This window comes from Talpa europaea (genome assembly GCF_964194135.1).
Source record: "Talpa europaea genome assembly, chromosome: 14".
In the NCBI taxonomy this organism is placed as follows: domain Eukaryota; kingdom Metazoa; phylum Chordata; class Mammalia; order Eulipotyphla; family Talpidae; genus Talpa; species Talpa europaea.
Window position 1 is genome coordinate 92,638,968 of NC_140082.1, and position 68,434 is coordinate 92,707,401.

General features: G+C 63.7%; 2 protein-coding genes across 2 annotated transcripts; one reads left to right on the top strand and one right to left on the bottom strand.

Annotated features, from left to right (window-relative positions):
- Positions 1-12,416: 12,416 nt before the first annotated feature.
- On the top strand, positions 12,417-23,461 carry IDH2 (isocitrate dehydrogenase (NADP(+)) 2; the record flags this gene model as incomplete). Its single annotated transcript, XM_084252990.1, has 11 exons — positions 12,417-12,531; positions 17,864-17,955; positions 18,543-18,708; positions 19,693-19,853; positions 19,940-20,083; positions 20,598-20,734; positions 20,874-21,025; positions 22,228-22,340; positions 22,481-22,578; positions 22,653-22,745; positions 23,140-23,461. 11 exons carry the CDS (start codon positions 12,417-12,419, stop codon positions 23,225-23,227), a joined length of 1,359 nt encoding a protein of 452 aa, XP_084109116.1. The 3' UTR covers positions 23,228-23,461.
- A 2,718-nt stretch (positions 23,462-26,179) lies between these two features.
- Positions 26,180-50,023, bottom strand: ZNF710 (zinc finger protein 710; the record flags this gene model as incomplete). Its single annotated transcript, XM_084254119.1, has 7 exons — positions 26,180-26,349; positions 29,298-29,472; positions 29,725-29,916; positions 31,677-33,162; positions 46,670-46,729; positions 47,295-47,415; positions 50,017-50,023. The coding sequence occupies 7 exons, from the start codon at positions 50,021-50,023 to the stop codon at positions 26,180-26,182; spliced, it is 2,211 nt and encodes a 736-aa protein (XP_084110245.1).
- Between the last annotated feature and the right edge of the window lie 18,411 nt (positions 50,024-68,434).

Below are 68,434 nucleotides of genomic sequence, written 5' to 3' on the forward strand. Positions count from 1 at the left end.
CTGCCCCGCGGCTCAGGGAAAGGGGCAGTGAGCAGGAGCAGGCCAGGTTCCAGACCCACTCAGGTGAGCTGGTGGTTCGGCCCGCGGGCGATGGCCTCAGCAGGTGTTGGGCCCCCACGTCTCGGCCTCGGGGCCTCTGCCTGTGTCTATGGCAGGACACTCGGAGCCGCCCCTGGCCCCCGCGATCCCGTGCTGAGATGACGGTACTTTGAATCGACTGGTCCTGCTAATAAACTTATTTTTGTATTTATAGAAAAGTTGAAAACTAAATTAAAAAACAAAAAAATAGGGCCTCCCCTGGTGGCGCAGTGGTTGAGCCTGGGCTGTGAAGCTGCCCGCAGCCTCTGCAGCGCGGGTTCAATCCCCGGGCGCCCGTGAGGGTCCCCCATGGCGCGCAGACCTCTCCTGCCGCCCGCTGCTCCCCTCGGCAGTGTCCTTCGGTCCTTCTGCCTGCTCTGCTCCCCGCTCTGGCCCTGGTGAATCCTCTCACCCTCCCGCGCTTCTGACTGTACCCAGTGCATGTATAAACAAAACAAACAAACAAATAAATAAATAAATAAAATAACAACAACAACAACAACAAAAAGAATGAATAACCAACAAGAAACAGCAGAGAAGAAAAAAAAAGAAAAGCTGCGGGCAGCTCCTTGGATATTTAAACGACGCCTGTGGCCGGCACCCGCGTGTGTTGGCCAAGGCTGGCTTAGAAGACGTCCGGCAGGCCGCAGCGACTGCACCCCTCTCAGTGCTGGGGCAGCCTTTGTGCTGCTCCCCCTCTGCTTTGGCGGCAAGATCTGCTTCCCTGTCACCTCCACCGAGCGCCCCTAATCTTCCTGTTCGTCTTCCTCACACCCAAGACCTCTCCGGGGGCCTCCCCGGTGGCGCAAGGGCTTAGGACACAACCTATGAAGCAATGTGTGGCCTCTGCAGCACAAGTTCGATCCCTGGCCAAGGAGCTACCCACATGGCGCGGCAGACCTCGCCTGTCTCCCTGCTGTTCCCCCTCAGCAGCGGATTTCAGTCCATCGGCCTGTTCTGCTCCCCACTCTGTCTCTGGGGAGTCCTCTCACCCCCCACACCTCTGGCCTGCACCCCAGCTCTTGTGTGCATACATAAATAAATAAATCTTAAAAAAAAAAGACCTCTCCAGGGGTGCACACCCACACCCACACACACACACACACACACACACACACACACGCTTGCACACGGCTCAGGATTCCACACAGGCATCAACTCTCCAGGCACAGACCCTGGCCCAAGGGTGTCAGGCTGAGTCCTCCCCTCCTTGCTGCGCTCTCTGCAATCACGACTGTTGACCCCTTGGGCCCTGCTTGTGGGAGGCCCGATCCGTGACTGGGGCAGACGGACCCGCCAGGAGGGGCTGTTGGCCGGCTGCCCGGAGGCTGCCCAGAGGGGCCCTGCCCCTGCCAAATCACCCTGGGGGCCCGGGTCTGCCTTGGCCTGGCAGCTGGTGGAGAGGAGACGCCAGTTTCGGGGCCTCGGACCACTCGCTCACTCAGGAGACCCGTGCCGGCAGCAGATGGCCGGTCTCCGCGCGGCTCGCGGGGAGCAGCTGCGTTTAGGAAACATCTCCGTCGGCCACTTTGGCTGAGGATGAGGTGCCAGGGGCTGGGGGGACGGAGGCGGCTGAGCACACGAAGAACCGACCAGCTTCGCAGGGTCATTCACAGGAAAGGGACCCAGGGAGAGAAGATGGGAGGGTCGGGGATAGAAGGGGGCCCCACAAAATGGGGGGACCTCAAGCCTGGAGGTGTCAGGAAGAAGTTCCCAGCGTGGGGACTCTGAGGCCAGACGTAACATTCACCGCCGAGCCCGTCTCTGCGTCAGTGAGCAGCGACCTCGCCCCATCCCTGCACGCGCCTCCAGGACCCCGGTGTCCCCGCTAAACACCCACGGGCCCCGCAGCCGGGCACCCCCGCCGCTGTCCCCCTCCTGGGCCCACGCTCCAGCCGCCTCCTACGGGAGAGATGCCCCGTGCCGGTCCTCCGGGACGGCTCGCGTCACGCGGCACAGCCCCGGGGCCCGTGGGGCCGTCAGGGGTCTGTGTTCTTCCTTTCCGAGGCTGCGGGCGGACACTCTGGGGGACCCTGGGGCGCCCCGCCTTTCGTCTGTGGGGAAAGATGCTGCTGTGGACACGGGGTGCCGTGGCTGAGGCCGCCCTGCCGCGCCAGGCCCACGCCCAGATGTAGACTTAGGGTCAGACGGACGCCCCAGTTGTGACTGTCCCGGGAGCCTCCGCACTGCTCCCCAAGGAGGTGGGACGCGTCCACACCTCGCCAGCCGCGCAGGGGCGCTCGGGCTCAGCTCCCGGCGGCACCGGCTGCTCCCGCGTTGCTCTGGGACGGGCGCCAGCCCGGGGCCTCCGCCTGCGCCTCCTCGGGCCTCCGCGGGTCCTGGAGGCCCAGCCGCGGGCTCCGCCGCCTCGCGGGGGGTCATTTCTCTTGTGCCGTGGGGGTTCCCGGCCTGTGGCTCCCCGTGCCCCAGCGTCCCTTCGCCCTCGTGGCCGCCTCCCAGTCTCCACACGCCTCCGTCCTCCTGCTGCTTCTTCACGGCCGTGATGCCGAGGGTGACGCTGCATCTGCTGTCCGGAAGCTCCGTCCCGTGTCCCGTGCTTTGCTCTAAGAGTTTTACTGTCTTGGCTCTTACGTTTGGGTCTTGGCATCTTTGGGGGTGGTGTCTGTGCGAGGCTGCGGGGCGGGGCCCCCTCTGTCCCCTGGGCATCCGTCCCCCAGGGCCTGGCTCGCCTGTCGGGATCATTTGGCCAAAGACGGGAAGGCGAACGTCCGGGTCCCTCCCCCTGGCCGACCCGTCTCTGCTCTAGCAACAAACTTGTAATTTCTTTTTTTCAAGGTTGATTGATTTATGCACCAAGGGGTGGGGTATGAGATGCGGGGGGTGAGAGGACTCCCCAGAGACAGAGCGGGGAGCAGAACAGGCAGCTCGACTAGAATCCACTGCTGAGGGCGCAGCGGGGAGACAGGCGAGGTCTGCTGCGCCCTGTGGGCTGCGCCCTGGCCAGCCGGGATGGAACTCGAGCTGCAGAGGCTGCGGATGGCTCCATGGTGCCTGCTCAACCCCTTGCGCCACCGGGGAGGCCCAACAAACGTGTAATTGCCAGCTTTGGAGGATGTTTTAAAATCAGGACCTCTACATTTCTTCTTCTTCTTTTTATTTTTTTTGAGATTGTTTAGGCTATTCAGGGTCCCTTGAGATTCCGCTCGAATTTTAGGCCAGATTTTCCTATTTCAGCAAAAAAACATCCTTGGGACTTTGCCATCCTCGGGCGTTTAAGACGGAATTTGTGACCTGCCCTTTGAAATGACAGCTTTGCCGCCACATTCACACCCCAACGCTCCCTTCCCCCCCACCCCCCCACCAGCAGAGAAACCCCCAGGAGAGGCCAGCAGCGGTGGGGGAGGGGGCCGGGGAGCGGGCAGTGCAGGCCCCCGCCAGGGGGGCTGCCACACCGGCCTTCTCGTCCCCCGACAGGGGCGGTGCAGGCCCGTGGGCGGGAGCGGGAGGGGATTCAACTCGGACCTCAAAGGCCAGGCCGCTGGCTGGCAGGCGGGTGGCGGCCCGGACACAGCGGCCCTGCCTGGGCGTCACTCGGGGCAGACCACCCCCGGGCCGGGTGGAGGGGGGCCGTGCAGCCCCGCACGTGTGGGTCGCGGCAAGGGGTGCTGTGGGGCTGCCCCCCACCCCCAGGACCCTGGCTGTGGGGGTGAGAGATGCCCCCGGCCGGGCCCTGCGGCCGCCCTCCCTGGGGAGACACCGCCACCTTCTGGCTGTCTGTGAACGGCCGCCGCCGGCTTCCGAGGAGAACAAGGCTGACAGGCTCCTCTTCTCCTGGGGACCCCTCAGCGTCCTGGTCAGAGTCGGGGTGGGCTCCCCCTCCCCAAGCTCCGCCCACCGGGCAGACCTCCCCGGGAGCCCGCGTGGCCTCATTCCCAGGGGGCGCACCCCGGGGCCCTGAGGCTGCTGTGAGGCGTCAGGGCACCCTCGGGCACAGTCCTCCCCGCAGCTTCTGTTTGACATCAGTGGGGTCCCCCAGCCCTTCCCCAGCTGCTGTTCCCCTCAGCGCCCTTGCTGTAACCCCGGAACCGCTCTCTCCAGTTTCTCGGCTGTTCTTCTCCCTCCGCCTCCAGGGCCTAGTTCGCTCTCCCGCCTGGCCCTCGGGGTAGCGGGAGCCCTCTCCCCGGTCGCCTCAGGCTCAGAGCAGAAGCCCCCGCCTGTCCACCCGCAAGCGGGGGGCACCAGGTGGCCCCGCTCGCCCCCCAGCCCTGTCGCCCAGGCCCACGGGGAGCCCCTGGTGCCCCGCTGACTGGCTTCGCGCCTGGGACTCCAGGGCGCGTGGAGGTGCCCCGGCCTTGCCCAGGGACACCTACAGGCCCTTCGGACTCGGAGGGTGGGCGGGGGGCTGCGAGGGGCTCAGCTTCCCGAGTTCACCGTGAAGACCGAGTCCTCTCCCCAGGGCAGGCTCCAGCACCGCCTCCCTCCCTCCCTCCCTCCCGGGGCGCTGGCTCTCAGGGGAGATGGGGGGCCGGGGCCTCCCAGCCCAGGAGCGAGTGTGGCCGGCGCAGGCCCGTGCAGGCTGCCCTCCTCTCGCCCCACCGCGGCCGGCAGACATTCCGGAAGGCCCACAGCTCACGGCCGAGCCCTGGGGCGGCTGACGGCTCCCTGAGGGTCTCACCCCACAGGGCTGACCCGGGACTCCTGAGGCCACCCAGGCCCGTGATGCAGCAGCACCACCACGAGTCAGCCCCTTTGTGCCCAGGTGGAGTGGGGTGATTAGGGGGAGCAGCCCCTGTAGGAACGGGGGGAAGCCGGGGCTGTCCTTCGTCCGCTGTCCTTCTGACGGCCCGTCCTGGAAGGACCAGGTCCCGCGACCAGCCCTCTTCTTGGATTTTCCCGTAAACCCTTCTCCACACATCGCCAACGAAGCCTGTCCCCCTGGAGCCTCGCTTGAAGCCTCCACCGGCTTCTCAGGAGCCCCAGGACACCCTGGTCCTGCTCGCGCCTTCGGGATCCAGCGTGAACCCACCAGCTCAGCTCCCGCCCCGGCTCCCAGCCGGGCCGTCTCCCGGGGGCATTCCCAGGCCGTGTCAGCCTCGGGGCCGCTGCACCGGTTCCTCCAGCGGCTGGCCGGGGCCTGGCAGGCTCCAGCCAGAGGCTGCCCGGGGCGGTGGCGGGGGGGGGGGGGGCACCCCTGCCCCCCTGACCTGGTGGGGCCTCTTTAAGCGCTGTCCCCCCACTCGGCTTTCTGTTCTCCTGCACACACATCCCTCTCCACTCCACAGCTGGGACGCAGGGCCCAGGCTTACTCAGGTCCCTTCCAAGGCTCGGCACCTAACTTTACATCATTTTCTTCAAATGGCCCGCCCACCCGCCCCCCAGCTCCCCCCAACTCCCGGCCCCCGAGGCTCAGGCCTCTGCCCCTCGAGCAAAGGGCCAGGTGGCACCGGGCACGTCTGGCGGCTGCTCTGGCCGGACGGGGGGCTGAGCTTTCTCTCCTCCAGACTGTTCACAGGCTCCCGGCCTCCCCACCTCCAGATCAGTGTGCCAAGAGGAAGCTTCTCCAGGAAACTCTACCCGTGGGTCACGCTCCCTGGGCCCAATTCAGCAGTGGGGTGGGGTGGAGGGAGGGGCGGGGGTGTCCAAATTCCAGGAGCTGCTGTTTGTGCTTCCCCCTCCTGCTCACCCGCTGACTTGACTCCCCCAAATAGACACAAACACGCCAGTCTTGTTAGGGGCAAAGGATGTCCTGAGCTCATTCCATACAGGTTTTGTGGACTCCACCCCCACTCCAGACCCTTTTTCCCCCCACAAAGCCTGCATGGAATGAGCTCGGGACATCCTCTGCCCCTAACAATCTCGCCGCGCTAACCCAACCAGCAAGGAGGCCGCAGGCCCACCAGACCGTCCTTAGAATCTCAATCTCTTCCCTTCCAAACCTTCTGGAAAACTGATGGGGTCCCCCACCTAGCCCAGCTCTAATTAGCCCGGGCCAACATTTAGCAAACTCTCCACTTCCTGGCTCTTGGCAGACCTGGCTAACCGGCCACAGAACTCTGACCAGTGATCACTGTGGACAGAGGAAACCTATTTGCCTCCCAGTGAGACTCAGATTTAAGTGACTGCAGTGGCAGATTGAATCGCAGGAAAAGTGACACTTGCCCACTGCCCCGAGCTGTCACCTGCGGAGCTGGGATAAGAATAGGGCCACTTCACGGGACTGCTGTGTGGCAACACGGGGTCATTTCCAGAGCGAGCGCCCGCGTGTCCTTGGCATATGACCGCCTGTTACTATTTGCAGGGGTTGAGAGGCAACGGAATGAAGTGAGGACCAGCTGACACACGGGTTAGGGAGCCCGTGAGGACAGCAGGGGGGTGACTGGGGGGTCGATCTGCCACAGACTTCAGTCAAAAATAAAATCAGGGCCTCCCTGCTGGCCTAGGGTTAAGTCTCAGTGCTATCACTGCTGTGGCCTGAGTGCGATCCCCGGCCAGGGAGCTACCCACAGGGCGCAGCAGACCTGTCCTGGCTCCCCGCTGCTCCCCTCAGCAGTGGGTTTCAGTCCGTCTGCCTGTTCTGTTAACTGCTCTGTCTCTGGTGAGTCCTCTCACCCCCCCACACCTCTGGCCTGTACAAATAAAAATAATCCTTTTTATTTATTTATTTTTTAAATTTTTTTTCCCCCAAAGATTTATTTATTTATTTATACAAGCACTGGGCACAGTCAGAAGCGCGGGAGGGTGAGAGGATTCACCAGAGCCAGAGCGGGGAGCAGAGCAGGCAGAAGGACCGAAGGACACTGCTGAGGGGAGCAGCGGGCGGCAGGAGAGGTCTGCGCGCCATGTGGGACCCTCCTCCGGTGGCCGGGGAGCAGCCGGGGATCGAACCGGCGCTGCAGAGGCTGCAGGCAGCTTCGCAGCTCAGCGCTCAACCGCTGCGCCACCGGGGGAGGTCCAAAATCATCCTTTTTTTAAGAAAAAAGCAAAATCAGATGCCACGGGGCAGAGGCGCAGGCGGTGCTCCTGGGGCTGGATGACCTGCGCACCCCAGGGGGCGGGGGGGGGCTGCCTGAGTTGGGAAGGGGACTCCCTGGGGGCTGCGTGGGGGGGGGAGAACAGCACTCCAGGGACAAGGGGCGCTGGTCCTGTAGAAGGACGCGGAAGCAACAGCAGCAGAAACAAACAAGTGGACACGTGGGCCTGAAGCCAAAGCTCTGCGGAGGCGACAGCAAAGGGAGGGCAGCTCCGGGGCGCGAGAACACGTCTCCAGGCCACACGTCTGCAGGAGCCGACCTCCAAGATATGTAGGGCACTCGCGCAGCTCAACGGACCTGGGACCCCAGCAGACATTCTTCTGAAGAAGACAGAGAAAAACGGCCAAACGGGTCCATGAGAAGCGGCGACACCCCAGCCGGGGAGGTGGGGGTGGGGCCCCAGCAGCCAGCACAGCAGGCGTGGGGGGCGGGAGGGGAGCAGGGGGGGGGTGGTTCCTGGGGAGGGGCGGGGGGATCCAGCAGCTCCCCTCTAGGAGTCCACCTGGGGGACGCGGACCCCCCAGCTCCCGGAGGGGAGGCAGTGGCCATGTGAACCGGCGGCGGGTTCCCACGAGGAGAACCGGGGTTCAGGGCAGGGCGGGCGGGTGCCGCGCCCGGCAGGCAGGGCGGTGGCGCTGGGGTCTGCGAGGCGGACGCGGGGACAACTGTTCCACCAGCGTGAGGGCGGCTGAGACGCATCTGGAAAGGGCCGGCCACCGAGGACGCGGCTGCGCCCCCGTGCTGCCTCCTTTCACCAGCCGCACACGGTCCCGCGGCGAACGCGGACTCGTTCAGTGGAAACAAGCCCATTTCCCAAAACGGAAGCTCCGAAGCGTTGCCCGTTCGAGAGCTCGGACCTCCCGGGGCTGCCCCGGCCTCGCTGTGCGTCCGGCCGAGGCCCGGGGAGAAACCGGCCTCCCCCACCTGAGCACAGAAGGGAGCGGGAGGCTGGCCGGGGTGACGTCCCCCCTGGCCCCGGCGTCTTCCCCGCCCCCCCCCCGTGTCCCCTGGCCCCCCCCAGCCGCCGGGTCTCCACCCCCCCAGCCCAGCCAGGGTGTCCCCGCTGGCAGCCTCCACGTCCCTGACCCTGGGTGAGGGGAGACAAGCATCTGACCTGGACCCACCGCACCAAGGTTCACGTTTTTATGACACAAAAGACGAGAAAGGCGTGCGCCCGGGTCAACCCTCACCCGGATTATTCGTTTCTCCCGCTGTCGGCGGGTCTAACCCGCAGGCGGGCCCGGGCGCCGCCCCAGGCCCTCGGCCAGGCCGGCTGCTCCCCTGGCAGGCTCCTCCGTGCTACGTGCCCCGCGGGAAACAGCTTCGACCTCATGGCTCGTCGGGCCGGCCTCCCGCGGGGAGGGGGCCCTGGGTCCGGGGACCACACGGAGGTCCAGGCGCAGCCCCGCGAGCCCCCACCGCCCAGGCACAGACAAGCCTCCACGGACAGGAAGCCCACAGGGCGGTGACACAAAGAGCCAGACAGGTTTGAAATGTTAAAAAATGTATCCTTGATTGTTCTTTGTGCGGAGGGCAGTGATGCTAACCATGTAGTAAAGCGAACCCTACAAAGTTGCATAACATGGAAATAAAGATTCTCCGACACCCTCACCCCCCCCCCCAGCCTTCCCTTTGTACGTGCAGGCAGGTATGTGTTTACACAGGCGCGTGCTCGTAGGCGGTCCTGTGTACACGTGCCCTGGTACGCGCGCGCACGCAGTCCTCCACATGCTGGGTACATGCACGTTTCCATGCGTGTGCTTGCATGTGTGGTGTTCGTGCGCGTCCTTGCACGCACATGTGTTCGTGTGCGCTCGCATGCAGTGTCCGCATCAAGACAGGTCATTGCTCCGCAGCGTTGTTTTCACGGAAACGCACCGCAGGGCACTTTCCTGTGTCACCGAGGACAGGCCCGCCTCGTCACCCGCCGGCAGAGGTGTCCGGGCCTCGCCGTCCCGGACGCACGGGCTGGGAGCACCTCACTGTCTGCGCCGCCTGGGGAGGCGACCCTGGCTCCAAGGCCACGTGCTGTGGCAGGTCTGTGCTCAGAGGCACCCCCTGCCCTCGAATGTGTCCACCGCGTTACACAGCCGGCTCCCCAATGCATCCGGCACTTGGGGTGCTCTCAAAATGGAACCTGCCCCCGTCTAGCCCGGGCCCCGCCTGGCCACAGGCCACGTCACGGCAGAGTGGACGACCCCACGTCCCCGGGCTCTCCTGTGTGCCAGACACCGTCCTGAGCATTCACCTGCGGGGATCCCCGCCGCCCTACAACGCCCCGGAGCAGGCGCCCCGTGCCCTCTGCTGACGCGGGAAGGCGGCTCGGGGAGCCGGCCTGACTCACCACACGACGAGATCCCGGGCTCCGCACCCAACGGCTCCGCCAGCGGGAGACACCTCGAGGCTCCAGCTGCCGGTGGCAACGAGGCGGGGTGGCCTCCGGTTCTTGCGAAGGGACCGCCGGGAACCACCTCGGTCACTCCCGCACCCCGACTTGGATGGTGGGTGTTACCGGGAATTTTTAGGATGAACTTAAGCAACCTGCAAGGAAATGTCATGCAATTAAGCAGAACCTCAGGATACTCCAAATTTACGTGCGGGCCTCACCCGTGACTGTCCCTGAATGTGCGTCACGAAGTTCAGCTCCGACCAGCGGTGGTGCCGTTACCCAAGGGGGGCCGGGCGGGGCTCGCCTCGGCGGCGGCCGTGACTCCATGCGCAGACTTGGCGGGGGGCTCGGCCTTGGGTCTGGCCGTGGGGCGTGGAGTGTCCACTGGGTGGAGGAAGGGAAGCGCGAAGGCTCTGGGGCCGCGGGCCATGGCCACCCTGCGTGCTCTTGGGAAGGGCAAGCAGAGGACAAAGGCGGCGAGGGCGGCAGCGAAGGCCTGGAAGGTGGCGCACAGCCCAGGCTCCTGGGCGGCAGAGGGCGGCCGCGCGGGCGTGTGCGCGGGGAGGTGACCGCTGGGCCGTGCTTCAGGAAGACGAGGCTGGAAGCCTCTGCCAGGACAGCCGGGGGTGGGGGGCACAGACTGTGCCCGGACAGCAGCTTAGAGGTGACCGTAAATAGTTCTGCTGCCAACGCCTCCCCGCAGTGCTGTCCTCTGTTCTGATTTCTAAAAATGGCATCAGGTTCCTTCAGTTCTGGGGTCTGGCTCACTCTGCCTGGTCCCCCCCCGCCCCCGCTCCTCCCATCTCTCGACACCATTCCTGGGGTTCCGCCCCTCACCCAGGCCTGCTCTGGTAGGGCCTGGGCCTCCCGTCCCCAGGCCTGATCCCCCGTCCCCAGGCCTGATCCCCCGTCCCCAGGCCTGATCCTCCACGCCATAACATCCCCTGGCAGTCAGTTGCCTGAGGGTGCCCCCGCCTGCAGACACAGAACCCACCCCGGGGCGCTGCGCTTTTTTTGTGCCGCCGCAGGAATTTGTGTATGGCCGAGACTCGACCACTCGCTGGGGTTTGGTTACGAATGAGGAATCCCAAGCTGGGGAACCTAAGCACCTTTCCCTTAACTGCCTCCCTTCCCTGCACTGGCCCTCGGCGCCAGGAATTGCAAGGGCAATAAGTAGGGGCCCCTCTGTCTCCTGACGGGCAGTGGGCTGAGGCAGGCCTCCGGCTGCGCCCTGGGTGCTGCTGCCTCCCGACTGTGTGCTGCTCAGCGGGTGTCCTGACCTCTCTGAGCCCGCGGAGCTGACACCAGCTGCCTCAGCCCATGGGCCGGCGTGGGGAGCAGGAGCTGGGGCCCTGGGAGGTGGGCGGGGAGGGCCAGTGTGACCCGAAGTCTTTGCCTTGACCGCTCTGGGCTGCCGCCCTTCTCACGAAGGCGCACGTCCCCACCCCGACCCGCAGCAAAGGCCGGCCTGGCGCACACGGTGACTGCAGGCCCAGCACGGGGACGGGCGGCTGGGGGGCAGGCAGAGGGTCCTTGAGGCCATCCCCAGGGCGGTCACTCTCGGAAAGCTGAGTCTGACCCTTTGGGGGGACGGCTCCCCAGGTCTGCCCTCCCAGCCGCTGGTGCGGACGCCGAGGCCAGAGGCCGGTGCCGCAGGTGGGCAAGCGGGCGGGGGGCCCGGCGCCAGGTCTTGCCCGCTTCTGGAGCAAGGGAATTTGGGGTGAGCGGGAGAAGGATGAGGGTGGCTCTGGAACAGCCCCAAGTCTGGCCTCCGGACCGGGAGGCCTTCCCGGGCCCCAGAGCCGCGGGCTGGGACCGGTCCAGGGGCCCAGGGCGACGGGCCTCGGCCTGGCCGGTGGGGGGCGATGAAGAGGGTCACGCGAGGGCACTGCGGCCCCTCCACGCACAGGGCCGGCGGGCGAGGGCGCGGGCAGCGCCGCTGTGCGGGGGCTGGTGCGCCGGGAAGGGGGGCTCTGGTCCCACTCTTCTCAGCGAGCCCCAGGCCTGAGCCGGGTCTCCCTGCGGACTGGGGGCCCAGAGGCTGCGTCCAGGCGGGCTGTTGGCCGGGCGGCCCGGGGCCCTCCTGCCAGCAGCGCCCCGGGGTGGGCTCCGTGAGGGCCCCCAGCAGCGCCCCGGGGTGGGCTCCGCCCGAGCGCCTCGGGCCCAGGGAGGCCCGGGGGACCGAGCACCCAGGCGCGGACGGCGGGCGGGGAGCCCGGTCGGCGGGGGAGCCCGGGGCCGGGGCGGGGAGCCCGGGGCCGGGGCGGGGAGCCCGGGGGTCGGCGGGGGAGCCCGGGGGTCGGCGGGGGAGCCCGGGGCCGGGGCGGGGAGCCCGGGGGTCGGTGGGGGAGCCCGGGGGTCGGTGGGGGAGCCCGGGGGCCGGCGGGGGAGCCCGGGGGTCGGCGGGGGAGCCCGGGGGTCGGCGGGGGAGCCCGGGGCCGGGGCGGGCGCGGCCAGCGCGCGGGGGTCCGGCCCCGCGAACACGACGAGTGGGCCCAGACGGGCCTCCGGGCTGACGCCGCTTACCGCGCGCCCTGGAGGGGCTGGGCCGGGCCAGCGGCTGCCTCAGGCCCCCGGCGGGCACCGGGGGCGATGCCCCCCGCCGCCCGCCGCCCGCGCGTCCCCCGCCCGCCCCCCGACGGCCGCGACGCCCGGCGAGCGCGGGGGCGGGGCGGGGAGGAGTCCGGCCGCGCCCGGCCCCGCCCCCGCCCGCGCGGGCCAATGGGGAGGCGGGGCCCGCCCCCGCCGCCCCGCCGCGGGCCAATGGGGAGGCGGGGCCCGCCCCCGCCCCGCCGCCCGGCCCGGGGCCCTGCGCCCGCGCCCGCGCCCGGCCAGACGGCGCCCGCCTCGGCTCGGTTCGGCTCGGCTCGGCTTGGCCCGGCCCGGCTCGGTTCGGCTCGGCTCGGCTCGGCTCGGCTCGGCCCGGCCCGGCTCGGCTCGGCTCGGCCCGGCCCGGCATGGCGGGCTGCTGGCGGGTGGCGCGCGCGCTGCGCAGGGCGGCGGGCTCGGGGCCGGCCTGGGCCTCCGCCGCGCCGCTGGGCCCCAGCTCGCCCGCGCAGCCGCGGCGCCACTGTGAGTCCCGGGGCGCGCGCGGGGCGCGGGGGGCGCGCGCGGGGGGCGCGGGGTGCGCGGGGGGCGGGGTGCGCGCGCGGGGGGCGCGGGGGGCGCGGGCGCGGGGGGCGCGGGGGGGGCGCGCGGGGTGCGCGGGGGGGGCGCGCGGGCGCGGGCCGGAGGGGCCGAGGCCGCGGGGCCGAGCGGGGGAGCCGCGCCCCGGGGTGCCCCGCCCGCCCGCGCCGGGGGGAGGCGGCCCCGGCACAGACAAAGGCGCCCCGGACAGCGGCGCGCGGGGTCCCGGTGCTGCGCCCGCCCGCGCCCCGCCCGCAGGCCCCGCGCCCGCGAAGGTCACTTTCCCAGACCCCGCGCCGGGAGCCCCGGGGTGGGCCGGGAGCCCGGGGTGGGCCGGGAGCCCCGGGGTGGGCCGGGAGCCCGGGGTGGGCCGGGAGCCCGGGGTGGGCCGGCGCGAGGGCGGGGTTGGGGGGGCCGGGGCGGCGGCCGGCCACGGCCACGGGGTAATCGTTAACCCGCGCGAGCAGCTGACCGCTGACCGCCGCGCCTGCCAGGGAGAAGGGGGCGTTTCTGCTTCGGTGCTTTCGGGGTGTCTCTCTGGGGTCAGCTGTACAGCTCAGGGTTCCCCGTGAGTCCCCCAGGACATCTGGTGCAAAATGTGGTGACTCAGATGCGCCACCCAGTCTCCTTTCCCCGCGCCTTGACAGTAAAAAAAGAAAGACCCCCCCCAAAAAAGACCGAAACCCCAGATGAACAGGAAAAAAACCCCGGGGCTGAGTCTGCACAGCAAGGGAAGGGCGCCTCGGTGGCAGCGCCCAGCCCCCAGCCCCCAGGGGCCGGCTGTCGTGGGCGGCCGGGGGTTTGAGCTGAGCCTGAGCCCCTGCACCTGTTGCCCCCGGCCTGCCAGCTGGCGCGGCTGCTGGGCGCAGGATGCCCGGCTCCCCGCACGGCCCGCGAGACTCTTCTCTTGGAAACCACCCTGTATCTGCCGCCCGGTCGCCGGCTTCCCGCAGCCTCAGTCTCCCCGCCGCGCACAGGCCTCAAGCCTCGCCCTGCTCGAGGGCCTGGGAGGGCGGCCCCGCCGGCGCCCACCCCAGCCCGACACCGCTGGGCTTTCTCATCATGGCCCCAGCCCTTCACACCTTGGTGGGGCGCCTGCACGCCCAGATTCCGGGGTGCATTCTCGAAGCACTGTTGAGGTTTGCAGAGAGCGTTCTTACGTGTTCTTTAAGGCTGTTGCCCTCACACCGGATGCTGCCCCACCAGAGCTGCTCTGGGCGCTTCTGTGTAAGCCCAGTGGGTTTTGACGTCAAGTCTCCGTAAAATCTGGGGCCTGCACCAGATCCCCTGTGGGGTTGAGCCCCACTGACTCTGCTTCAGGCATGATGTGCTGGGAACTGCCCCTCCACCCCTGGAGGCCAGGCTCTGTCCTGCTCCGGGATTCGCGTTTCTGCAAACCCAGTTTAAAATGCCAGCAAGTTGCAAACCGTGCGCTTCGCTGGGGCGGAAGCCTGCTGCCTGGCAGAGGTGCGCCCGGGCGCACGCGTGATGGCAGGTGCGGCTCACCTGGGGGTGGGGGGCGGGCTGAGCGTGTCAGCCACAGTGGAGGTGAGGGTGGGACAGGCCGGCCGCACGCGGCATTGCCGTCGCTTGGCGTCTTGCATCCTTCCGCAAATACTGTGCCCCTCGTGCGTGCCAGGTGCCGGGCAGGGTGCTGGGCATGGAGCTGGGGGTCAGAGCCGGGCTCTCTGCCCGCGTGGGCCTAATGCAGGGACAGATGAGAAACGCGGTGTCCTGTTGTCTAGGGTGATGCGGGCAAAGCTACAGCGGCTGGAGGAACCCGGACAGCGCCAGGAAGCTGGGGAAGGTGCCAGGGAGTGAGGGACACAGGGGAGAGCTTGCCAAGGCCAGGCTGAGTGCACCCCCACCGGGGAGCGAGCGGAGCCTGAGAGCAGGGCCAGGTGAGACACTCAGGCTTCGAGGACTTTGACCTTTACCACGAGCGGAAGGGGAGGCTCTGCGGGATTCGAGAGCTGTGCCGAGCTCTGGCTTCCTGGGCCTGGGGGGCCTGGGAAGAGGCTGTCACAGCCTGGCCCGAGGGGACACTGGCTTTGGCCTGGCTGGTGGTCCAGGGGTGCTGAGGGGCTGCTAGCTTCTGGATGTGTTTTGAAGGGAGAGCGAATAGGATTTTTCGATGGTTTGGATGTGGGTGTGAGACAAAGAGGAGAAACAGAAGAGGAAGGAGCGAGGGAGGACCTGGAAGGTGCTAGCGTGGCTTCCAGAATTGCGGTCCTGCCTTCTCGAGTTCTCTGGACTGGCGGCTTCTGCCCACTTTCTGTGCGGAGAGTCTCCAGGTCGGAAGGCGGGGTGGCCTTTGGGGGTGGCTAGCTGGGTGGGGGCTCCGGCCTTGGGTTCTGAGCAACAAGCAGGTCCTGACACCAGGGAGGGGTTTGCAGTCCTCGCCTGGGGCGCCAGCCTCTGGCTGCCGGGTGAGTCGGGTACACACTGGCCAGGGTCGAGCGTGCCTGCGGCCGGCCTGTGTAAGCTCCTGGTGGGTGGCTACCCCTGGGAGGCTGCTGGGGGGCTGTTGAGGCCCACTGTCACCCCGTGCTGGGGGAACAATGGGGTGGCCCACCTTGTTGGCTGAACCAGGGTCTCAAGCTGCGCCCTGGGGTGCTGTGCCTGGCAGGCCTGGAAGGCAGGGTGGGTCCTCAGCCTGGCCCACCCTCCCCGGGAGTGACAGCTACAGTTTTTATGTAAAATCTTGACTTATTTGGGTGTTTAAGTTTTTGTTACTTTTCTTTCTTGCTTTTTATGGGGGTCAAAGAGGGCACCGAAAGTTTCCGCCTCGGCCATTTTCAAGGGCGCTCGGCCATTTTCAAGGGCGCAGCTCTGGTGTCACGTTCATGTCGGGGCTTCGTCTGGTGCGGCTGACCCCGTCCTCACTCGGAAACAGCTCCCTGCCCGGCTACCGCCCTCTGCTTCTGTCTGGCTGTGACTCGCTTGGAAAACCTCACGTAGGAAGCCTGGGGCGTTTGTCTTTGTGTCGCTCAGGCTCGTGGGGGCGGCGGAAAAGATGCTTCCTTCACGTGGGCCGGCCGGGAGGAGCAGGCTCCGGTGGCCTCGCGGGCGCCCGGCCCTTGTGACCGAGGCGTCTAGCAGGTGTCACTGCAGACACCTGGATGGAAGGTGTCTGGGCACCCTGGTGTCCGTGAGCCGCGCACCCGCCTGCGGGAGCCCCGAGGGAATCTGTGGAATTCGAGACTAGACCAGAGGCGAGAGCCGGCCGAGCCCTCCAGGGGGAACGGTTCCGGTTGCCTCCGGATGCTTCTGGAGTCCTGCTGGCCTCTGGAGGGTTCTGGCCACACCTGGTCCACACCCTCGTCTCCCGGGCCCGCGGCGGCTTCCACATTCCGGCTGCTGGGAGCGGGGGCGCCGTGGACGCAGGTGCGCAGAGCCTCCCCCGGGCTGCTGTGATTGCGCCGGGCGCGGGGCGCGGCCGCAGCGGGGTTGCTGGTCACGGGGCGGCCCTGTTGTTTTTGATCTTGAGGAGCGTCAGCAGGAGGCTGCACCCGCCAGCCCGCTTTGGGGCGCGGCCTGTCACTTTGTCTTCCGTGGCAGCCCTGGGGGAGGGGGGAGGTGGCGGCTTCCTGTGGCTCGACCCCTCCCGACTGGCGATGTCCAGCGACTTCTCAGGCGCGTGCCGGCCGGTTTCCATCCTTTCTTGGAGACACGTCTACTCCGCGTCTTTGCGCGTTAAGTGCTCAGGTTATCGGGTTTGTTGCTGCACTTCGGTTTTTTAAGCCTTGGTTACCCTGACCAGGAACGGAACAAGAACCTGGGCGGAACAGAGCCCCCTGCTGTGCCTCCACCGCTGCCCCCTCTGCTCTGGGGCGCTGCCCACCTCTGTTGTGCTTCAGTGTCTGGGTTTCCTTGACCGACAGGTTGCTCCGTGGCCGGCTGTTGACTCTGAGAGCGGCCCTGCCATGGGTGGGGGGGCCTGACCTTGGCCACAGCCCAGGCGAAGCTGAGGGGCCTGACTGGCAGGGTCCCTTCGTTTTTTAGAGTCTGGATTAGCTCTCATCGAAGCACCTCGCGGGGGACGGCCAAAAAGCGGGGCTCGCCGCCCAGCATGCAGACTCCTGCAGGCCCCCAAAGCCCTCTGCCCCCCAGCTCCCCGCCTCAAAAGCTGCAGTTTCGGAGCTTAGGTCCAGAACACCTGGTGCGTGTCGGGCCGGGCGACCGGCGTCCACCCCGCGCTCGCAGGGTGACATGTTTCGCCTTCGCTGCTTCTCCCCGCCGGACCCGCCAGGCGTGGGAGGCCGCCCTGGAGCCTGCGCCCTGCGTTCCTGGCTCCTTTTCTCCCTAAAGGAGCTCCAGGGTGCTGTGTCTGCACGCCTGCGGGACGGCAGCCCCGTGCGCCCGAGCCCCGCTCTTCCCGCCTCCGGGCGCTGGCGCCTCGTGGGCCGCCCGCGCAGTCTCCAGGCCGCTCGCAGGCTCTGGCCTTGGCTGTCCAGCCACCGCTCTGGCCGGCGGCCGTGGGGCAGGAGACGGGCTCCGCGCTGTGAGCGGGCCTGAGTGAGGGCTGCCTCGCCCCTTCTAGGGACAGGCCCCCTCCGGCCTCTCCCCACTTGGCTACTGGCCGAGGGGCGAGGGGCGTGACCTAGCCAGCGCCTCTTACCTGGCTTTGCTGGCTGCTCCCCGCTGGGGCCGTTTTCTTGGGAATTCACTTCCCAGACTTTGCTGGAAGAGGCCCCTGCTCCCCTCCAGCTCGCCTTGGGCCGTGGTCGGCGCTCCTTGGGCCTGGGTGCTTCTCTGGCAGGTCTGCCCGGCCCGAGCAGGGGTCGGGGTGTGTTGCCGCCGGCTGGGACGCCCTGGGTCTGAGGAACTGTGACCGTGGGGCTCTGCGTCCCCACGTTAAGGCGCAGCCTCTCCCGTGGGGGCTGTTTTGAAGGTGAAGAGGGATGACGCGTGGAAGGCGGCGCTCCCCAGCACACACCTGCCTCCCTCCTCGCGCTGGCCCAGCCTAAGCTTCGCTTCCTAGTAGAAGTGCAGGGAAGACTGGGGGGGTCTGGGGTGAGAGGGGGTCCCGGAGGCACTGGGGCCGCTGACTGGAGCCCCGGCTGCTGTCCTGAGGACGGTCACCTCTGCCATCCCTTCCAGGGCGGCTGCGCCCTCTTCCACGGGCCGGCCGGCCTCCCTCAGTCGGGCCTCCAGGTTCCCCCCAGGGAGGCGTGAACCCAGGGTCGGGGCGTCTCCCCGGGGTTGGGCCGGCTGGGGAGACGGGCTCCCCACTCCCCTGCCCAGGGCGTGATGCCCTGTGTGTGCCCCGTCCCAGATGCCGACAAGAGGATCAAGGTGGCGAACCCCGTGGTGGAGATGGACGGCGACGAGATGACCCGCATCATCTGGCAGTTCATCAAGGACAAGGTGACCCCCGCCCCGCCAGAGCCACCGGCCTCGGGGCCCCGCGCCGGGCCTGGGCGCGCTTCCCGGCCCCCTTCTGTCACCACTGGGCTCGCGGGGGCCAGGGCACGCCTGCAGGTCTGTCCTGCGTGCCACAGCGCGTGCCGGGGCCAGAGCCCGCGCCTTTCAAACAGGGGCGCGGCTTCGAGGCGGCTCCTGCCCGGGTCTTCTCCCCGACTCTCCGCCAGGCTCCGCGAGGGGGCGGTGGGTAGGGCCTTCGCGGCGGGGCCGCGGGGCAGCGGAGGGTCTGAGCCGCAGCGGCGGAGGCCCGGGGGCTGCTCGGCTTCCCCAGGGTCTCCGCGGTCTGCGTCTGTCCCCTCTCCTGTTGGGTCCACACACGCGGAGCAGCTTGAGAGCCCCGCTTCTGTCTGGGGAGGAAGGGAGTTGACAGGCCACCTCGGGGCACCCCAGTGCCCTGGCCTCCTGCCAGCTGCTGCCCTGCCCCCGCCCTCTGCTGGCTCTCCCGGGGCCCTCCCAGCCAGGCATCCCGGCCACGGCCAGCTCTGACTCACGGTCGCCGGCGCTGGCCCGGCCTTGGCGTCCCTCCCCAGCTCATCCTGCCCCACGTGGACGTCCAGCTCAAGTATTTTGACCTGGGGCTCCCGCACCGTGACCAGACCAACGACCAGGTCACCATCGACTCCGCGCTGGCCACCCAGAAGTACAGCGTGGCTGTCAAATGTGCCACCATCACCCCTGACGAGGCCCGCGTGGAAGGTGTGAGGGCGCGGAGGTGGGGTCTGGGCAGGAGCTGTGGCGCGGCCATCCCGGCGGCCCCGAGGAGGAGGGGGGGCTGGCGGAGGGGAGGGGCGGGCCCCCGGGACGGCGGCGTCTCTGCGGAGCTGAGGGCCCGGGCGGGGTTGGTGGCCCTGGTGCGGGAAGCAGGGAGCCAAACCCTCGGCCCCCTGGCAGGTTTGCAGGGGGAGCCCGAGGCCCCGTCCCCAGGAGAACTGGGTGTCAGGTCCAGCTCCTCAGGCCCCCGGGGGCTCAAGGGAGCACAGCCTGTCTGGCTCTGCCACTGCGGAGTCACAGGCGCCCCCAGGCCGGGCGGGACCGCGGCTCCGGTCCGGGGCTGCTCTCGGGGGTCCCGCGACAAGCACGGCGCGTGCAGCGGGAGCGGGTTGGAGAGAAGCGAGAGGCTTAGGGGTTCCCAGAGTTCCTTGCCCACCTCCCGCGGCTCCGGGAGCGAGAGGGGGCCCCCAGGCGCCCCTCCTTGAGCTCGGGGCCTCCGGTCCGCTCGCCCTGACGTGGGCATCTCTCGGGGGGTTTTCTTTTATTGCTCTCAAAGCCTGGGACGCGCACGGCCCCTGCCGGCGGGGGGCGAGTCTCAGGAGCCGACCGCCTGCTCTCAGTCGCCGCCTGGAGCTGGGGCCCGGGTGGCGGGAGCAGGAGGCCACGCGCGCCGGGGCTCACAGGCTGAGCTGCGCCCGAGGGTGGCGCGGGGGTGAGGACAGCGAGGGGCGTCGCCCACCTGCTGGCCGCCGTTGTGTGGCTCAGCCCTGAAAGCGGTGCAGCCGTCTCCTTGGGGCAGGCCCCGGGGGTCCCGAGCCAGGGGCAGGGACCCTGGAGCCGGACCTTCACCCGCCGAGCTCCCTTCCCCCAGGGGGACGGCCAGGAACCCCCCCGTACATTCTCGCTCGGGGTGCACGTTCTGTGTGGAAGCTGCGCCTGCCGCGGACCCATCTGTGTCTGTCCTTGCAGAGTTCAAGCTGAAGAAGATGTGGAAGAGCCCCAATGGAACCATCCGGAACATCCTTGGGGGGACGGTCTTCCGGGAGCCCATCATTTGCAAAAACATCCCCCGTCTGGTCCCCGGCTGGACGGAGCCCATCGTCATCGGCAGGCATGCCCACGGCGACCAGGTCGGCCCTGGGGCGTCTCCTCCGGGTCCTGGGAGTCCTGCGGAGCCCCCGGCCTGAGCTGCCCCCCTCTTTCCCCCTCCCTGCAGTACAAGTGCACGGATTTTCTGGTCGACGGGGCTGGCTCCTTCAAGATAATCTTCACCCCGAAGGGCGGCGGCCGCGCCCGGGAGTGGGAGGTGTACGACTTCCCCGCGGGCGGCGTGGGCCTGGGCATGTACAACACGGACGAGGTGAGGGGCCGCGGCGGGGCGCGGGCGCCGGTTCTGACCTGCGGCCTGCGAGCAGGTGCATCTGGGGTGCTGAGGGGCCTCGGTGCTCCCCCGGGCCACGGTGTTTGTCCAGCCTCTGGCTCGAGAAAACTGGTCCAGCACGTCTTCCCTTCCCCCGTCCTGACCTTCCTCTGCCGCTGGCCTGGACCACAGGCCGGGGGCCCACGGCCCCTCTAGCGCCAGGCTCTCTCCCGGCTTGCGGTCCCAGCAGAGGGGCCAGGCCGGGTCACGTGACCGTCTGGAGCCATGACGGAGGCCCGGGGCAGGCCGGGCTGCAGGTGGACGAGCCAGAGCCGTGGCGTGGGGTGCGCGAGGCAGCTTCCCGCAGCAGAGCTGGGGCACTTCCAGACGGGACGTCACGGCTTGCCGGGGGCACGGGGCAGCCGTGCTGCCAGAGGGTCGCGTGGAGGGAAGGGACACCACCCCTGCCTGGGGCTCCGGCCGGGAACCATCCAGGGCCCCTCTCTCCCCACAGTCCATCTCCGGCTTTGCGCACAGCTGCTTCCAGTACGCCGTCCAGAAGAAGTGGCCGCTCTACCTGAGCACCAAGAACACCATCCTGAAGGCCTACGACGGGCGCTTCAAGGACATCTTCCAGGCCATCTTTGAGAAGTGTGTGCCTCCCTGACTGTTTTCCCTCTGCCCCCGCGCCCCTAAACCCTCATTCCACGCGGGGGCGCACTGACCCAGCACGCGTCACCCGGCCCTGGGAGCCCCTGCGCCCGGCCCACCGCTGGCCCTCTGCCCCCAGGCACTACAAGGCGGAATTCGACAAGAGCAAGATCTGGTACGAGCACCGGCTCATCGACGACATGGTGGCGCAGGTGCTCAAGTCTTCGGGCGGCTTCGTGTGGGCCTGCAAGAACTACGACGGGGACGTGCAGTCTGACATCCTGGCCCAGGGTAGGCCCGGGCGCCCCGCTTGCTCTCGTGGGGTGCTTCGCCGGGGCTCCTCTCGAGCGGATCTTAGGCGCTTTGGTAGGAAAACCAAGTACAGCTGCAGGACCGGGCGCGCTGCTTGGTGCAGGGCCCCTGTGGCCAGCAGGGGGCAGCAGCTCCCTGGCATCCGCGTGAGGACGGCGCCGCCTTAGGTTTGGGCTGGTGTATTCCCAAGGCTGCTGTTCCAGAGCCGGGGGCATGTGGGCAGTCAGGTTCTCAAGGGCCAGGCGTGTCAGCCTGGAGATGGTTCTTGTCCACCTAGGGGCCTGGTGGCGATGTTTGGACCAGGTCTGATTCTTGCGGGATTGAACCCAATTGGGTGCTCCTTAAATTATGGAGGATTCGAGTTGCACAGCGAACTTCGGAAGGATGGGCAGAAGCGGCCTGGCTGTGTTGGGCACCGAGCGGGAAAGCTGCTGGCACGGGCGGCTAGAGGACATGGAGGAAGAGACAGGTTGGGCGAGGAGGCAACCTGGGGCCAAGCCCCTGGCAACAGAAGCGGCTGCTGAGAAAGGGCCGAGGCCGGTGCTGCCTACAAGCAGGGCCTCTGCTTTGCAAAGTTCGGGATGATGGACCTGCAGAGCTCTCCTCTGGGGTGAAGGGAGGGAAGCCCCAGCAGGCGAGAGAGGGGCACGTGGGGGTGTGGTCAGGTCAACATGGAGCCGGACGCCTGCCCTCCCCATGGCAGCGATTCTCAGACAAATGCTTTTCCCGTGGGGGCTGCCGCTTTCTCCTCCTTAGGCCTTCTGGCTCCTCTGTTATTGCCCCGGGGTGCTGTGAAGCCCAGGAGGCCTCCTTAGGGGAAAAGGTCAACATTTGCACTGGGGAGACTTTGAAGTACCCCAAAGCTCCACTGCCGTGGCGGCCACCATGCGGCTTCATCCTCCTGGCTTCGCCACGCCTCACAGCCTGCAGCCAGGCAGGGGCTGGACTCCGGGGGCCTGGGGTTAGTTGGCTAGTGATGGCCACCCTGAGCGCCCCCGGCCTGTACTAGACGCTGGGGGTACCCACGGCGAAGGTGGACCAGCCTGGAACTGCGGCTGTCTCCCCACGACAGCAGGGGTGAGGCAGAGCAGGCGGCCAGAGGCGGCGATGCAGCTGGAGGGGGTGGGCTCAGCCCCAGGAGGCCCGAGCAGGGGGCCTGAGTGGGGGGCTTCTGCCCGCAGGCTTCGGCTCCCTGGGCCTGATGACGTCCGTGCTGGTCTGCCCGGATGGGAAGACCATCGAGGCGGAGGCAGCCCACGGGACGGTCACCCGTCACTACCGGGAGCACCAGAAGGTGAGTTGGGGACGTGGCAGCACCTGCCCAACCACTCTGGGCCCAGCGCCCGGCCCCCTGGGTGGGGAGGACAGGCCTGGCCTGGCCTGGCCGGTCCTCACTGGCCACTGTGGCTCTTGCTCCCCCGTGGCCCCTCCCAGGGCCGGCCCACCAGCACCAACCCCATCGCCAGCATCTTCGCTTGGACGCGAGGCCTGGAGCACCGGGGGAAGCTGGACGGGAACCAGGAGCTCGTCAGGTGAGCCGGAGGGCGCGGTCTGGCTGGGTCAGGCTCTGGGCTCACGGCCGGGCCCTCACTCTGCCTCCCTGCAGGTTTGCCCAGACCCTGGAGAAGGTGTGTGTGAGCACGGTTGAGAGCGGAGCCATGACCAAGGACCTGGCGGGCTGCATCCACGGCCTCAGCAAGTGCGTGGCCGGGGGGGGGGGGGGGGGGCAGGGCTGGCCTTCTGGGGTCTCGGGACCAGGCGGGAGGAAACCAGAGGGTCCCTCTTAGACACCCCACCCCTCCCCTCCCGAGTCAGGTGAGCGGCCAGACGCCTGGGACAGGACAGGTCACCTCCCTGGGGTGCGGGGTGCGGGGCGGTGTTGCTCGGCCTCACCCCGCCTCCAGCCTTCCCATCCCCGTCCACGCCCACCCTCGGCTCCTGCCCGGGAGCCTGTACCGGCCGCCCAGTCGCCTGCGGGAGGAAGTCGGGCCCTCCGGGCTCCTGCAGACGCGGCTGTGGCCTCTGGTAGGGACCGTGGGCTGCCTGGGCCCGGCGGGGCTGGCGGGTGCCTCACGGGTGGCGTTGTCCCGCAGCGTGAAGCTCAACGAGCACTACCTGAACACCTCGGACTTCCTGGACACCATCAAGAGCAACCTGGACAAGGCGCTGGGCCGGCAGTAGAGGGCTCCGGCGGTGGCGGCTGGACGGGCGGGCCGGCCCCCGTGCCCGGGGGAGGGTGAGCCTCGCAGCCTCTGGAGGCCTTCCTAGGGGACGTTTTCTACAAAGAGGGTGTTTTTTAAAGTGTGTGCCTCCCGCTTGGCGACGGGAGGCGGGACGCGTGTCTTACCTCAGCGGTCCGCGTGCTCTGCGTACTGCGACTCATGGTGGATCCCGGTGCCTTACTCAGCTACTAAAAAGCTCTTCACGAGACGGTTGGTGCCTTTGTCCCTGGGGGCCGGGGGGGGGGGTGATGCCCGAAGGGCTGACAGGCTGCTCCCGGGGGGCGGCAGCAGTGACTGCTCCCTGGGGGCTGCGGGACGCGTGGGGTGCAGGCCTGGGCACCCGGGAACTTCCTGGCGTAACACGGTCCCGACCTCCCGTTCTTCGATGGAGACTCTGCCGTCACGGGCGTAGAATCCCGGTTGCTGCTTTCAGTCGCTGCTTTTCTGTGTGTCTCTAACTCTCCAAGCCCCGCGCCGCGGCGCACGCGCCGTCTTGCTTGCCACAGCCCCACCCAGCAGCGGCCTCCTCCCCATCACTCAGGGTTTGGGGGGGTGTGGGACCCTGTGAAGTCCAGGCGGGGGTGCCAGGCCATTCCTGACTGATGCTAGAAAAGCAGGGCCGTGGCGTTGGCTGAAGCAAAGCATCCGCACCGAGGCTGCTGCCCACGGCTCAGATTCTGCTCGGCTGCGGGTGTCCGGGCAGGGCTGTGCCTCCGCTCGGCTCGAGCTCGGCACCCCAGGTTCTGGGGGCACTCGCACGGCACTGACCCCCACCCCCGGCAGCTGGAGCAGCTGTGGGACGGCGCCCCGAGCCCGCAGCCTCGAGAGAGCTGCTGCTGGTTTCTGTCCTGGTGTCCGGGGTGTCGCGTGGTTTTTGGGGTCTCCAGGCCTTGGCCTGCGCCCTCTGGAGCTCAGAGCAGTGGTGCTCTGTGTGTTCTCATACCACAGGCTGCTCTGGGCCCCCAGGCCCCCCTCCGCAGCGGAGCTGGGAAGCCGGGCTGGGGATTCCTTCCGAAACTCGGGGCAGGGCGAGGACGAGGTCCCCAGTGCCACGGGAGGAAGCACGCTCAGTCACCTCGCTCAAGAATATTCATTTATTTATAATTATTGCTAAGTAAACTCTTTAAACTGGAACATAGAAACACAGTAGGGCTTCGCACGAGTGGAGTTCTAAGTGGTACACATCAAAATAAGTTAGCGTGGAGCCGGCCCAGGAGTCTCCAAGGTGCCGCGGGCCGCGCGGGCTGAGGGCTGAGCACGGGGTCTGGTCGAGACACCCCGCCCAGACTGAGGCGTGCGGTCCCCTCAGCGGTGCCAGGCGCGGGCCAGGCGGGCGTTCAAGTGTGGGCCGCAGAGGGCGCCGGGGTGGGCTGCGGGGGGCCCATCGGTCAGGCCTCCTCCCGGGGTCCAGGGCCGAGGCCGCTGCGCGGGCAGGGGCGGGCGGGGCAGAGGTGCAGGGTTCTTTTTGGTACCAGGGGAGAAAGACTTGGGAGGAGGTAGTTTGCGGGGGACGGCGCTTCTGCTCAGCAGGAGGAAACGTCTTCCACAGTGACCAGGTCACTGCCACCTGAGGGGCGTCATGGCGGCGCCTGGGGCCGGCGCCTCGGGGTCTGGAGCCGCTTTGGGGAGACCCAGCCCCTGGCTGCTGCTCAGCGAGCTCTGGCGGGAGGCAGGGCCACCTGGCCGAGAGGCTGCCGGGCCCACCCTCATCCTGACCCCACCCTGAGGCCCGGCTGGGCCCTTCACTGAGGATCCAGCGGGGTGCTGAAGCTCGGGTGCCCCCTCCTTGCAGGCGCCCCGCATTCCTGAATGTGCTATTTCACCGCCCAGGGCCGGCGTGTGGGTGCCAGGGCAGGAGCTGGCACGGGGGCAGAGACGAGAGCGGGCGGGGACTGCAGGCCGAGCAGACTGGGGTGCCGGGGGCGGGGCCGGGAGCGGAGGGCCTCCCGGCTCTGCCCGCCCTCCCGGGCGTCCTGCCTGCAGCTGCACCTCCGGGCCAGGCCGCGCAGGACACGCTCTCCGTCGGAGAGAAGAGATGGCGGAGGTGGAAAAGAAAAAGTCACCTTCGGAATACCCCGCCCGCGCCAAGAAAAAGTGTCGTTTTCTGTCTGGTCCTCATTTTCCTTTTCAAACGCGCCGCTCTTCCCTGGAGCCTGCGGACGCCTGCACCGCCTTAAACAGGAACTCTCGCCCGGCCCCCGCGGGCGGCCCTCGGCCTCCTGGGAGGACAGCCCCGTCCCCAGGGCCCCTGCACTGTGCCTGCCCCGCCCTGGAGGGCCAGCCGGCCACCTGTCTTGTGTCCCTGATGCAAGGCTAGGGGGTGGGGTGGGGGGCCGGGGGTTAAGGTAGAACTGGATGACGTTTGTGGAGACCTGCTCTGGGGACACCCGCCCCCCCAGGGCAGCAGGACGGGCCAGAGGACGTGAGTGGGCTGGGCTGACCCCGGGCGCATGCACGCCTGGCTTGGGGGCGGGGGCTCAAGGAGGCACCAGGAGGTAGAAGGCAGAGCACCCTGCCTGGCTGTCCATGGACAGGGAGGGGACAGGGTCTGGGCCGGGCAGGGGGCAGTGGGCAGTGTGGCTGGCTCGGGCAGACGGCCCCGGAGGCAGGAGTGGTCTAGAGGAGAAGCAGGGCCGCGCTCAGGCACCTCCTCTGGGCTTGGGACCCCCAAGGAGCCCTCTGGAGGGGCCTGCCCGCGGGGGCACCCTGTCCGAGGCCCACGCAGCCCCTCCCACAGCAGCAGGCGAGACTGGGCCATGTCCTTCCTCCCCCCGCCCCCCTGGGTCTGTGCCCGCTGCCCAGCTCAGCCCAGCCCAGCTGTGCAGTCTGCGTTTGGTCTGAGTCCCCGGCAGTGCAAAGGGGCGGGCGGGGGCCGCAGGCGCAGCTCACCCTCAGCCGCGGGCCCGCGGGGCTATAGCACGTTGTAGTAGGCCATCTCCTTCATGGCCTGCTCCGTGAGGACGCTGGCCTCGGCGCTGCCGTCCACGCCCGCGTAGGCATAGGTGTTCTCCTCGAAGTCCTCCATCTCCTGCTGGCCGTCCATCTCTGAGGGGTCTGTGCCCGCCAGCTCCATCATGGGGTCTGCAAGACAGGGGCATGGTCAGGCCTGGCTGAGGCCTGAGCATGGCCTTGAGCTGGTCACCCCCACACTGGGAGCCGATGACCTTCCTAAGATAAGGGCTCCCAGCCTTTGCTCCCTGAGGGCTCGCGGCTGCCTCAGCCTCCCCACCTGGGGGCGGAAGAAGACCCAGGTTCCACAGCTTCAAGTGTGGGTCACGGGGTCAGAACCCCAGAGCCACGCGCGCGTGTGGGAGCTGACGGTGGGTCTCACCAGCAGACCCGCGGCCGGACCTCAAGTGCCCCTGCAGGCCGTGCCTGCCCCTCCTGGTCGCCAGCGGCTCGCTCAGGGCTTCCCGCTCCGCCTCACACTCCGGGAACACCCCACGGTGGGCGCCCCACACGACGTCTCGCACGCTTGAACAAGGCCATTTCCATCAAAAGGAAACCGAGGCTGCTGGATGGCCCGAGGGCCCAGCGAGGCTGCCGAGGGACAGACACCAAAGATGCAGGAGGGGAAGACACGGAGTGGCCTTTGGAGTTTTACCAAGCTGAAGTCCTCTGCGAAAGCCCTTCCTGTTGGAAGGTCGACAGAAAACTCCGGGAGGAAGCCCGGGGCCCCTTCTAAGGGGGATGGGGGCTCAGGTGTGAGCCTGGCCCTGTGCCTCTGCCCCACCCAGGGTGGGGGTGAGGAGGCCCATGAGGAGGCCCATGTGCCTGGGCAGAAACAGACCCCAGCCGGGCACAGCTGGCTCAAGTCCTGGGCTCCTAACATCCGGGGCTAATTCCTTGCTGAGGGGCCGCGCATGGCAGGCGTTCCACGGCCCCGGCCTCGCCTGCTGTCTCTCAGCTCCACCGGTGTCCCTCGGGCAAGCTCGGCCCCCGTGGAGAACAACTGTCAGTGGGTGACCGGCCTCTTGCCAATGGTGTCAGGAGCAGGCGCGGACCCAGTCTGGCCAGCGACTCGCGGGAAGGCCGGCTTGGGCGTTCTTAGGGTTCTCCTTGGCTTCACAGAACTCCCGCTTGCACATGTGCTGCGGGGCTGGCAGCCGTCTTGTGACCACGGGGACATCACAGGGATGCTGGGCGGGTGCCCCGCCCTGGTGTCGCTGTCAAGGGGCTGACTCAGCCGGCTCTGAGGACGGCCCGGACTTGAAGCCACTTCTTAATCCACTTCTGCAGAGTGAAGCCGGTCTGAACAGGCGTCTGTCCCTCGGCCCAGTGCCCCTGGCACACGTGCGTCTTTCTGGCTTCATCCAACAGGCCGAGAGCCCAGATGCCAGAGAGCCCGTGCTGCTCCTCCCGCAATCCTCAGCCTCGTAGGCGAGGGCTGGTGAGAACACCCGCCTGGGACAGGCGCTCTCGCAAGCTGCCAGCCACCCCCTATGTCTTTGCTGGCCCCACTGCCCCTGCCCGTTGGCCCTGGGGAAGCACCCCCAGCGTTTGTTTCAAGGACACTGATCTACCCCGCCAGTTCCAGTCCACCGTTTACCAGCTGGTCCCATCAGAATGTGCTCGGCCCTCCTCCCTCACAGGCCCCAGGCCTGGGCCTCTCAGATCAAGGCTGCAGGTGGGAGGCTGGTGAGTTGGCCCCACCATCTCAGGTCCCGTTGCTGCTCCCCCCACCCCCACACACAACCCGCAAGGCGTTCAGGGACAGTTCTTTCCCAAAGGACATGGCCACTCCGGCGGGTCCTGGCAGGTGAGTGTCCAGACAGGTCCACTAGAGCAGTGGTTCCCAAACTAACTCTGCCGTGCAGAATTACCCAGCAGCTTCAGGAATCCCACCCCCAGCCACACACGGCGGGGTGCGGGGAGCCTCTGGCATCAGAAGCGCCCAGGTGGGTCTGACCTGCAGCCAATCCTGGGAACCGTTTTCTTAGTCTCCATCAAAAGTTCTCAAAATGAGGGGCCTCCCTGGTTGCGCAAACGGGTGAGCGTCAGCACTATGAAGCAATCTGCAGCCACCGCGGCACGAGTTCGATCCCCGGCCAGGGAGGTGACCCACGTGGTGCAGCAGACCTCTCCTGTGTCGCCCGCTGCTCCCCTCAGCAGTGTGCTTCAGTAGACACGCCTGTTCTGTTCCCTATTCTGTCTCTAGTGAATTTTCTTTACCCCCGCGCCACTGGCGTACACCCCAGCTCTTACATGCATAAATAAATACAAAAATACATACATAGATTAAAAAAAAAAGTTCTCAAAATGAGCCACCGACCTGCAGCTGCGGTTTGACCTGGGAACTTGTTGGAAATACAAGTTCAGGTGTGGGGGAGCCTGCCAGTGGGGCCCCCAGCTGATACCCAGGCATACCCTCCCTGCTCCTCAAGCTCCTTGGAGCAAACAGGGAGCTGGGTCTGGGGTGGGCAGAGCCGGCAGTTCCAGTGGCCCCACCCGGGGGCTGGGGGCGCCTGAGTAAGAGGGGCAGCCAGGGTTTCATGCTCACCCGCCAGGCGCAAGCCCAGGACTATGGCCCTGCTCCCGGCCAACTTCGGGTCCGTGCCCCCACCAGTCTGCCCTCTGGTCCAGACTGCACCAGAGCCTTGCTCCACCTGAAGAGTCTCTAGGGCACCCCCCACCAGACAGGAGACTCCCCCCCGACCGGGCAGTACTGTGGGGCTGCGGCAACACCCAGGGAGCCCACAAACAGCTGGCAAAGAGCCCGCAGACGTGACGTGGAGGCCAGGCCTCTCCTGAGGGCGCTCGCGGTAGGTCTCCCAGCGGGCCGTGTGCACTCGAGCGGGGGCTCTGGCCTCAGGCCCTGTCCTCATCCTCTGTTTCTCTCACAGGACCTCTCGCTCCACGAGAGGGGGTCACGGCTGCATGCAGCACCCCACGGTAGTTCTCTCTTTACAGTTTAAAAGGACAGGTGTTTGGGGAAAGGAGCGATACCTGGCCAGTCACGGGTGGGCTGTCCCGGAGAGCCCACCTGGCCCCATCATCACTTGGCGGCCTCCGGGCTCCCGCCCACTCACCTTGGCTGTCCAGGCCGATGTCCATGACGCCATGCTTGACCTTCATGTGGCGACTCAGGTTGCCCTTGAGGTTGAACTTGCTAGAGCAGTAGGGGCACTTGAAGGGCTTGCTCCCCGCGTGCAGGTGCATGTGGCCCAGCAGGTTGTACATGCGGTTGAAGGACTTCCCGCACACCTGCACGGGCACAGCCTCAGCCAGGGCCACCCCATGCGGCCCGAGGCCCACCCTGCCATTTCCCACGGTTCCCGGCCTGTCCCACTCTCCCGGCTGCAATCTCACCGAGTACCTGGGCCTCCTGCGCTGCGGCCCACTGGAGCTTCACCCCCCACCCTCTGCTCCAGCGGCTGTGGGACCCAAACCCCCACTGGCCACTCCAACCCCAAGCCCCAGGCCCTGCCCCACACAGCCCCGCCCAGCGGGCAGTACCTTGCATTTGAACGGCTTCACGGGCGAGTGCACGATCATGTGGGTCTTGAGGGTCTGCTTCTGCACGAAGGTCTTGAAGCAGATGTGGCACTGGTAGGGCCGCACGCTCGTGTGGATCAGCATGTGCCGCTTCATGTTGGCCTGCAGAGTGAACTCGCGGCCGCACACCTCGCACTTGAACTCCTTCACGCCCTGCGGGGTGGGAGGGTCAGGCGTGGTGAGCAGAGTCCCTGGAGGGGCTCTCCGGCCTGCAGGGGTGTGGGTGTGGGTGTGGGTGTGCGAGCCCCTTGTGCAAACACGGGCTTCCTTATAGAGGCCCCGCCCGTCTAAAACCACAGAAGGGGCTGACAAAAGGGGGGAGCTGGCCTCGCCCTGCGACGGCCTCTGAGAGCCTGGGGCAGACTCGCCCGTTCTGGCTGTGGCCTCCCGCACAGCTTGGTCTCCTGACTGGGTGGCTCCGGGCCTACTGCTCAGCAGACCTGGCCTGGAATTGCCTGCTGTGCTCGCCCGACACGCGGAAGCTGTGTGGCCGCAGGGGCCGGCCCTCTGGGGGTGTGAAGTGCGGTGCGCACGCCCCCGGCCCCCAGCCTGCTCTCACTTTGATCAGCCATTGATGTCTGCATTCGGCATTTCCTCATCTCTGCACGCCTGCAGACGTGCGGGGCGACGGCGAGGGCATGTGCGTGTGCACTGCTCTTGTCACTCCTGCGCGACATCAATACTCCATCGTCTAGTTTTACTGCTGAGCCCACCTTCAGCCTCCTCCTCAACCCCCGCTTGGGCCGCACCCCAGCGGCTAGAGAGGCGCCTGCAGTGAGGCCCCAGGTGGCGTTGGCTAGGGCAGAGCCCTTCCCGGGGCCTTGAGGGCTGGGGTCTGCCGGGTGGCCGTCGCTGTCCCCACGTGTCCCCTGTGAGAACAGGACACAGTCTGACCTGGAACTCCCCTTGGCCCCATGATGGAGAGGGGCGCTCTCCCTACACCTGGCGTCAGAGTGTGAATGAAGGTGGACAGAACGGGGAAGGCCGCACAGGGCAGGTGAGGCCCAGAGTGGCCCTCAGGACCCACTGTGAGAGAGGCCTGCTCCAGCTGCCTGGGTGTCAGGGCCTCTGGGGTGTTGCTGGCTGAAAGGGAGGGCGGTCAGTGGCCTGGAGGGAGGAGGGGACGTGGAGAGAACAGTCAAGGTTATGTCAAGGACATCGTGACCGTGACAGTGCGGCTCCATCGCCACAGACCACATCCCTAGTCTTATTCTAGGACTGATTACCTTTACCAGGGAAAAGGCTGTTAAGTCTACTCGCTCTTCAAGCAGAACACCTCTGGCCTTCTCCTGAAGGCCACTTTTGCCATCACGAGAGCCACGTAGGCCACCAGCCCCTTGGAGTCGGGACGCTCGGCCTCCTCCTTGGCCGCCTCGCCTCCTTCCCACCATAACACGGGGCGAGCAGGCGACTTCGCTGTGGACCTGCATGGGGTTCCTCAAACACGCTATTCACAAAGAATTTTTTTTACGTATTTCTGAAAACCCTAATTTCAATTACAGTTGACTTTTGACACGCCCGGCACACACCGCCTGCACTTTCTCTTGCTGGAGAGTGTCTCGACGCCCCTTCCTTCAGAGCCAAGGCTGTCACGAGAACACAGCCCAGGGTCCGGAGAGCAGACGAGACCCATGCTCTCCCGTGGCCTCACCGACAAGGCTTCCGGTCAACAGAGGCCATGGCAGCGAGGGTACTGGGGGCCAGGAGCCATTAGCACCTTCAACTGTGTGTGGGGAGGGCTCGGTGCCCCTCACTGCCCCGGGCCGTGCCAGGGCCACCCGTTTGTTTTTTCCGAATACTCATCAGAATAAACACGTAAGGCCACAGGGAGGATGGCCCACGGCGGGCCTGCGGCCTCACCCCTAGGCGGGCTCGTCCCGGCCTGCCGGGGAGCCAGGGTCGGAGGGGCTTACCTTGTGGGTGAGCGAGTGCTGCTTGAGGTGGTGGATCTGGCTGAACTCCATGCCGCACTCAGTGCACACGAAGGGCCGCACGTTCTGGTGCTTGAGCATGTGGTTCTGCAGCTGGCTGCGGTAGTGGAAGGACTTGTCACACTCGAGGCACTGGTACAGGGTGGGGCCCTGGTGGGAGGCCAGGTGGCGCTTGAGCTGCGTCAGGGTGGAGAAGTCCAGGCCGCACTCGACGCACACGTGGCAGCGGCCGCTCTCGTGCTTCACCTCGTGCGCCTTGAGCTCGCTGGGGTAGGCGAATCCGCGGCCGCAGAAGTGGCAGCTGTAGGGCTTGACCTCCGAGTGCAGCAGCATGTGGCGCTTGAGGTGGCTGGTCTGCGTGAAGGCCTTCTGGCACACCTGGCACTTGTGCGGCCGGGTGCCCTGGTGCGTGAGCAGGTGCGTCTGCAGGTGGCTGGGCTGCTTGAAGAGCTTGCTGCAGTGCGGGCAGGAGTGCGGCTTGATGCCGTTGTGGCCCAGGATGTGCGTCACCAGGTTGTACTTGGACGTGTAGGACTTCTCGCACATGCGGCACTGCCAGCGCTTCTGCCGGTCGCCCGCCTCCACCAGGTACGAGTCGTCGATCTGCACGTTGATGTCCAGCCGGTCCAGCTGGGCCTTCTTGTGGCGCTCTGCCGTCGAGCCGGCCGCGTCGGCCTCGAACTCGCCCGCCTCCTGCCACACGAAGCCCTGCTCTGGCTTCACGGGCTCCGGGGACCCCAGGGTGGGGGCCTCGGGGTCGCTCAGGGGGGCCAGAGGCGGCGGCTCAAAGCCGCACTCGGCGGGCAGGGCCTCCGGGCCGGGCAGCGCCAAGCTGGGCTCGGGGAAGCCATCGCGGGCCGGGTCAGGGAAGTGGGGGTCAAAGGGGGCCATGTCCAGCTCCGGCCTCGGGGTGCGGGGCAGAGGCCGCAGCGTCCGGGGCTTGCGGCTGAAGGCGCTGAGGTCAATCATCTTCACGGCGCTGCTCTGCACCAGAGGCTCGCAGCCGCCAACGGCTGCCTCGCTGGGGGCCTCGGCTGGGCCCGCGGCCCTGTCGTCGCCGGGCACGGACACCTCGTACACCTCCTCCTCCTCCTCCTCCACCTTCTCAAACTTGACCTTGGGCACCAGGCGGACGGGCGGCCGAGTCTTCCGCCGGGTGTGCTTCTCGAAGGCCGCCTCCACCTCCAGCACCTCTTCCTCCGCCGGCTCCTCCAGGGGGCGCCCGTTGCAGGCCAGCTGGTAGAGGTCAGGGCCAGGGGGCCCCGGCTCCCCCACGGCCACCCCAGACAGTTCGGGCCCCAGGTCGGGGTAGAAGGCTTCGGCGCTTATGGTGGCTCCAAAGAGCTCATTTTCCGAGACCAGGCCCAGCACGGCGGCCTGGGCCAAGGACAGCACCACCACGGCATCCGTCTGTGTCCCTGAGTCCATGAAGCCCTCCATCCCGTGGCGGCTGGCTAGGAGGGCATCGCTGTGGGGAAAGAAGGCACGTTAACGCGGCCAGCTCAGCGCCACACACCCCCACACGCGCGGCAGGGCTCCGCTAAAACTGGGTGTCCTCTGCCCCTTCTCTGGACACAGGGCACACATGCAGCCAGGGGGAGCAGTGACAACCCCAGCGTGTCCCCTCGACTCCCCGAGGGATCCTGGGTAAGCCCTGGCCCCTGCGAGCCTCGGCCTCCCCGCCTGTAGGACAAGGAGGCTGGATTTCCTCAGCGGTTCTCAGACTAGGTTCCACAGCCCTTCAGGGGTTCCTCAAAAATCTGATTCAAAATGGCAAAAAAGCACTTCTCTCATAAAGACCAGTTTTAGAACAGCCACCGCAGACGCATATGCTGCACCACAACACATCCGGCAGCCCTGCTGGTCTCGTTGCCAAGGTAATTAATTTTGCACAGACCTTGGGACCGTACAGTGAGGTGTTAAACAACCATCGCCATTTCTAACAGCTGGGCCACGTGAATGGGGTGCGTGTGTGTGTGCGTGTGTGTGTGTGTGTGTGTGAGAGAGAGAGAGAGACAGAGAGAGAGAGAGAGAGAGAGAGAGAGAATCTGGGGGAAGATAAGGGCGCATATGAGCTCAAACCAGCGTCCATCCATCCCAGCCGGCGGCTCACATTTAAGCACCTGAAATCACACTGACTAAAGGCCGAGCCTAAGTGACTGGACACTGGCCTCCAAGGCAGGGCTGAGAGGGCGGGGCCCTGGAGGCACCGGGTGGCTCTGGCTGCGAGCAGGCGCCCTGCTGCCGGGGCCCAGGGCTCTCTGGGCCGACAGGTTCTTCTGCAAACACAGGAGCCCTCACCTGTCCACGCCCTGCCTCCCCAGGGGCTGTCAGTGCCCAGTACCAACTACCACAGCCTTCCAGGCTCTCCTCAAATTCTGCCTGCTCCTGGGGCTGTGCCAGCCTTCCCCTCCAGCCCTGGAGCCCTCTGCAGGCCCCCAGATGGGCAGACGGACAGACGGTGGTGGCAGAGGGGGCCCAGATTTGGGAGGGCCTCCTCCCCACGGCACCCCCGCCCCACAGCAGCCTGGGCTGCCATGAGGAAGGGCCTCGCTGCAGGGCTGGCCACTGCAGCCCTCCCTCAGGAAAGGTCTCTGGCCGGGAGTCTCCCTCCCCCATGGGCCAGGAGAGCTTCCCCTTCCTAGTGGCTAAAAATACCCTCGACAGGAATCTAGCTTCCTTAAACAGACACCAAAGATTAAACTATTAAGCTTAAAGTGGGTTCATGTGAAAGCAGTGGGCCGGGCCCCGAGCCCCTGGGCCCCCCGGTTTCCAGGCCACACAGGCAGGGGGCCAGCACTTGGCCTCAACTCACAGCTCTGTCACTAGAGAGACTGACTACGGTCACGTTGGTGATTTCGCTTCCCCATCTACCGAGTGGGGCCGGAACCCCGGCGCAGAAGGGTGCGCGCCCGGCGCTGTCAAAGGCCCCACCCACGGGAAGAGTCCTGGAGATCCCGCAGGGAGGGCCTCACCCTGGGCCCCAGAGCGCGAAGCCTCAGGTGGTCGGAGACACCTCTGGGGGCGGCGCGCCCATTCATCCACCCAGGAACGTCGCTACATCCCGCCATGCTCGGGGGGAGCCAGGTGAACGGGGCAGGCCCTGCCCGCTGGGGGCCCATGGGGGATGCTCTGTGCCCGGCGCCGGGCTGCCTCTGGACACAGGGAGCTGTCTGCACCCCATTGGCACTTATGTCCCCCCAGCAGCCCTTATGTGTGCTGTGATTTGAGGTAACAGCCAACTTGGCGATTTTTCTAGATGTCTCCAAAGCCAGCAGAGAGAAAACAGACCGTCAAGGGCAGGGCCTGGTCTTCCCGGGCCTGGGCCCATCCCGTCAGCCCCAGCCTCAGTTTCCTCCTGGGCAGCAGAGATGAGAACGTGCGTCCTTCCTGCACCGTCTCCCTCGGCCCCTGCCCTGAACACGGGACAGGGCAGGCTGCCCTGGAGAGCTGAGCACTGGCCTGGGGTCGCCACACAGGGAAGACAGTCCATCATCCCAGCTGGCACCCCAAGGAGGAGCAGGGGCCCCTCGTAACGCTCACACCACACCTGACCACAGCGTCCCTCCCCAGGGCCCACCCAGGGTCGGCTATGGCCAGGACTGCGGGGTGTCACCAGGCCAGGAGCAGAGCCGGGTGTGAAGGGGGCCCACGAGCCCTTGCTCTGAGGGGTTTGTGCCCAAGTGGGGTGCACAGAGGTGCCGGGACTGACCTGACACGGGCGGTGGAGCCAGACTGTCTCTGAGGCCTCGGGTGAGCGAGGGGTGGACGGGCACGTTTCTCTGTGGCCCAGGAACCCCAGGCCCAGCCCCTTCGCTGTTCACTGGGTGGCACCCTCGGGTGGGGAGCCACAGACCGGGACCCTGGGAGACTGGGCCTGCCAAGCCCTGGAGCAGGGCCCCTCTGGGGTCTCCACCCCCTGCACTCCTCCCTGGAAGGTTCTCTGACCACGAGCCAGCCTGGTCTGCCTAGCCCTGCTTTCTTGGACTCTGGACAGACACGTCGCCTGGACGTGCCGCTTTCGAGGTGCTGAGGGGGCAGGGCTGGGCCCTGCATCTGTGCAGCCTTGTTCATGTTCACAGGCCGCGGGGCGGTGCGAGCGTCCGCGTAGGAGGGGCTCTTGTCTGTGGAGAGAAAGACGCCTGAACCTAATCTACCTGCACCCGCCTGCTCGCTCCTGTCTGCCACGAGCAGCAGAGCCTTCCAGCCAGCTAGCCTGGTAGGCCCAGGCTAGGCTGCGGCGCCCTCCCTCCCGGCTCCTTCTCAGGGCCTCCAGTTTCAGGCCCTGGCATGGGGCGCTGAGAGCCTGAGAGCCTGTTGGGGGGCCTACCACCTGTGTGCCAGCCCCCACCCCCCTCTGCTGTCAGCCCAGGCCCCTGGCAGCACTTCCCTTCTCTGGCCAGGTCCGTGCCCCACCTCTGCAGGCTCCGGAACAAAAGCTCTCCATATGGTCCGAGGGACGGGCCGGGCTGCCCCTCTCACTAGTGAGGAGGTCGGGGAGGATGCGGGGAGGATGCGGGCCTGCGCGGGCAGCGGAGTAGGCCGGGAGGGTGTGGGGGATGGGAGGCCACAGCAGAGAGAGAGAGAGAGAGAGAGAGAGAGAGAGAGAGAGGGGGGGGGGGGGGGGGAAGGCAGAGGGAGAGAGAGGGAGAGAGAGGGAGAGAGAGGGAGAGAGAGGGAGAGAGGAGATAAAGGGACAGGAGGAGGGAGAGGGAGAGACGGAGAACGCGGGAGGGAGAGAGGGAGGGAGAGAGAGGAGATAAAGAAGAAACTAGATAAAGGAGACGGGAGGGCGAGGGGGGGAGGGGAGGGGAGGGCGAGGGGGGAGGGGGCGGAGGAAAGAAGCCTGCAGGGGGAGGGGCGCCTGCGTGACAGGGGAGGGAGGGCGCGGGCGGGCTGCGGAGCCGGGAAACAAAAGCAGGGGAGGGAGAGGAAAGGAGTGGGCGGGGGCGGGGAAGAGGCCCCGGTGACCCCAGAGGCCCAGGCCACTGCATTTCCAGGGCTCAACAGGCCCCGGCCCCTCAAAGCCAGGTCCGGCCCCGCTTCCGGCCTCCGCACCGTGTCCACTGCTGGCCCCGGTCCCCGGGGCGTCCAGCCGCCTCCAGCTCGCAGACCATCATCGCCTGTGCCCTCAGGCCTCACTTTCCTCATCTGCAAAATGGGCGCAGAGGCTTCCTGGCACCTCGAGGGTTAATCTTTGGCTCCCTGCCTGTCTCCCAGGGCCCCTCCCCATCGGGACAGCCTCTCCCGGTGCGGACCCCTCAGGCCGCTGGCTGAGAGCTGGGGGCACAGGCCAGGTCTGGCCTGGGGCTGGCGGGACAGGAACCATTCTGAAAGAGGGAACAGGGCCCAGCGACGCCGGCTGTTCTGTGGCCAGGGACGTGTACTCAGTGACCCACTGAGCTCGTGCCCTCCTCCCGGCCGGGAGAGTCACAGGATTCATCACTTGGGTGACAATTTTTGATGGCCTGACAGACGCCCGGCGCCCTGGCTCGCCCTTGACCCTCGGGCCTTGCATCTCCAGGCAGCTCAGAGGCTGTGGACTTCAGCCCTGGGACTGAATCACTGGCCCCCACACGTTGGCAGGGTGCCCACAGGCTGGGGGTCTTTCCTGGCCGTGGGGGTACAGGAGGGAAAGAATCGAGTCCCCCCCCCCTTGGGAACAGCCCTGAGACAGTTGAGTCAGCAGAGAAGCAGCAGGGCCTGGCCAGGGGAGGCCGAGCTGGGTGTGGGCAGGGCGCCTGGACCAGAGCCGGTGGGTGGGCAGGCCGGGGAGAGGCTGGCTCCTTGTTCCAATGCAAGCCCCCTGGGATCTGGCTCTGGCTTCTCTGCCTACCCCACCCCACCCCCCGCAATGCCACTGCGAGCGAGCGCGCCCTCTGCCATGCCCTCTCCTTCCGCCCACCTCAGGCCTGCAGGCAAGGGAAGTCCCAGCAGTGCCTGCGGCTGTAGAAGACACTCAGGGACTTCGGGCGGAGGACACGGCCCTGGTGTGCTCTGCTCTCTTCATGCAGCTGGAAGGGAACCTTCTCACATCCCAGAGAGGAAGAGGGGAGGAAGCGAAAGTGGAGGTTTGTGCAGACTCAAGGCTCTTCCCAGTCTCCCTTCTGCCCGGCCCACAGGCCCCTCTGGACTCCGCAGCTGGAGGCCCAGAGATCCCCGGCTGGGGCGGGTGCTAGGGGAAGTGCGCAGTCTCCTCCTTACCCCAACTTCCCCTTTTCTCCCAGACAAGGGCCACCAACCCCCAAACCACGGGAGGGTCGGATGCCCGTGGCATCCAGTCACTTCTGACCGACAAGGACAGGCCCAGGGAGGGGAAGGGACTGCCAAGGTGCCAAGGGAGCAACCAATGAAGCGAGGCCGCGAACGCAGGTCTCCAGAAGCCCCCTCGGTGACGGGGCGGCAGGGTGAAGCCCTCGCCTGAGCGGGCTGTCCAGGGCCAGCCTCCAGCAGGCTTCCCGCCCCTGCTCTTCCCACCGCAGGGCCTTCGCACAGACGGCCGCCAGCCTGCCCTTCCTGGCACTGGGCGCACTTCCTCCCGAGGCATCCTTGGCCGCCAGGGCAGGGCCAGGCCTCTTCCACAGCCCGGGACAGGGTCGGGCCGGCCTCTGTGTCCAGCACCAACCAAGGGGTGATTAACATCAACTCTCGGGGGACCTAAAGGCGAGCAGAACGCCCCTTGTTGCAGGCAGGCCTTGTCCCCTCAGCAGAAGTCGCCAGAGGGAAGCGGCCTTCCCGGGGCAGTGCTGCCTGCGGAGTGGACGCTGGAAGCCCCGCCCGGGGCCCCAGCACTGCAGCCGGCTCTGCAGATGTCGGAACTGCCGGCCCCAGGGGTGTGCGCGACTCCCAGAAGCAATGTGCCTTTCCCGCCGACCGCCAGTGCCTCGTAACTGGCTGAGCCTCGGGGCTGCTTCCTCAGCATCCTCCGTTGGAGGACAGGGCTACAGAGGACAGCGGGCGCGTCCTCGGAGGAAGACAAGAGGGGGGAGGGCGGAGGAGGAGGCAGTCACCCAAAAGCTGAAAGAGGCATGGGGAAATCCTTGCCTGGCAGTTCTGTTTGCTCTTCTCTGCCCCTTGCCTGGCACGACCCCAAGACAGACCTGCTCTTTCGTCGGGGTGCTTTCTGGCTGCACGGGGAAGGCAGGCCTCTCCGGGGCCTCAGGCCTAGGAGAGCTCCTAGCTCTTCCCTCCTGACACCCTTAGGGGAAGGGAGGCTCCTCCCAGAGGGGACGGCCAGACCCCAGGCCCGCGCCTTCCGTGGGGGCCACGGGGGTTGGCATGGTAGGATGTGGGGGGCAAGGGACTGGCCCTACCCAGCACACGCCTGAGTTCTCAGCAGTTCTGTCCCACAGCTGCCCTGGACCGCAAAGGCCAAAAGAGGCCCGGCCTCCACCCCGACGCAGGACCCAGCATCATTGCCATAGCCCCTGCCATCGAGTCCAGCCCCCAGCAGAGGCCAAAAGCAACAAGCTCGCCTGGCCCTTCTGCATGGCCTCACGCGGCTGCGAGTCCCTTCCTTCCTCGCCCTCCCGCACGGTGGCTGTTTCCTTTCTCGGCAGCCCTTCCGCACACAGCCGCTCCCCCTTGCCACGCGCCGCTCATCGTGCCGGGAAGCTCGTCCTCTTCCCCGCTCCTCCACCACGCTCCAGGAATGACGGCACTTCTTGCCGACGCCCCCGGCCCCGGCCCCAGCCCCAGCCCCAAGCCACGTCTGGTTCCCAGGTTCTAAGCTGCTCTAAAGCTAATACTTTTGCTCCCTGGACGTCAGCACGGTTTCTGTGACAGAGGTAGGCTTGCAATCACCCCGAGTGTCCGGCGTCCCCATGAGGTCACAGGGCTGCTGGGCGGGGGAAGCTGACCTCCCGGCCGCTGCGTCCTAGTGAGTGCACAGAGCCGGTGGTTGCCCCTCCGAAAACACCCCCACCAGAGGGCTAAGGGGCCCCCCGCTGAGCCCCCCCCCCCCCCCCCCCCCGGCGGTCCTGTCCCCCCAGCGAGCGCCAGCGCCTACCCCCAGGAAGGGACAGCAGCCCTGGCGGCACAGGGCTCCACAGCTCTTCTCCAGTTCCAGAAGGAAAACAGTCACCTGTCCGCCCAACAAGGCCATGGCGCTGGCCCCAAAGACCACCCGCTCAGTGCACCAGGGACAACAGACGAAACTCGGCCTCGCCAGTTCCCGGGACCAAGGGAAGGCCTGCGGACAAGCAGGCCGGAGCGTGGGGGGCTGGACTTCGTGGGCTCCCCCGTGCCCCAGGGCTGTGGCGACAGGATGGGCAGGTGGTGCCTGCAGGCGGGCGGGCGGCGGGACCCCGGCCCAGCCCCTCCTCCTCTGCCCACCTCAGTTTCCCGCGGGGGCCTGGCTGGGATCTGGGAGCGCCCTCCCCTCCCCCCTTCCTCCCGGCAGACCTTCTCCATCCGTCTTCCTTTCCCTCCATCCTCCCTCCTTCCGTTGCCGTGGCAACCCGTCCCGCTCCGCCTGGTCCTGCCTTCCCCTCTTCCTTCCTCTCCTTTCATCTGCCCCTCCTCGGGCACAGCCCCCACGCCCCGTCCTTGCTGCTGGCGACTCGCCCCCGCCTGTCCTGTGCCCTCCCTCCTGCTCTCCTGTGCTCTGGGGCCACATTCGTTTAGCTCCTGCTTACAAAAAATTAAGAGGAAGAAGGAAGGAAGAAGGAAGGACGGGAGGGGGAAGGAGGGAGGCGGGCGGGCGGGAGCCCCACTCCACCGCCTGCGCCTCGTTCCGCGCCCCCCAGCCTCCTCCCGCCTCCTCGCAGGTGCTCTCCAAGGCCAGACCCCGGCCAACCCCAGCCTGGCCCGCCCCAGGGAGGCCCCCGGGAGGGAGGAAGGAAGAGCAGCGTGGAGGTGTCCGGGTGGGGGCTCGCTGAGGGGAGCCAGGGCCGGCCCGGGGTGCAGCCCCACAGGAGCTCGCTGGAGCCGGGGGAAGCCCACCCACACGCAGCCGTGGGCGCCTCGACCCCCGTGACCACGTGACTGAGACACTGGCCAGCCTGGGCCGGGGGCCTCCATAGGCTGCCCCCCTCACTCCAACAGCAGTGGGCTGCTCCGTCTCCCCAAAGGCCCTCTTTGCCATGCCTGCCAGGCTCCCCTGCCCATGCCCGTGCCCGAGGAGGGCTGTCCGGGGGGCCCCGCTTCCAGAGCGTGTGTCATGGGCCAGGCCCGAGGCGGGTGTCTGGTTCCCACTCGCAGGGAGCAAGCTGGGGCGGGGGGCTGCTCCGGCCTGAGCCACACGGGAGAGAGAGGAAGGCAGGACGGCCCCCTGCCCTCCCTCCGCCCAGTGCTCTGCGAGAGAGGAGAGAGGCCAGTCAGGCCTCGCCTGGCCCCCAGCACCTCCCGGTGCGCGCTCAATCCGGAGGGATGAGAAATGACAGGACAAACGGAGAGACCGGCCACGGAGAGCAGGCGGGCCGAGTGTGACGGAGACTAGCTGGTCTGGAGACGCCGGGGCCGTATGGAGAGGAGGGTCTGGGCGCCTGCCCCTTCGGCAAGGAGGGTCTGGACGCCTGCCCCGTCGGCAAGGGCGCTGGGGGCTCGGGGGAGGCCCGCACAGACGGCCCAGACTTGGGACCTCAAGGCCCTGCTCGGTGGCTCTAGGCCACGCGTGGGTGCTGTGGGCAGGGCCTGGGCCCAGGATGCAGCAAGGCCTAGGGTTCCGGCCTGCCGAGCCCAGAGAGGGGCCCACGATCTGACGGTTCAGCTTCTCCCCTAAAAGGCTGTCTTGGCAACTGGGAACCCCCAGAGCAGGGCTGAGGAAGAAGAGATGGAAGCAGAGTGGGGTGGCGGGGTGTCAGCCCCCGTTCCACAGAGACACGGAGGGAATGTGGCTGGGCCTGGCACCCCTGCCTGCTTCCCCCCCCCCCCCCCCAGACCTCAGGCACCTGGTGTGCAGGAGGGAGCAGCACAGGGGAAGGGCCCTGCGCAGGCTTCCCGAGGCTGGGCTCGCAGCTGGCGCCATCGTGAGGGAACCAGGGGTCCTGGGAACAAAGCCCTCCACTGCGGAAGAAACAAAGGCAGATGCTGGGGCGCCCGCGGACCAGCCACGGGGCCACCCCAGCGCCGGGCGCAGCAGCCAACAGGTGGAGTTAGGGTTCGGGCTCCCTTAAATGCCAGCGCGTTCCAGACAGAGGAGGGGCGGGAGCAGTGGCAAGGACGGCGTTCCTGGGGCGCAGTCAGCGCCACGAGCCTCCCCTCCGCCGCCGCTCCGCCGGGCCTGGGCCTGGTGAGCGGACAGCGCCCAGAAACGGCAGAGCCAGCAGCAGCCGGACGAGCCCGGGCGAGCGGGCGCCCCAGATGACAGAGGAGCCGCTTTTTGTTTCTTATGCCCGAGGGGTCAGGAACACCCGCAGCCGCCCGCCGGCTCTCTGGAGGCTGCAGGCCCAGCCGCCGCCCTTCCCGCCCCCCGGGCAGACCCACAGGGGCCAGGGCGCGCGGCTCCGGCAGGCGGGTGAGCAGGGGTACACCGAGTCCTTAGCCCCGTAGTGTTCGGGCCACAGAGGCCTGGCGGAGGTGGGAGATGGGGAAGCCCCCCCAACCCACCCTGGCGGGAGGCGCCAGGCCAAGAGGACAGCCGCAGGTGGCAGAGGCCGCAGAGGGAGGGACGCGGCGCCCGGGAGGGTGGGCGCAGCCACGGCCCCCTCCCGCTCGCAGGCGGGTGACTCATCAGGGCCTCGTGCCCGCAGAGCGCCTGCCAGGGCCGCCTTCTGCAGCCGCGGCCTCGTCAACATTTATGCTGCAGACACCCACGCCGCGGCTCCGCCGAGTGGGGTGCGAGGCGCCCGTCCCACTCACACCGGCCGGCGCGTTTGCCTGGGCAGGGCCAGACCGGCAGCCCCGCTTTCCTTCGTCGCCCACCGGCGAGGTTCCGGGCTGACGCGACGGTGACGGGGCTTCCGCGGCCCCTGAGGATGCACGGTCTCTGCGGTGGGCCGGTCCCCTGGTGAGGGGAGCTGGGTGACTGAGTTGAGGGCCAGGACCCCGCACCTGTTTCACCAGGCAGCTGTGGGGGGACTGGGAGGACCCGCAGGGAGGGGGGGGCGGATGCCCCAGGATGGGGCTCCCCAGGAAGGCTGTGGGCATATTACCTGAAGCCAAACGGGAGGGGCTGAGGGGGCTGAGGGATCCCCCCTGAAGCCAACGGGAGGGGGCTGAGGGATCTCTGGGGAGGCCCTTAAGGGCAGAGCCCGGAGGGTGCCCTGGGGGGAGGAGGCTCAGCCCAGGGCAAGGACTGGTCTCCCTTTCACTGGGGTCCCAAGGACGGCACAGAGGAGCTCGAGGAGGCGACTCTGCCCAGGGGCCCCCAGGAAACGCATGGGGAGTGTGCCCCCGATGGCCAGCACTAGAGGCCACACTGCTACCGGGCACAGCCCTCTAGTCCACAGAGCCCTTCCCAGGTCAGGGGCCACCGGGCCCTCCTGCCGGGGTCTGGGCGGCAGTGCCAGGCCACGCATCCCGGGTTACAGACCACAGCATCAGAGCTCCACAGACAGGGCGCGGGGGCGGGGGGCGGGAAGGCCCTCAGAGCCGGCCCCTCGTGAGCGCACAGAGGCTGCGTCGTGAGGGGCGGGCGCAACCTGCCGGACAGGCAGGGTGACAGGCGTCAGTCCTCGAGGCCTGGAAGTCACGGGGATCAGAACCCAGGCTGAGAAGCACTGGTTCAGAGTCTGGTCTGACACCTCCCCTAAGTCCCCAGTGATGCTCCCCCTGCGTGAAGGGGGGTCTGAGCACCTGCCCCCCCCCCAGCTCAAATACGCCAGGTGCTTTGTGGGGCCCGGCTGCCGCTTTCCCGGGCACTGCGGACTCATCTGGGGCCACAGAGCCAGCGACCTGGAGGAGCCAGGCTCCTCCAAAGCCTGTTCACAAGGCAGAAGCCAGGTGGGGGGAGTGGGTGGGGGACTGGGTGCCTTCACGGGGGTGGAGATGTTCTCACCCAAACCGGAGGAACCCGACGAGCAGCCAGGCTGGCGCTGGCAGGCTCCAGGTTGGCCCACAGGTGTCTGGGAAGCTGCAAGGGCCAGGAAGTGCAGGGAGGCGGCCCGCCCCACACAGCCCCGTCCCTTGTCCTTGGAGCACAAACCGCAGCGTCCCCCATCACCACTGCGATCCGCAGCCGGCCTGGTCCCAGTCACCCAGATGCGGGGAAGACACCGGGCTTGGCCGAGGCCTCCGCAGCTGGAGTCACGCCCTGAGCCTGCACACAGCAGGTGTGCCTCCAAGGCTCCTGGGTGAACCATGCCAGGAGTTCGGGTGCTCCTCCCCCAGCTCTCACCAGCCCGCCCACCGCCCCCACCTGTCCTGCTGCCTGGCGCGGTCACCACCCCTTTCTGCTCGGACTCCCTCTGTGCCGGTGGCGATGGTCCCTCCGCCTTCCGCCATGAAGGGGGCCCTACCCTGCGTGTCTCTGGGGAGCTGTCCCTTCCCGAAGTCCTGCGTCCTGGACCAGGTGACGGCGCCTGTCGGCGGGGCTCCCATACGCCGCGCCGCCCCCTCCACACACCCGACAGCCACCGTTCGGCTCAACAGGAACACTTAGGAGGCACCTGCCGTGGGCCAGCTGTGCTGGGTGTGGTGAGGAAAGAGACCAGAGTCTGGGAGGCACCCCAGCCACACCGCCAGGCCTGGAGTCCTCGCTCCCCATCACCCACTCTCGCTCTCGGCTCCTCCCCAGAGGCCCCTGTGTCTCCTGTGCAAAGGTGGTGGGAGGATCTTTCAGACCTGCAGCCTGATGGGAAGAAGCAGGCCACAGAGCCGGCCCCCCTCCTCCAGGCCTGCACCACACGACCCTGTTCTGCTCACCCCTGGCAGGTCCAGCTTCCCTCCTCCCCTCCACCCCTGGACAGGGGCCCCGGGCCATCGTCTCCAAATGCCTCCTGGCCCCCTGCTCTCTGTGCTACCCCTCCTCTGGGTCTTGGGGGCCTCCGTCGAGCCCAGAATTGCCCAAGGTCCTAGGAAAGACCAGGACCCCAGGGGGACTCAGGGATCTCCGGAGAGGAGCTGGGGGGCCAGTGGCCGGAGTGATGTGTCCTCTGGGAGGTCGCAAGGGAGCCCCGGGCCACATGCGGAGGCCCAGATGGGTTGTGGCCTTGCCAGCAGGCGCTCAAGTGATCCCCTCTGCCTGCCTTGCCCCCTTCGTCCGGGTGGCCCTGGGCTCCGCCTTGGTGCCTGCTTTCTTTTCCTATGGGGGGTCATCGGAGGAACCCTCTTCCCCAGACTTTGACTCCATTTCCTCGGTGCTGAAATCACCTGCAAACCTTTTATCAATTGCCACCGTCTAAAGGCCAAGATCGCTCACCTCCCTGGACACTTCCCTCCCTCCAGCTTCCTCCCTTTGCGCTGTTCAGTCCCCAGCCTCCAGGTCCAGCTCATGCAGGACCCCACCCCAGACAACTGTGGTCCTGCCCTCAGGCCCTGCAGGCGGTTCCTGGAAAGGCCAAGCTCCCATGGTGCGGTGCAGGGCAGGGGGAGGGGCGTCACCACCTCTTCCTCTGGTCTTAACCCTCACATCAAGGCCACCCTGGGGCCAGGAAGAAAGGGAGCCGGTGCCCAGGGCCCTGTCGGATCCTGTGGGCCCCGAGGTGCTGCCCCAGCGCGTAACCTGGGCTGCAGGTGCCTCCTGTCTGGTGAGACCCTCCCCAAACACAGCCCCTCCTGGCGCAGCCTCCAGGAGCCGGTGGCCCTCCTGGTCATTTCTGTACATGGCCAGAGCGATGCAGAAAATGACAACCAGCATAGTCTCCCTTCCTCAAATAAACCGTCTCCTCTACTGGCCCAGCCCCTTGAAAACAGAGGCGCCATTCAGAAAGAAAGAGAAAAAAGAGGCAAAAGAGAAAGAAAAGGAACTGAATAGAAGAAGAAAGGGGGAAAGAGCGAGGAGAGAGCCATCCCCCAGGGAGCTGGGGAGCTGGAATGAAAAGCAAAACAGTGACGGGAAGGAAAGCAGAGATACAAAGGGGAGAGGAAGACAGAGCTTTGAAAGCAAGAATGTTCCAGAGTGAACGGGCGTGCAAGGGAGAAAGGCGCGCGAGAAAAGGAGCAGCCCGAGCGGTGACCCTCATTCACAGGAGGTGCCAATCACGGCAACAATGCCCACCCTTTCTTCGGGGCTCCTTGCTCCTCTCTGGGGAGGGGGGCTGAGAACTGCAACTTAATTCCAAAAAGTACAAAACGCAAACCCGCTTCCACTGGAGAAGCTTCAAAGAGCTGCTTTAAAGGCTTCCCCTGAAACGCTGCACCCTCTCTGGGGGTGGGGGCCCCAGCCCAGCGGCCATCAGCTTTATTTCAGGGCCAGTGGCTCCCTGCCCTGGCCCTGGCCACCCCGCCAGTTCCTGGGAGAGGCCCTGGCTGGCCTGCCGCCGCGCGGGGTCTCGCCTCCTGCTCTGCTCTGCTCTGGCCTGAGAGCTGCGCGCCCAGGCGGGGGCCTGGCTGGAGGCTGGCCTGGGCAGCTGCGCGCCGGGTACGGGAGGGCCTGGGCACAGGGAGATGAATGACATTCTAAATTGGCCCCCCGTGTCCACTCCAGGGACGGCCCCAAGAACACCTGGTTGCCTGCTCAGGCCAAGCTCCAGGAGGCGGGGGTGGCCTGGACTGGCTGCCAACCATGGGTCAGTGTCCTCACCAGGGGGCTGAGGAAGGCCCTGGGGCTCGAGGTCGCCTCCCAAAGCAGACTTTGAGTCAGCTAGCACCCAGAGAGTGCAGGGCGTAGGTGCCCCGAGGACTTCCGTCCGTCCCCTGGCCTGCTCTGGAGAGTCCCCACCGCACACAGCCCTGCCCAGTGACCACGTCTCCCTGCCTTGCTCTGAGGCCAGACCCTGGTCTCCATCTCCCTTCTCTGGCTCTCCGCCTCTCAGGACTCAGTCTGACAAAACCAGAAATGGGGTCACCTTTGCGCAGGGGTTTCCTTATTTCCTCTGGTCACTCGATGCAGGGGGTGGCGGCCGCGTGGAACAGAGGCCCCGCGGATGACTGACCGGCGGTTGATGGACTGGGCCTCGGCCTTGGCCCGGCTGGGGGCGGGGTGCGCCACAGATCTGGGCCAGAAAACCCTGTCTTGGCGAGTAAGCCGGGACAGGCCCTCCAGGAAGCCGAGCAGGAGCCGTGGGAGCTGGGGTGAAGGCCAGGCACCGCATTCAGGCACCCTGGTGGCAGCCCAGCAGCCGCCAATGCCCACCCGTAGGTACTGAGCACCTCCTGTGTGCCAGCCCACCCTGCGCACTCCTGGGGAGTCCATAGTGAGCGGCTCTCCCGCAAGAATTTAGGGTGCGGTGGGGGCGACAGGTGAGAAAAGTCACAGTTCAGGGAGCCCGGGGCTGTGCGAGCATGAGGACAAGGGAGGGTGCGGGGGGGGGGGGCCCAGGGCCCCGGGGGGGGGGCACAGAGACCTTTCCAGAGCAGACGCGTGGCGCTGCGTTCATACATTAACACGCACTACATGTTCATTTGCTTCCGGTCCAGGGGCCGACAGATGAACCAGCCGGCAGGTGTGTCTGCTCTCCCGGTGTGTCGGGAGGAACCAGAGGCCGCAAAACGGAGCCGTGCGAAGCTAACTCACTCTTAGGAGAGAGAGGTCAGAGCCCGGCCCGCGGTGGGGCCCACACGGACACGGAGCGCGAGCCCAGCAGGGACGGACGGAGGCAGCGGGAGACGGGCGGCGGCTGCGGCGGTGACGGCCCGAGCTCGGAGCCGGGAAGAGGAGGCTGAGCGGCGTTTCCAAACACTAAGGAGAATCAGAAGAAGGAACTAAAAGAACGGAAAGTGGCGGCGGGCGGGGGCCGGAGGCGGGGAGGGGAGGCGCCTTATCCGCAGGAGCCCTGCAGCAGCAGCTGGCAGTGGAGAGAAGATGCGCCTGGATAAGTTGCTGAAGAAAACACGGTCCAAAGCAAAGAAACAAGGCAAAGGAGTCGGTCAGACCGGGCTCACTCTGAAGCCCTGGGGCAGCGGTTGGGGGACAGGGGCGCCCAGGCGTCTAAGGTCATGAGAGCAGAAGTTTCCTCCAGAAAGAACAGAACCCGGCGGGCTCCTGCACGTGGAGGGGCCAGAGTGGAGGGAACGGACCTGGGAAAGTGCGAACAGCAGCTTGCGGCTCTCACAAGCAACACCCACAAGGCTCAGGCCCCTGCCCGACGGGGTGCCGCCCGCCAGGCCTGGAGCCTCCAGCACACCGGGCCGTGGGGCGAAGGCAGCAGCCTCGTGCGCGGAGCTCTGGGCCCCCAGCCACAGCCCGGCCACGGCCCAAGCAGTCTCCGGAGTGGGGGCGGCACGCCAGGGCCGACCCGTCGTGCTCAGGGGCCCGCTCACCGCCTCCCCAGCTGGGCTCGCCCTTTACAGCCGACACACACACGCGGACCAGCACCGCACAGGCCTGCCGGCTAGGGTGTGGTCGACGGAAATCACGGCTGCAGCGCGGGCAGCAACAGAAATAGCCTGCGGTGTCCCCGAAGGATATTTTCCGGGGTGCCAGAACCCACGTCTGTCAGAGAGCAGTTTGACGGCTCAAGCCCCACACCTACCAGGCAGAGGCAAGAGAGCCCCTCAGGCTCTGTGGCCCAGCGGCAATGTCCCCTGGTGATCAGGCCTCAGTTTCCCCAGCTCTGCCGAGAGCCCCTTGGTTCCCGCGGGCCTGGGGCTCCGCCTGGGCGAGCGCGGCAGCCTTCCCATGCGGAGAAAAGCCCCAGTGCCTGCCAGCTGCGGCTCCCGCCTGCTTCCTGAGGTGCCCAAGCCCTGGGGCAGAGGGAGGCCGGCCCGGCACCCAGGGTGGGCCAGCCCCTAGAGACTTGGTGGGGTAATTCTCAAAGTCCTGGGGTGACACACCTGTGTTCAGCACCAGCTCCCAAGGGACCAGACCTTCAACCACTCCGCCCCCCAGCTAGTCTCATTTTTTACCCTCCTCCGTGCTCGTGCTCCTGCTCGTGCTCGCACACCCCTCTCCAACAGTCCCGCCCCGCCCCCCCCAGACCTCTGGCACTCTTCAAGGAGCGGCTCTGCTCAGGCACCTGGAGGGGCTGCCCCCAAGGAGGGCAGAGGCTTTCCCGCACCCAGAGGGCCTGGGCATGGGGGTGGGGCGGGGGATCGGAGGCGAAGAACTTCAGGCAAGGCAAGGAGGTCTAGTGGGCGTCTGGGAGTGGGCGGGGGAGGCTGGGCTTTGGCCCTGCTGGTCTGGGGAATCCCTGCACACACCCATCTGGCTCGGCTGTGGGGAGCTGGTGGTGCCACCATCTTTGGGCAGCGCGGCCCGGGCACAGGGCCGTTCCGAGGAGGAGTGCAGCAGGCCAGCAGGCCTCAGCGGGCTGACGAAGCCAGCTCTAAGGATTCACCCCAGGCTCGCAGAGGACAGAGACCATCTGCACAGAGCCAGAGGCGACACAGGGGCGTCCCTTGGTGGGGGGAGGTGCTGGCTTCAGCCCTTGTGTCATTCAAATGGACGTTAAAATCCAGGAGCCCCAAGTGAGTGGATGGAAAGTGCTAAGTCCCCCCAGCCCTGGAGAAGGGGCAGGGTGGCGACAGAGGGGCTCAAGTGGGTGCTGGCTGGGAAAGTGCCTCTTCTACCAAAGAGAAGCCCAGTCTCGGGGCTGGGACGCTGGCCCTGGAGCCGGCTTGCCGTGCAGCCCCGCGGGGCCCAGGACACCTCAGATTTTGGGGGGCCCCAGGCTTAGGTGACCTCATACTTGGTTTCATCATCTTTGCAGCTACTACCTTGAAATGTTGACTAATTTGCAAACACGGGCGCTCATTTTCCCTCTGCACCAGGCCCTGAGAACTCTCTTCCGTGCCGGGCTGGCCTTTCCAGAGGACATTTCTGCTAGGAAGGCGGGAGCAGGTGAGCAGCGGGCTGGCTCCACTGCGGCTCCCTGTTTGCTAACCAAATACACGGCTGGCGCCTTGACTCAGGCACCAGGTATCTGTGCAGGGACAGGGCTCCCAGCCCAGCTTTGGGGCCAGCCTGACTCAGATGAAATGTGTGCGGAGCCGCGCGAGCGGCCTCGGCCTCGAGGAACCCAGGCGCACACAGGTCTGCCAGGCACCAGGCAGGCAGCTGGCAGGGGCAGAGGGAGCCCAGGGCTCACCCCCGAGACAGAGTGCCGACGCCTGAGTTTCCCAGCAGGAAGCTTCAGCACATCACCAGCTTCGGGGTGGGGGGCGTGGGGGCTGGAGAGACACCTGAGCCACACTTTGAAGAATCCCAGAAGTCTGGGAGGTGGAGGAGAGGCACCCTGGGTGCCCGTTCGGCCTCCCTCTTCCCCAGGGCCTGGGCGCCTCAGGAAGCAGGTGGGAGCCACAGCCGGAACGCGCGGGGGTTTTTCCATGCTGCCTCGCTTACCCGTCATAGCCCCAGGCCAGCAGGAACCAAGGGGCTCTCAGCGGACCTGGGGAAACTCAGGCCTGATCACCATGGAGCATCACCACTTGGCCACAGAGCCTGAGGGGCTCTCCTGCCTCTGCCTCTGCTGGTGGGCGTGGGGCTTGAGCCCCAAGGCTACCGTCAAACTGTTCTCTGACAGGTTCTGGGCACCGTACCCCCAGCCCACCCTATTTAAAGATGTAAATAAATCTTAAAAAAAAAAAAATAAACTACCTGGGCCTCCCTGGTGGTGCAAGGGGTAAAGCACAGCGCTGTGAAGCTGTCCGCAGCCTCTGCAGCGCGAGTTCAACCCCCGGCTGGCCAGGGAGCAACCCACACGGCGCAGCAGACCTCTCCTGACTCGCCCGCTGCTCCCCTCAGCAGTGCATTTCAGTCAGTCTGCCTGTTCTGTTCCCCGCTCTGTCTCTGGTGAGTCCTCTCACCCCCCGCGCATCTGGCCTGTACCCCAGTTCTTGTATGCATGAATAAATAAATCTTAAAAAAAAAAAAAACACCCAAATCCCAACACCCTTTGGCCTGGTCCCCCTGCTGAAGAGCAGAGGTAAAACTCCTGCAGACACCCTGTCCACTGGCGAGTCCTGGAGTCTGCGGCCCTGGCCTGGCAACGTCCTGGGGCCCTGCCACCAGGGTTCCTTCTCTGGAAGTGCAGAAGACCCTACAGCTTAATTTCTGGGAGTTTGCAGTCCTAGGGCCAAAGTCTCTGAGGCCCAGCAGGAGGTGGGGTGTATGGGGTGTGTGAGGTGTGTGAGACTGGGGGACCTAGTCCCGATGAGTGCTGGGGGCAAAGGAAATGCCCCTCAGGCTAAGCCTGCGGCTGCTGGACCCAGACACCCCATCCATGGCCAGAACAAAGCCATGTTCAGCCGGCAGATGAAGGTGGGTGGCCAAGGGCGGGCAGGCCTCTTAGGAGGGGCCAGGAAAGCAGATGGGGCGGCAGGGGCCAGGCCCCGCCAGGAACTGAGTGAACTGAGTTAATCGGCAGGAAACGATGGGTGTTTCCTGATCCCCCCCACAAGGAGCGCGTGCGCGCGCGCACACACACACACACACACACACACACACACACACACAGTATATACACAGGAATTCGGAAACAGGGAGGGCGGATGGCAACTTCCTGGACGCCCGCGATGTAATCCAGACTTTCAGATAAGGATACAAACCAACACACACAGTCCCGGGTCCCACAGGTGGACAGTCTGTGGACCCCTGGGTATGTGATCTCATCCTACAACCCCCTCGCCCCACATCACCGCGGGAGGGACTGTCAAGTCCCAGACTTTGAACTCTGAAGCCCCAGTGCAGACTCGGCGGGCCACTGCCGCGCTGGACGCGCGCCGGTTCCCAGCCCGGGCCTGGCGGGACGCCGAAGGCCTCTTTTAGGCCACCTGGCTCCACCTGGGGTCAGCAGACCCCTCCCCGGGCCCTGTGCCCAGAGCTCACACCCCAGGCTGGCCAGACCCTGAAGGCGGAGGGGAAGGGTGGCGAGTGGCCGCCCCCGCGTGAGCTGGCCCTGTGGATCTGGAGGGTGGGGGTGAGAAGCGCTGCCCCACTCACCCCCACATCCACCCCCCCCACCCCCCGGCAAACACACCCAGCCGCTTCAGACTCTACTCTGCAGGACGGGCTTTACCCGCCTCCCTCCGAGATCGACCGTGAACAGGTCCTTCCTGGTCAGTGACGCCCTCTGGGCCCACACCCTTTTCTGAGGCAGCCACCCATCGAGTGGCTGGGACATGGTCATGGAAAGACCAAACAGAAGTTTCCAAGGTCTGCGGGACTGTGGGGTGAAGCCCGCAGGCCGGCCTCGGCCTGGCCAGGGCTGCCCAAGAGGGCCGGAACAGGTAACAGGCGGACGCGGCTGTCGCTCCAGCTGAGCCGAATTGACCCTTTCTTAATAATCCAAACATGCACCCTGCGTGGCCGCTTTGGCAGGTGCTTCTTTTCCTGGGTCACCTCTCCTGCCTCTCCTCACTCTTAAAAATGAAAAAGAATCGCTGAAGGCGCTCAAGTGTCCTTGGGATTTACATTCGCCTGCAAGTGCCGCCGGGCTCCTGGGTTGTTACTCAAAAAAAAGCTTGGCTTTCCTTCTCCTTTAGCCTTCCGGCTCCGGCTCCGTGCTGCGCCGGGACACTGCCACAGCGCCCTTCTGCCGCTCGCTCGGGCGCGCGCAGGCCTGTCTGGAACACGCAGTGCACAGCCAGCCTGGGCCTGCACGCACTTTCATTTGAGACGCCCCCAAGAAGGCGGGTCTCAGGGCACGGATGCCTGGAAGTCACCTGGGGAACTGGGCACGTGTGCTCTTAACCTCCTTGGCCCCAGGGGCTCGGGACAGCCCTGCTCTGTGCCGGCCCCGCAGCAGGGGAGCCTGGGCTTACTGGACGTCGGACACGGTCCCCGGAATAGGACGGAGCTGAGGTCTGTGGAGGGTGTTCTGTCCAAGAGTTGGTCACAGTGCTCAGCACAGCAGAGCATTTGACGTCCCTGCCCTCGTCCCTACCCCCTGGGCTTCCTGCAAGGAAAATGGGCCCTGGTTCATCGACAGGCTTCATCTCAGAAGAAAGAGGCCACCGGGTCAGTTCCTGATGGGCCCAAGCTGGCCAGAACAAGAGTGGCCGCTGGGAGCCCCTGAAAGTATCCTAAGATGCAGATGCCTGCGCACCACCCAGCGCTGGAGGATTTGGGGCTGGATATGCATTTCCACAAGTGCCCCAGCGGGGGACATGGAAGACCTGGGAGTGCAGGCTGTGGCGCCCAAGATTTGGTCTTGAGAAAACAAAACAAAGCAAGCCACCAGGCAAGCGCCGTGGCCCCGGCCAAGACCACGGAGGGAGCCCACGGAGGGAGCCCGCTGTCTATGGGAGTCGCCTCAGCTTCTCCACTCCCTCCTCCGGTAACTGGGCCTGGGAGCAGGCCAGAGGCTTGGCCGCCACCCCCTGCGCCCACAGACAAGGGAGGCCGAGAGCAGCATGTGGGGCGCTGCAAGTTAAAATCTTGGTAACTCGAAGACTTGCCTTTGAAACACACGCCTCTTTCCTCTGTGCCTCGGTTTCCTCATAATAGTTGCTAATCCTCGTGACTGTCGTGGTAACTAGATGAGGGAATGGTTTGTAAATGTGCCTGGCCTGGCCGCAGCAAGCCCTCAATAAACCGTTTCCACAACGACCGCCAGGAAGTGTGCAAGCCCGCCCGAGTCCAGGTGCTCTCGCCAGCTCTTTGCAAGCCGGTGACACGGGCCGGGGCGGCCTTTCTGGCTGGACCAGCTCGGCCCTCCGCAAACAGGCAGGGCCTCCTCCCCCAGGCGCCCGGCCCAGCACACACTTATCACACCCACAAGCGGGGGCTGGCAGGAAAGAGTCAAAGGTTAAGGATCAGCACAAGCAGCTTTCCCTAGCACTGCTAAATGGGTATAAATTGTTCCCTTTTGATTAAAATTTTCTATTATAAAACAAAACCACCACCCACTGCAAAGCGTTTGAGAAGATGAAAGACGGACCAGCGCGCCTTCTCCCCCTGCAAGCGCCTCCCGAGGGACCCTCCCTCCTCACCGGGGCTCTCCGGTGGCTTCGGTCACTGGGCCTGTGCACTGCAGGCCACTTGCCCTGTGGCTGGGCCACGCTGGCGGCTTTCCACGGTGTGTGTTCGTGACCCATCCCCGTGTTCCTCGCCTGGAACAGCCACGCCAGAGCACAGATCCCGTCTGCCCGCCTGTCCTCCAGATGAAGGGCACGCCCGGAAAGGCCTTTGTCCGCCCCATGAAGATAGAAGGAAGAGGCCGGGGTTGTGTCACCTGAGGGTCAGATGGGCCTGGGATGCATAAAGCCACCGTGTGAACTTGCGCAAGTCACTTAACCTCTTTGCACTTCAATTTCCCATAAAATGGGCGTGACATCGCCTGCACATGGTCATGGCACCGATTAAATGGGAGCCTGTGGAGGTCAAACACACCCTGCCTGAGACTCGGTGAGCTTTTCCTCCTCCACCGCAGGTAGTGGCTGTAGAGAACCAGGACCGCCCCAGCCGGCAGCTTCCCAAGCCCGCGGCACAGGGGCTGCGTACTGGGAGACACTTCTCCCCTGGATAAGTGACAGGAGCTCGGAAGCTTCAAAATGGTTCAGGGTGGGGCCTCCCTGGTGGCGCAAGGGGTTAAGACACAATCAATGAAGCAATCCGCAGCCACTGCAGCACGAGTTTGATCCCCGGCCAGGGAGCTACCCACATGGCACAGCAGACCTCTCCTGACTCCCGGCTGCTCCCCTCAGCAGTGGATTTCCCTCAGTCTGCCTGTTTTGTTCCCTACTCTGTCTCTGGTGAATCCTCTCACCCCCTGCCCCTCTGGCCTGTACCCCAGTTCTTGTATCCATAAATCAATACATCTTAAAAAAAAAAAAAACAAACCCCAAAATTGTTCAGGGAAAAAACACAGACACACAAAGCAACCAGGGACACTAGTGTCTGTGACATCTGGCTTTGGGCCTTCTCGTATTTACTGACTGAATATATTTGAACTTTTTCATAAAGGCTTGGGGAAAAAAAACTTGCTGATTTAAAAGATAAAAAATGGCACCATAACTTGAAAACCTGCACCGCGTTCATTTATTCGTTCAACCAGTACATTAATTCCATATGGCCCCCGTCCGTCGGGAGCCGCCTGGCCCGGCCTCGGGAAGCTTCCCAGCCAGCACCTCTGTGGGTCAGCGCTGATTTGCTAACGATATTATTGGTTCACTGCCTTCAAGTTTAAATCTTGATTTCTAAAACCTATATATAGGATCTTCGCAGAATTAAAATATTAATTTTTACTTCTGATGAGTTTTATTTATGAGACATCTTTTCTACCAGGTTCTCAATTGTTTTTGCAGAACTCACAAATCATGATTTTTTTTTAGAACTCAGCTGAATTACTGAATGTCTTTTATTTCTAAATTTTGGAAATCAACCTTTAGCCCAAGAATTGGTACAGAGTAAGTCGCACATACGGCTACTTTTAGTCCTTCTTTCTAATGTACTCCGTTCCACTCGTACGTATTGACGAGAGCCTAAAAAGCGGTATTAAGTAGTGATGGTGATGGCAGGGCGCCTGATTTTATTACTGGTTTCACCAGGAACGCCTCTAGCGTGTCATGGTTGATTATAACATTAGCTACTGGTTTGCAGTAGATTGTCTTAATCATCCCAAGAACGTTCCCTTCTATTCTTTCACAGTGGATAGATCAGGCAGAAATGGCTGTTCGATTTTCATCAATTTCCCCTTGCATATATTGGAGTCAATCTGGTTTTACTTCTTTAACCTATTAGTATGACACAGTTACCATATTAAGCTTTCCTAATATTGACAATTCTCCCCACTCCCCTACCCCACTGGGTTGTGGTGGATGACTTGTTTAATACATTATTGAATTCTATTTCCGACGCAGCATTTTCTTTCTTTAATACGGTCTCCCTGCCATATTTAATATCAGGCCTATTTTGCTTTGTGGAATGAATTGGAGAGCTCTCCGTCTTTGGCTAAGCCTTGGAAAGCTAAATGTTATCAGGATTATCAGATCTGAAATAATTACCCAGCAGGAACTCTCAGGGCTGGTGTGTTCGCTGAGGGGGGGGGGGGGGCAGCATTTTGATAGCGGCACACAATTTTTTCTCAATTAACAACATATACGTATTTTCAGAAAAAGATTCACTTAATTGAGATTTTCAAATTGGAGCCTGTTTTGTGCAAATTTAAGCCATTTTTGTGTTTAAAGAGCTATTGCAACATCCCCTTTCCCATTGTTTTTTAAAATATATTTATTTTTTATTTATACAAGAGCTGGGGTACAGGCTAGAAGCGCGGGAGGGTGAGAGGACTCACCAGAGACAGAGCGGGGAGCAGAACAGGCAGATGGACCGAAAGCACTGCTGAGGGGAGCAGCAGGTGAGACAGGAGGGGCCTGCTGCGCCCTGTGGGGATCTCCCTGGCCAGCCAGGAATCGAACCGGCGCTAGAGGCTGCGGACAGCTTCACCGTGCCGTGCTCAACCCGCTGCGCCACTGGGGAAGCCCTCCCATTCCTATTTTCTTTTCTCTCTTATTTCTCAAATAGATTTGCCAGAGGTCAGTCTACTTCATCGTGTATTTAATGACTGAGCCAGCTCTGGGATAGACTTGCCAATTCCACTGTCTCTCTGTTTTCTGATTCATTCATTTCTGCCTTCTCTTTACTATCTCCCCCCCTCCTCACTCCCTTAGGGACTGTTTTTTATTCTTTCCCCCTCTAAGATCTCAGGCTGCATGCTTGGTTTATTCTCTTTCTCGCTCTCCCTTTTTAATAATAAAAGCATTTTGGGCTCCGAGGATAGCGCCAGCTGTCTCCCACAGGCTTGGTGGTGCGGCATCCTGGTTTCAATGCTTTCTAAATATTTGTCACCATAGTCTTTATTTCTTCCCTGACCCAATCGCTATTTAGGAGAGTGTTTTCAATTTTTTCAAGTGGCTGGGTTTTAGTTTTAGTCTGTTTAAATGCACAATGTTTTGGCTCGGTTTACTGCCTGGCGATCACAGGACCTTGCGACTGGCACCGTTTCTGTTTTGGGTGGAACGTGAGTTCTTACAGTTGGCTGCTGGCGGCTGACAGAAATGTTTGCAAAGCAGATGCTCGCTTGCAAAACCCAAGTGCTTTTTCTAAGCTTTTGCTCGCCATGATATTATGTCAAGTGCAAACGGCGAAGGGCGACGGGTCTGATGGGTCTGATGGGTCCGATGGGTCCGATGGGCGCGCAACCGCGTCTGAACGCAGGGCGCCTGCACCTGGGCCTGCGGGGAGGCAGCGAGGAGGTGCCGCGAGAGCTCGTCGGGGAGCGTGCGGGCAATTTTCACTTTCTTTACACTTTTCTGGATCTTCAAATTCCCTAGCTTGGCATAAGATTTACCATTTCAGTAGGATTTCTTTACATGTTGATTTGAAGCGAGCTGCTCTGAGCGGGGTCTTGGCGAAGCGCCGCCGGCCGGAGAGTGAGGGAGGCAGTCACCGAGAGGAGCTTGAGGAATCATCGGATTTGGGCCCAAAGCAGCTCTGACACCTGGCGTGGTGGCCCCACAGGGGCTCTGGCCCGGGAGGAGGATGCCCCGGAGGCCACCCTGGCCCCTCCGTGCCCCCACCCCCATGACTGCGACGGCGCCCGCCTTTCTCAGCACCACCTCCAAGGCCAGCTCGAAACTCGCTTTCAACCCCAAGACGGCGCAGCCCGTCCGCTGCGGGGAACTCTGGCTGAGGCCGCACCCGGGGGCCTTAGAAATGGAAAAGGGGCTGGTGTCCCGGGGGGTGTCCCGTCAGCTGTGCCCTTGCCCGCACGGGCAGCTCAGGGGGCAACCCCATGTCCACACGCTGCTGGGTCAGCCAGTGGGACCGAAAGTTCCAGAGAGATCGAGAAGTCTGCCCGAGGACTGCTCACCCCGAGGAGAAAGCTGGGAGGAGGAGGGGCCAGCACGAGGCGCTCCGGGAGGCCCGGCCGGGGCCCCTGGGCTAGTACTGAGAGCTGCGCGGGGCTTTCTCCCATTGCTCTGCCCCCTCCGTACTGAAGGACGGGGAAGCGCATGGGAGGAGAGGCCCGGGCGGCTTCCTGTGGACCTAGACGGGCCAGGTGGGTACCTGCGCCACTAGCCCACAGGGAGCACGAGGGTCTGAGAGAGGCTGGGACGCAACCCCGCCCATTCCCGCAGAGGACGTGTGGGCACGGCCCAGAGCAGGCAGCAGGGCCACGGGAAGCCCAGGGAGGGCGAGGCTGCGGCGCACCCAGGTGACCCAGGAGGCCTACGGGAGCCACAGACATCCTTTCTCTGTGAACCTGGACTCCCCCCAGGGCCCCCCCAAGGCCGCTGGTGTCGGGGCAGCGCCCTGTATGACTGTCCAGGGCATGGCTGTCCTGGGTGTGCCGGGCAGTGAGTGACCCTCAAGTCTGTCTGAACCTGACACCCGAGAAGCACCAACCAGCTGCCCTCTGCTCCCCGAAGGCTGCTCCCCAGGGGTGGGGTCTGCCTGCAGAACCTGCTTGGGGAAGGCAGGTGAGTGCAAGCACTCAGCGCGCATTTCCATCAGGAAGGCACAAGCTCTGAGTCCAGCTCAGTGTCTCCTGCTTCACTTTCTGGGCGTGTTGGGGCTTGGGTGGCTGAGTGGCCCCATGGATGGCACGTGAACCCCGTGGGATCCAAACCCCACGGTCATGCCTTGCAGGTACGAGGCCGCCTCTGTAGACCAGCGTTCTGTCCCTCAGAGGGCAGGTGCCCCGCAAACACGGTGCCCCTTCTCTTGCTGGGGTTGGGGCAAACAGCCGGGGCGCCCAGGCAGTCACACAACATTTCCAAAGCCTTTCCTACTTCTCACGTCGGTTCAGCAGCTATAAATATGGATTAAGAATGCACCCCAGGGGCCTCCCCGGGGGCGCAGCGGTTGAGCGCTGGGTTGCGAAGCTGCCCGCGGCCTCTGCGGCGCCGGTTCGATCCCCGGCTGCTCCCCGGCCACCGGAGGAGGGTCCCACATGGCGCGCAGACCTCTCCTGCCGCCCGCTGCTCCCCTCAGCAGTGTCCTTCGGTCCTTCTGCCTGCTCTGCTCCCGGCTCTGGCTCTGGTGAATCCTCTCACCCTCCCGCGCTTCTGACTGTGCCCAGTGCTTGTATAAATACATAAATAAATCTTTAAAAAAAAAAAAAAAAGAAAATGCACATTTGTAAATTATCTGTAAACAGCTGGTGCAAAGCAGAGATTTTAGGTGAAATAAGAAGGAATTCAAGCAAAATTGCTACACTTAGTCCCCCGAGGGAATTCTCCACTCTCTGAGTGACACTTCCCAGGGGATTCCCCACGTGAATTTAACAGTGTCACCAGTCCCAAGGCCCCTGGTTTGTGCCAGAGAGCCCTGTCCTGATGCTCAGAACCCGCGGGTACCTCCCCAGGCCTCTGAACACATCCCCTGAGCATGCCCAGCTCCACCTTCTACCACCGCCCACACCCACCTCCATTCACACCAAACCACCACCCACCCTTCACACGTGCCTGTTCTTTCCACCTTGGTGTGTTCTAGTCCCTGGTGGAATGCCTGTGCCTCCCCTGGTCCACTGAGACCCAGCAGAATGCCACCTCCACCAGGCAGTCTGCCCTGCACGCCTCTTGCCCTCACCGTGTTGGAAGAGTTCACTTCCTGTGCCCTTGTTTACATGTCTGTTATTTCTGCTGACTGAGGGCTCCCTGGGGACAGAGACCACGTTGTTCCCCTTTAAGTCACCGAGTTCAGCACAGGGTAGGTGCTTGGTAAGTGTTTGCTGACTGAATGAAGACGACAACGATGACAAAGGGAGATCTGTATGAGAAACGAGGATTCAGGACGGCACGGCCTCCCCAGACTGCAGGGCTCTCGGGTCACAGGTGATGAGGAGAACCGGGTCTGGCACAGCAGAGCCCAGTGTGACCAGTGTGCTCAGGGGCCCATTCCACAGGCCGTGGAACCAGGCCCGGAAGGGAAGGCTGGGGTATTGCTTGAGGTAAGGCCCCCTCTGCCCCCAAGCCCACGTCCTCCAGAAGCCATTCCGTCTGTGGGGGAAGAGCGGTTCTGTGTTCAATGCCCTCTCCATCCCACAAGATCCTCAAGGCCAAGAGGTGCCAGAAGTTGGAACACGCACTGGCGCCAACAGTGGATTCCATCACAGGCCTCTCTGAGCCTCCCCTGGGGCCCCAGGCTCACCTACCCCAAGAGCGCCGCGCCATACCCCTCTGGCCAGACACCAAAGGTATCCAGCACCATTAAAAGTGGACCCCACCTCCCTCACCTCGTAACTGGCTAAGAAGCAAAGGGGTGAGATTCACTGGGACCCAAGACGCAGGTAGGGTCTGAGCCAGTGCGTCCCACACGGGGCGGGGGGGGGGGGGAGGGCCCCCTGGGGAGGGCAGAGGGCCGGGCAGATCGCAGACCTCATCCACCAGACAGATAACAGGCAAAACGACAAAGGGGCCGGCAGCCCTGGCTGTGCTGAGAGAAAGGGAGAGCATGTTAAATTTTAAACAAACTCCACCCCAGGGGAACCTCCAGCTCAAGCCTCTGTCTCCAGCACACCAGTTGTCAGGCTCGTGGAAACCGAGACTTCCCTCCTCTCAAGGGACGGAGTTTGCGTTTTTGTTGTTTGTGACCCAACGGGCAGCAGCTGGCATGCTGGGTCTCTCGGGGGAGGCAGCTCGTGCCTCCCTACCCAGAGGAAGCAGGGCAGGCGGGACGGGGCTCAGCTGGGCCAACCCCCAGCTGGGCAGGGAGTGCAGGGGGCTGGGGACCATGGCAGAGCCGATGAGGGCAGAAGAGTGACAGGCCCGGGCGCGCAGGGCTGGAAGGCGGGCAGTAGCCGAGGGGCCTCCCAGAGTGAGGAGGGGAGAAGGAAGCCATGAAGGAAGGTCCCCAGAGGTCTCACCCACTACAGAAGGCACTGGTCTGGAAGAGGAAGAGAGCAGAAAAGGAGGAAGAGCCAGCGAGGAGCTGGAACAGGAAGGCCCAATTTAGCCCCAGCAAATGTTACTTCCTCAGAAATTCCATCAAGCCTCCTTCCTGTTTCCCCCACGGGGTGGCTGAGAAATGGCCTGCAGCGACTGAGGGCTAGGCAGAGGCACTCCCCAGGGCGGGACCCCTGGGGCAGCACAGGAAACCACCCCCTCCCTGTCCCCTCCTGCCAACGCCAACCCCTCCGGGAGAGGTCCCGGGTGGGAGGACCCCCGGAGCCAGGACAGGGCATTTGTTCAGGGCGCATCCTCAGGGAAGAAAGTCTGGCCTAAATTCCCTGGGAGATGCTGGACCCCTCAAAGCCAGGACGGCACCTCCAGGTCCCCCTGGGAGCCACAGTCCTGCCCATCCGCCTGGAGCCATCAGAGGCAAGGGGTCCCCTCTGTCTTTAAGCCACAGTCTCCCCCTTGCCTTTTGTAAGGAACTGGTAAGTGAGATTATTAGTGGCTGTTTAATTCCTGATCTGTTGTCATTTTAAAGAAATGACCCTTCCTCATTCTCATCCCCACCCGACACACACCTACAAAGTCACAACAAAAACCTCTTTCCAAGTTGTTCAAGTATTTAAATGTTGAGCTGAAGCCCAAGCCAGCAAGACAGAAGCCACCGGCAGGCACGCCCCTGCAGAGGCCTGGGGCGCTGCAAACGGCTCCACCAGGAGCCGGAGTCTGCGTCTTTAATTGGGCCACGCGATGAGTTGCTTTTGAAACAGCTCTCATAACTGCACCACGTTTCCAATGGGACACAGGAGTCCCTCTGTAACGGGGGTCCCCAGGAGACGGGGAGGTTCCAGGTTCCCCACCCGACCCAAAGGAGGGTGGAGCAGAGCAGGGGGGAGAAGCTGGAGAGGAGACTGAGGAAGGAAGGAGGAAGGAGGAGGCGCATGGAGCAGAGACACGTGAAGAAGCTGCGCTGGCTTCTTGGTCCTGGCCGGGGTGACACAGACGTGGGTGAGACCCGTGGGGCCCATAACAGTGGCAGCGCTGATCTTGATTTAGATTTTGTTCTTCTCCTCCCAGGCTTGTCTGGCTGTTTCTGACCCTTTTCTATGGGTGCCCTCCAGAAGGTGCTTTCGACATGGGGCAGGTTTTCGGGCCTTGTTTTGGGCCAGCCCTGTTTGGCTGAACATCTTTCAGGAGGGGATGGGTAACTTCGGGTGCTTGATTTGGAAACTTTATTCTTCCCCTTTTCTTTCTTTGTTGCACACTAATTGTATTAAAGTTTCTCTCCATCAAAGGTCTTACATGTTTTACCTTGACGCAGCGGATGGCCGAACTTATTTAGAACCATGAGGTTTGGGGGTTTTGGGGTGCCCCTCTCCCTGCCTTCTCAAGGAATATATTCTGAAACATTTTTGTGAACACCCACGTTGGTGAAACCACTAGAATTCCATGCAGGGAGAAGAGACACAAAAAAACCTAAAGGGCAACAAACCCAAACACACAACAACGGGTGGAGGGGCGGGTACAGGCTCCCTCTTCCAGGCGACTGAACCCAGGTCTCTGGCCCTCTCCCTGCCACCTACTCGGGGTTGAGGTGCGCGAAGCCGGTCTTACACACACACAGCCAGGTTTTAAAAGAAAAGGGCGTAGTATTCACCTACGAGACATACAAAGCTCTAGACACCATTTCTGGAGGGCAATTTAGCCTCTAAATCAAGAGTCTATAGAAGGCAACCCTGGTCCGGCGATTCCCTTTCCGAAATTATTCCCAGGAACCAGTCCAGGGTGTGAGCAAAAATACCCCAGGATGTTCACCCAGCGTTCCCTTAAGAGAGAAAAAGAGGAAACAACCTAAACGCAGGATGCTGCTTAATTACATTACGGCCCATCTGGTGCAAAGAACACGATGCCGCCCTTTAAAGCGATGGGAGAATGTTTAACCCAATGTCAACTTCATGGCACACTGGGGCACAAACACACACGCGCGCTGGGGTGGGACACCCCGTATGATCTCATTTTCAGAAATTAGAAAATGTATGCTTGAGGAGCCACGGAACTGAAATGCTCATAATCACAGGCGACTTTTACTTTCTTCTTTTTGCTTGTTTATAGCCCCTAAATTTTCTGCAAGAATCATAAATCTCTTTAAAACAAGAAAAAGAAAATCAATGAAAGCCATTTTCTAGCAAACGAAAGGAAGAGACCCGGGATCCCAGAGGCTGTTCATTTCTTGGACATTCAAATCTGAACTGGATTTGAAAAAGAAACAAAGCGGAAACAGGGACGGAGAGAGCCGCGAGCCTCCCTAGGCCATTTTCAAGGCCCGAGAGGCGGGTTCCAGGGAAGAGGAACGAAAGCCCGCCGGGACTCCGCGTGCCCAGCGCCTGGGTGGGCGGCATTTGGGAGATGAGACCCAGAAGAGTGGCAACAGGGGCCAAAGGGCCAAAACCAACGTGACTTTGGTCCTGGATCAAGGAAAGGACGAAGGTCACCTCTTCAGACAGAGAATTCAAAGGGGAGGGAAGGTCAGTTCCTGGGCTGAGGTTTGTTTAAAAGTTTCAAATTATGTTTATTGAGTTCAAGTGGGCCTACAGCACTGCATTGGTTTTAGGGGTTACAGGTTCAAACTGCTACAAACGTACACCCCGTGCCCACCACCAGTGCCCCCAGAACCCTCCACTGAGCCTCACGGCCCCTCACTCCCCTCCTCTGGCCTCTGTTTGGTGGCGGGGTGTCCAGGGTCGGTCGGTGCTGGCTCAGCCTCTTCGGCCCTGGTTTCTCAGTGGCTCCGCAGCAGTGGGACCCCTGGTGTGTCTTTCTCCTCTCATGCGCTGAGCTGAGACTTACTGATCTACCTGGCAAAAGGGGATCGACTTCTACCCTCAAGGCATAAAAGCCCCCCAAAAGGCGTTTGTAGCCCTCTGTAACAGAAGCTGCTCCAGATAAAGAGCTACAGCGTGAGGTGATGGCGGGGGGCTGGGAGGGCACCGGGGGGCCGGTGGCTCCCAGAGGGCGGCCTCCAGGAAACGACAGGGGTGCCAGGACAGGGTCGCCACTTCCCTGGTCCTCCTTGTGATCGGAGGCCTCCAAGACTCTCTCAAAGGCCAAATCCATCAGCTTGGGAAATGTCCTGGGTGCCTCCCGTCAGTCATGCGCTCAGCAAATAGCCACTGGGGACTAGAAAGGGACAGCTCTGAGGGGCTGCTGGCGCTCCACCTCCCCCCAGCACCTGGGAGGGCGCAGGCACCATCCTGCCTCTCCCTAGGTGGGACTTGCCTGCTCCTGCTTACATGCAGGGGGGCGCCCCATGGCGGTGCTGGATGGCCTGTGCCTCTTAAAGAGCCAAACTCTTGCCCGGGTGAAGCTGGAGCCTATAAATTACAGCCTAGGATTATATATGGCAACACCTTTAGCTTTGTTCCCTTAAGCGTTTCTCCTGGCAAGGAGGAAGCATCAATACTCTACTTTGAAAACAGCACAGGTGTTTCTGGGAGACACAAAGGAAAAGAAAAGGCGCCTCTCCCTTTAGTTAAAGAGATACCATCCAACTGCCCCTCCAGGAGAAGAAGAGAGAAAGTCACTCTTCCAGAACCTCCCACCTACCAAGTGCCCTGAAAACTTGCCCACTGTCCAACAAGTGAAGGCACCAGCTTCCGGCATCGGGACTTGCCCCATCGGCCCCTGACGGCGGCCGGGCCCCACCCGAGGCCAGTACAGACAGTAGTAGAAGCTCCTGTGAAACGATGTTAGGGTTCAGACTCTCTGAGAGGAGCTGGGAACGTCAGAGGCGGGTGGCAGAGCCCACCCCCCGCCCTGCCTGCCCACGGAGTCTGGTGTGGCTGGCTCTGCCACCTCAGTGAGGGCTGTGCCCCACAGGACCTGCCAGCCCTGTGGAGGCAGCACAGGCCTCCATGTCCAGCGTGGCCCTCGGCCAACCAGGAATTGGTTAAAAATTAAGAAAGGAGGGGCCTCCCTGGTGGCGCAAGGGGTTAAGCACAGCACTAGGAAGCAATCTGCAGCCTCTGCCACGAGTTCCATCCCTGGCCAGCCAGGGAGCAACCCACTTGGCACGGCAGACCTCCCCTGTCTCGCCCGCTGCTCCCCTCAGCAGCGTATTTCAATCTGCCTGTTCTGTTCCCAGCTCTGTCTCTGGTGAATCCTCTCCCCCCTCCCCCCGCGTCTCTGGCCTGTGCCCCAGCTCTTGTGTGCATAAATAAATCAATCTTTAAAAAAAAAAAAAAAAGAGGAAAGTAGACGAGAAACACGCTGGGCTGCAGAGATGAGCTGAGGGCCTGGGGAGAGAACTGGCCTCAGGGCTGGCCCGAAGGCTGACTCCCGGGCACGTCGCTTCCCACTGTCGGCTCAGCTGCTCCGTCTGTAAAAATGGGGACTGGCGCACGGTTGCTGAGCCGAGTGACTAAAATAGCTTGTGTGAAAAGCGGAGCAAAGGTGACATCCTTCTGCCCCCCTCTCCTCCTTCCCTGCTTTCCAAATGTCTCCTCTTCAGGAAGCACGCGCCAAGGGACAGACTGCAAAACGTAGACACAGCCCCCCGGGAAGGCAGTCCTGTGGTGGGAGGCCCGCCCCGGAGTCTCCCATACCCACCACTGCTGCGACGCTGGGCGCTCTGCACCTTACTTGTGCCCGTAAGAAACTGTCTCTGGAGCAGTCCACACCAGGACCCAGGGAGCTTTATGTGTGTTTGCAGCCGCACAGAATCCGCCGTGCGAGGAACGATGACTGCGTCGCCTGTTTTCTCCTGACGGTCCCCTACCGTCAGCTTCCACAGCAGCGATCCACGGGAGAGCCTGACTAGGACACCCTCTCCCCTGTGCGCACACGCCTGTGGAAGTCCCACAAGTGGGATCCTTTTGCACTTTTAATTTTAACCAGAGGCGGCAGGATGTCCCTACTCACACTCGCGCCAGTCACGCGTGTGCCCCTACTTGTGTGGAGGACGTGCACCCCTCGTGCTGCTCAGAGCCACCTCGTGATTTCTGCTGTGTGAACCGACCACATCCACTTCAAAACCTGGATTGATGGTCTTTTTTCTTATCGATTTGTAGGGGCTCTTTATATATTAACGAAATCGGCTCTCTCTGTGATATTTGTTGCAAAAAATGTGTCCCCCACTGGGAACACAGAGCTCTCTTCACCCTGCTTAGGTGGTTTGGCCACACTCTACCTGTGTCGAGTCAGGTATGTTAGTTAATCTTTCCTTCCATGGCGTGTGGGTTTTAAGCCATACTTGCAAAGTATTTTTGCAAGTTCATGTCTTTACATGTATCATCTTTAATCCATCTGAAGTTTATTTTCTTACAATGTCTTCATCATTTTACTGCAAGTCACATGTTTCTAAACTGTCCTCTTTCCTCTCTTCCAAATCATGCCGTCACCTGAGGGTCACATCCTTCCCTCTGTGCCCCCCACCCCTCCATTCCACTTGCGTGCCTGGAGCTGATCCACGTCATTGTGGGTGACAGTCACAGAGCTGACAACCAATCCTGGTGCCGCAGAGCAGGTAGAGAGCTCAGCAGCACCCTTTCGCTTGATAGCTAAGGACGCTGTGATCCAAAGAGGGGGCTGGACTTGTCCCAGATCACAGACACCTCAGTGGCCGCAGCTCTTTTCTGTAACTATTCAAGGAGAGAAGTATGGATCTCGCCATAAATTCTGTTCGGTCAACAGATGTCTGTTAAGCAACTACTCCACCCCACGGCGAGCCTGGCACTGGGGGCCCAGAAATAGACAACACAGCACTAAGCCTTCGGGAAACTCGGGGCCCAGTGTGGGGTCTGAACTCACCCCAGAGACTCAGCGGTGAGGCGACAGTGGCAATGACCACGGAGGACTGGTTAATTCTGCCACTGGAAGGCTCAGAAGATACACCATTTTTAATTGGGCCTGACCTGACTAAGACCTTGTCCAGGTATGGAGAGACAGCGTTTGCAGTAAGGGCACAACAGGACAAAGCAGGGTGTCTGGTGGCATATCATCAGGAAGGAAGTTATTGGACTTAGTGCTAGCTGTGCCTGGAGTTAAAAAGTTCCTCTGAGAATCTGTGGTCACTGGCAGGCCTCGTGTGGGTTTGGGCTCAGGTCCTCGGAACTGCTAAGAATTATAAGTAAATAAACCCATCTGTACAGCCTCCAGGTGTTGGAGTGGGTAACGAGGGTCTTTCCTGGATGAACGTTCTCTCATCCTAGACTTCACAGGGCTCTCACAGAATTCTAACAAAACAAGCTCATGATCAAAAAGTACACATCATGGAAGAACAGCCTCGGGAGGGGTCAGCAGAGGCATGAGCCGCAGGGCTGGGCCTGCAGAGACTCACGCCACCAAGACGGCTGGTCATGGAACACACTCAGTGTGCCTGATTTGATCAAGGCAATACAACAAATCAAAATACAAGTAAGGAGTAACAGGTTACACTTTCCAAAAAAGAGCAGGTATATTTGAAAAAGGGTAAAACAGAAAATAGAAATGAAGAAATAAAAATGTATAATCAGCCAAATCAAAACGATGAGTACCAAAAATAATGAATGGATTAAGACACATTAACTGTATTAAAATCTGTAAGTTAAGAGTGATACCAAAAATACTTCAAATAAAGGGCCAAACAGATTAGAGAAAAAGAGAGCGAGGATTAGCGAACTGGAAGACAAATAAAAAATTACCCAGAGGAAATGACAAAACCCCCAAAGTATGAAAAGGAAGCTGAGAGGCGTGATGACTAGCTGGGACGCAGCACGCACCTGCCAGGATAGAGAGCCCAGGAGGGGCTTAGATCACGGAGATACAGTACTGGAGATAAGGGTGGACATTTTTCTAAAAGCAATGATAGTCGCCAATCTTTGGTTTCAGGAAGCCCAATGAATCCTTAGTCAAATAAAATAAAATCCACCCCTGTTTACATTATACTGAACTGCAAAACACACCCGTCAGAGAAGAGGCCTCCAAGCTGGCCCCACTTGCTCTGTCAGGAAAACTTTAAAAGCTGGAGCAGCAGACAGTCTCCGTCTCAGGTGGGCTTGCCCTCGGACCCCTGGGCTTCAGTCTCTTCCTCATTGGGTCACCTAACTTCTTCATCCACACAGCCAGACTGGTGCTCACCCTCAGGCCTCAGTGCTCCACACTGCGGGCTCCTGCCTCCTCTGCTGTGCTGGCTGGCCACCATCTGTTATGGCCAGCTCCTGCCTGGACTCTGGGACTCTTACTGGTGTAGTGACTGCAGCCAACAGCCAACACAGGCCAGTCTGTAAGTCCCCAATACCCTGTCTCCCCTCTCCTTTTACTCACTCACTATGTAAATAATCCTGTTATTGTTTCTCCCATATATTTACTTTTAAGTCACTAAGCACAGGTGAGGACCCATCATCACCTTTTCCCAGGGTTTGCTCTGTTGCACCACCACCACCAGCCAAGGAGAAGAAAATTACCACCTTCTTAATACCAACAACAAAAAATACCAGAAAACAGTGGAACAGTCTTTAAATACGAAGAGAATATACTTGTCAAGCTAATGTTTTATACCTAGTAAAACAATCATCTAACAAGGATGAAATGAAATTTCAGCAAACAAGATCTCAAAATCTGTGATTAAAAGACCGTCACCAAATGATGTTCTGATCCCAGAAGGAAGGCCTGAGATGCAAGAAAAATGAGTAAACAAAATGGTAAACAGGTGGAAAACCAAAGCAAAGGTTAACCAAAGAGCACGTTCTATCAATTGTTCCATTTGTGGGATTGAGGAGAGAACCATGATGCGGCTAAGCTTCGGTAGGACAACTGAACATGTGCTGGGGCAAGAGTGACTCTCTGGGCAGCGTCCAAGGTCTGTGTACTGTTTGAAACTAGATATAGCCAGCCACAAAGTCTAAACCTTATGAGGTGTGTATATAAATTACAAAGCAGTAGAGAGG